General features: G+C 33.3%; 6 protein-coding genes and 2 pseudogenes across 7 annotated transcripts; 5 read left to right on the forward strand and 3 right to left on the reverse strand.

Annotated features, from left to right (window-relative positions):
• Positions 1–25,740: 25,740 nt before the first annotated feature.
• LOC110700469 (alpha-L-arabinofuranosidase 2-like) lies at positions 25,741–30,320 on the reverse strand. The gene is made up of 18 exons (XM_021878011.1): positions 30,243–30,320; positions 29,693–29,908; positions 29,478–29,532; positions 29,188–29,390; positions 28,982–29,103; positions 28,532–28,685; positions 28,344–28,413; positions 28,115–28,260; positions 27,900–27,945; positions 27,764–27,816; positions 27,531–27,675; positions 27,310–27,428; positions 27,126–27,203; positions 26,896–27,005; positions 26,740–26,796; positions 26,449–26,650; positions 26,229–26,369; positions 25,741–26,101 (listed from the first exon to the last, which is right to left on the reverse strand). Exons 2-18 carry the CDS (start codon positions 29,882–29,884, stop codon positions 25,958–25,960), a joined length of 2,037 nt encoding a protein of 678 aa, XP_021733703.1. The 5' UTR covers positions 29,885–29,908; positions 30,243–30,320; the 3' UTR covers positions 25,741–25,957.
• A 12,537-nt stretch (positions 30,321–42,857) lies between these two features.
• LOC110700470 (anaphase-promoting complex subunit 8-like) lies at positions 42,858–47,402 on the forward strand. The gene is made up of 4 exons (XM_021878013.1): positions 42,858–43,154; positions 43,620–43,929; positions 45,492–46,742; positions 46,874–47,402. The coding sequence occupies exons 1-4, from the start codon at positions 43,069–43,071 to the stop codon at positions 46,976–46,978; spliced, it is 1,752 nt and encodes a 583-aa protein (XP_021733705.1). The 5' UTR covers positions 42,858–43,068; the 3' UTR covers positions 46,979–47,402.
• Positions 47,403–49,109: 1,707 nt separating this feature from the next.
• LOC110700782 lies at positions 49,110–50,050 on the reverse strand. Its single transcript, XM_021878380.1, has 2 exons — positions 49,697–50,050; positions 49,110–49,427 (listed from the first exon to the last, which is right to left on the reverse strand). The coding sequence occupies exons 1-2, from the start codon at positions 49,816–49,818 to the stop codon at positions 49,274–49,276; spliced, it is 276 nt and encodes a 91-aa protein (XP_021734072.1). The 5' UTR covers positions 49,819–50,050; the 3' UTR covers positions 49,110–49,273.
• An 857-nt stretch (positions 50,051–50,907) lies between these two features.
• LOC110700471 (serine/threonine-protein kinase fray2) lies at positions 50,908–56,682 on the reverse strand. Its single transcript, XM_021878014.1, has 6 exons — positions 55,790–56,682; positions 54,373–54,424; positions 51,931–52,020; positions 51,625–51,689; positions 51,326–51,496; positions 50,908–51,244 (listed from the first exon to the last, which is right to left on the reverse strand). The coding sequence occupies exons 1-6, from the start codon at positions 56,546–56,548 to the stop codon at positions 51,188–51,190; spliced, it is 1,194 nt and encodes a 397-aa protein (XP_021733706.1). The 5' UTR covers positions 56,549–56,682; the 3' UTR covers positions 50,908–51,187.
• A 1,271-nt stretch (positions 56,683–57,953) lies between these two features.
• LOC110700472 (two-component response regulator ARR6-like) lies at positions 57,954–61,333 on the forward strand. Of its 2 annotated transcripts, none has more exons than XM_021878015.1 (5): positions 57,954–58,497; positions 58,643–58,719; positions 58,807–58,884; positions 59,265–59,338; positions 60,641–61,333. In XM_021878015.1, exons 1-5 carry the CDS (start codon positions 58,401–58,403, stop codon positions 60,954–60,956), a joined length of 642 nt encoding a protein of 213 aa, XP_021733707.1. In that variant the 5' UTR covers positions 57,954–58,400; the 3' UTR covers positions 60,957–61,333. The 2 variants fall into 2 exon arrangements, with proteins under 2 accessions (XP_021733707.1, XP_021733708.1); XM_021878016.1 differs by having other exon boundaries at positions 57,957–58,497; positions 59,268–59,338.
• Positions 61,334–63,956: 2,623 nt separating this feature from the next.
• Positions 63,957–65,126, forward strand: LOC110700783 (probable non-intrinsic ABC protein 5). Its single transcript, XM_021878382.1, is given in 4 exon segments — positions 63,957–64,187; positions 64,281–64,367; positions 64,414–64,421; positions 64,462–65,126. Coding segments are annotated over 4 exon segments (981 nt in total). The 3' UTR covers positions 65,117–65,126.
• Positions 65,127–66,299: 1,173 nt separating this feature from the next.
• Positions 66,300–67,263, forward strand: LOC110700784 (annotated as a pseudogene).
• Positions 67,264–69,591: 2,328 nt separating this feature from the next.
• The window catches only part of LOC110700473, a 7,794-nt pseudogene continuing 5,296 nt past the window's right edge, over positions 69,592–72,089 (forward strand).

Here is a 72,089-nt window from a genome sequence, read left to right on the forward strand (position 1 = left end):
CTGAACTTCCCCATTCCCCAAATTACAACTCGAAAGAAAAACAAACTCTAGTATAAGAATATTAAGAGCACTCTAATAAACTTGTGTGGAATTGACACTTGACTCGATTTGAAGCTTGAAAACTAATGTGAGCAAGGGGTGAGTTTTTCCAACAGAAATCAATAGTTATTTATAGATCAACAAACGCTTTGGAAAATCCTCTTTGTGCAGCAACACCATTACGCCACTACTCATACCCACTAAGAAGATCATGTCCCTAAAATTAAGGAACCATGAACTCCTTAATGTGCAAACCCATGACTGAAGAAGAACATGGGAGAGTAGGCCGCAAGTTTTGGGAAACATGGAGATTTTATTTTCAGAAGATATTTTGTAAAATCAGAATAAAAATAAAATCCTCTTTTTGTTTGAAAAGATAATCGTTTAGAAAATAACAACTTCCCTAAAATTTAGCTAGCACAAAATTATCTTTTTAGACCAATTCCACACAGATTTTTCGAGTGCAAATTAATATCTTATACTTACATAAATCCTAAAATATAAAAATATATTTAGTCTTCATGTTCTCTGATGAAGCTTCTACTCCGAGGCTTATGTTCCTTGGGAGGAACTTTTCTTCTCTGATGAGGCTTCTTCTCTGAAGCTTCTGTTCCCTGAGAGAACCTTCTCTTCTCCAGTCTTCATTTCTGAAGCGCCAGTTCCTGTGAGGGAACTCTTCTTTATGGCTAGCTCTGCTTCTGGCCTTCTTTTTCCTCATGGTATTTTTACAAGACACTTCATTCTCATAGTCTTTGTAACTGAGTACACACTTAAACAATCAAGCACTTATTAGTTTGTAAGTAAGTGAGGTTGTGTCATCATCAAAATCATCAAGTCCAACATTTTCGATTGTTAGTTTTCGTGGTTTTCGACCGTTAACGGTTTTCGTTGGTGGCTAGGTGGCGTGTTTCAAGGCTAGGGCTAGGTTCATTAGTGGTGGCGTGTTTCAAGGCTGGGGCTAGGTTTCGTTGGTGGCTGGGTGGCGTGTTTCAGGTGGTGTCGCCGAAGACCGATATGGGATGGGGAGAGGGCCATGGGTGGTAGGGTGGTGAGGCTGGGGCTGGGTTAGGGATTTTTTTGTTATTTTTTTCAATTTTCCTTTTTGTTTTATCCACTAAATGAGTGACACGTGTACATTGTGGGCCCCATTAACGGATTCCATCTAAATGATCCATTAAGTGACGGTGAAATAAATTTTTTGTATTTGTATGTTGGTGTTATAATAAAAGTTTAAAATTCCGTGGAGTTATAATCAAATTTGTGGTTATTTTGTGGTTATACTTTCTAAATTTTTTTTAACTGAACAACATATTTTAATTAAAAAGAAATTAATTCTTAACCTATATTACTGAATGTTTTTTGAGGCCCTATTCTTATTACCTTATTTTTTTGTTGAATTGAAATTACTTTTGCAGAATTACAATTATTTTTACTTAAATTAATTATTTTTGCTAAATTTAAACTGTTGTTACCGATTAAAACTATTTGTTCTTTTAATTACTAAAGTTAACTTAGGAAATATTGTTAAGAATAAGATGACCTTTCAACGGTCTTCCAAAAATAAGACGATATTTTGGTTATTCAAAATTAAAATGACCTTTGACATACATCTACTCAAATTAGAACACAACCACTTGGTAACAAATGCTAAACAAGTTATTGTGATACGTGTCGCAATGTGATTGGTAGTTTTTTATTTTAACTTTTTTTTTTTACCAAAATGACTTTAATTACTCAACCATCACCTACCTTTTCACCAACCATCAACTGCCCATTCTTCCACACCACCCCACCCCCATTCTTCCACATCCCTACCCACAAACTTCGACCCAACCAACAGCCTCCGCCCTTGTCCTTTGCGGCGAACTCCACCTAGCCTTAGGGCCTGTTCACATTTACTTAATTTCAGTTCAGTTCAGCTCCAATCAGTTCAGTTCAGTTCAGCTCTTAATTTCCCTCTCTCATAAAATATTCAATTTAGCTTAGTTCAGTTCAGTTCCGTTCAGCTCCAATCAGTTCAGTTCAGCTCAGTTTAGTAAATGTGAACATGCCCTAAACCTTTTTTGGGGGGGTCAAAGATAGAGGATTTTATGGGTGGGCTGAGGTGGGGTATTCAAATTGGTTTCTAGTGGGTTAAAGGTGGGGGATTTGTGGGTTGGTTTATAGGCTAGTTTGTGGGAGTGGTTTCGGTGGGTGAGGAGGGTTTTGGAATGGTTTCAAGATTGTTTCAAGAGAAATGAGGTCATTGAAGGGTGGTTTCGAGGGTTGCAGGTGGGTTTGGGGGTGGTTTTGAGGTTGTTTCAAAGGGTATGGATTAGTTAAGGGGTAGTTTTAAAGGTGTTGCGAGTAGGTTTTAATTTGGGGGCTGCAAATTAGTTTAGGATGGGAGGGGAGGTGAACTGTTGAGGCGAGGTAGTGGTAGGAAGGGAGTTTAAGTGGCTCTCAAGGAGGATGGTGAAGAGGATAGGATAAGACATTTGGACGAAAGAGAAAAGGTGTTTTCTTTTTCTTAAAAAATAATTTTTAATAATAGTTAATTTATTTTAAAAAGAAAATTATAATATTAAAATAAAAAAATTCCAACCAGGCCAATCACAAAGAGGCACGTGTCCGATTTTAACCTCTTACACAGGTTATCGTTGTTTTGTTCTATTTTGCACAAATGTATGTCAAAAGTCGTTTTATTTTGAAATAATCAAAAAGTTGTTTATTTCATTTTTGGAGGCACACTTTGTCTACTGCCATTGAAGCTGGGTTGAACAATGTGATTTTAGAGGTGGATTGCTTAAACCTTTATCACAAGATCAAGAAAGGTGTTCGTGAGTCTTCATCGTTGGGCTTCATCGTGAATGATATCTTCCACTTAGCCAACTTATGCTCCTCTTTTGTTTGTTCTCATGTTGGTAGGAAAGGAAATGTTGTAGCTCATAAGCGGGTAATTCCAAGTTTCTCTTCTTGATAAACAAGAAGCGTTTCTCATGAGGGTAAATTTGGAATTACCTGTTGACGGAGTGAACCTACCGTTACCCCCTTGTTCAACTTACCCCCTTTTGCAATTTACCACTGTCGTGAGTACTGCCCATAATTAGTTCCCACCTCCGGCGATAAATCGTCGAAAGCGGGAGACAAATTTGAGGTGTCGATCAATTTAAAGGACTGCTAACAGTAGGAATAAGCTTCAATGGAGGGAATTGAGTCTAAAAGGAGGAATTCGAACTCGATGACAACTTCAATGGAGGAATTATTCAAGTTCGATGACAGCGTCAATGGAGGAAGGTAACCCTTACCCTTTGGGATTAACCATGCCATAAATTTTACCCTTTCTTATTGGGTTTTTCGTTTGATTTTGGCGGCGAAGCCGCCTATGTTCGCCGCCAATAATGGTGGTTGTCCCCGGTGTAGACGAAAGAGGAAGATGATGGGGTGACGGTGGGGACGAAAGAGGAAGATGATGAGGTGACGGTGGGGACGAAAGAGGAAGGTGATGGTGGAGGTGTTTGTTGTCGGTGGAGGTGGAGGTGAAGGTAAGCTGAAATGGAACGCCGCTAACGTTACACCATGTAACGGCTTCTTCAGTAGTCCACGTAACTTCCTTAATGGAACTCACATTCAGCATTTATTCAGCTTAAAAACCATTTGTTTACAATTCCCTAGGCGTTTTTATTACACATTTGTCACTAGAGAAACATTTCTTGTTTATCAAGAAGAGAAACTGGGGCGCCCCCTCATAAGCTTGCCAATGGTAGTAAACTTTTTAGTGTTTTGAAGGTGTGGATCAATGAGATCCCCCCTTTTGTTGTTCTGGATGCTGCTCATGATATTCCTTGAGCTTTTTATATAATTTGGGCTCTTTTTTCGGGTCAAAAAAAAAAAAAAAAAAAAAAAAAACATGATCTTTGACTTTTTTTTCACCTTAGCTTATTTAATCGATTTTAACATGTAAGGGGCTGATTTTGCCAAAGGCAAAGAAAGCCACATTCAAGGCAATGCAAATATCTTACCCGATTTCATTCATAATCTTTCAATACCCAAATGTATCAAACTAATGATATCAAAAAATATTATCTTTTGTAACTATTAGTTGCTAATAATACTGTATTTGTAAATACCATGTAAAATAGATATTTGCTTTTCTAGTCATTAGTTGTTCATAATATGGTACGTAGTATTTGTTAATATCATGTAAATTAGATATTTGCTTTTGTAATCAGTAGTTGTTGATATCATCGTATTTGTTAATATCATGTAAAATATAGATATTTGCTTTTGTAGTCATTAGTTGTTGATATCATCGTATTTGTAAATATCATGTAAAATAAATATTTGAAAAGCATGCATTAATATTTATTTATCTCCTATTTCTAAACTACTAAGGGATATAAGTTTATGAGTTTGAATTGTATTCTTAATTGCATGAGGTTGGTCTTACATGTAGTCCTTACTATTTCTTATCTTTATTTAATCCCAATATGCACTAAAAGAAAACAGCCGATTTTCGACGGATAGCTTCCGACGGACACTTAATTCCGCTTGAAAACCAAAATTTCCGACGTAATTATACTTCGGTTTCGTTGGAAATTTCCGACGGATTTATTCTGTCGTAAATTAAAATTTTCGATGGATTTTAATTCCGTCATAAATTAATTAGAAAAAAACCCTAATGTCTAACCCCATAACACGTCTCCTTCACTTCTTTCTTTTCGTTTCCTTCTTCTCCTACTCTTTCTCTCTCCTCTTCTCTCTCCTCTTCTCTTTCCTCTTCTCCTTCTCCTCTCGTCTTTCGTCCTCTTTCTCTGATTCCCTCCCCTTTTCTCTGATCCTTCTCCTCTTCTTTTTCCTCCTCTCCTTCTCTCTTCTCTCATCCTCTTCTCCTCGTCTCTTTCTTCTTTTCCTTCTCCTTCTCTCTTCTTTTTTCATAATTTTCTCTTCTTTTTTCATAATTTTTAAGGGTTTTAGAGTGCGTTCTATTCACATGATTTTTACTTATCTGAACTTATTTGAACTTATTAACCCTTATTAGAACTTACCACCTATGTTTTTTATTAATTGATAGCTTGACACGTATTCCTTTTTGGAAAATTTCTTTTTGGTTGACACGTTTCTATTTTGGGTAACTTATTATAATTAAATGATGTCAATTTTGCCCTTACTTTCGTTTCCCTCTTTCAATGACAAACCCACTTTATCTCTCTCCTCTCTCCTCCATAATTCACTATCTAAGTAGTATCTCTCCTCACATGAGTCACATCTACTGCCATGGGCGACACATTTCAAAGTCTCTCCTCCCTCACAACCACCACCATGGGCAGACACATTTTAGTCTCTCTCCCTCACAGCCACCCCCGTGGGTAAATGACACCATTGTCGCACCATCCATATGAGTTTCTCTCCCCCCCTCTCACGACATCAATAATTCCAATTTTTCAGCCACCACCATGAGCCTTTGTCGTCAGAGTTCACTCGTCATTCCCGTTGCTGATCTTTCTCTTCCAACGTCACCTCGTTTCTCTCTTACCCACCACTTGTATATGTTGGAACTAAAGAGAGAGATAAAAACTGATAATTTGATATATTCACCCAATGAAATCAACTATGCATTTAAATAGAATGAAAAACCTAACTAATGGGTCCTATAATTTAGGATCATTATCCCACTAACATAGTAACATTACTCCACTACGTACATAACCAAAAACACTAAAAACAATATTCCTAAAAATACTCCAACTAAGTTTGAATTAATCAACCAACACACCCCCTTGATTCAAACTTACTGAACTCGACTACGGACTACCAAGATACAAATTACATAACCGCAACCATGAACAGGCAAACACGACTTGAACACAACAAAAAAACTCTCGACTTTGACTTGAACACGACCTTGAACTCGACACAAACATTCATAGCCCCACGGGAAATATGACTTTAACTATGACATTTGACTTCTTCCATAGTCACGACCTCTTCGACTTTCTTCATCACGACCACGACTTGGACCTCGACTTGGATGATGTTATTCCCACGAATGTGATGCACATATTCATCTCTTTGCTACAGAAACTACGACCACAACCACACAACTACATACACTCGACTTTTCCATATCGCCATGGACTTCATTACTGCCAACACTAAGCAACCACAACCCAAACATGAACACAATACTTGGATTTGAAGATGATTTACATCATGACCACCGCTTCTACTTCCGTTGCCACCACGACCTCCACCTTTTTCATAACCATGACCACCTCGACGATAACTACTACCAATTGCATACCCAGGAATGCAACAACTAATATGAAAAGAACCCATTGACACACATTAAATGCACCCATTTCTACAATGACTAAACACACATAAAATAAAATTCATTCTGAAAGAAAAAACTCACTATGTTTTACACTCAAACCTCACGACTATTTTACTCACAACAAACACGACTGATATTTTTAGTTTAACTTCCGATTTTTTTATTTTTTTTTCATCATCTCTTTCCCTTCCCGGATCTAACCTGAAGCTCTGATACCATGTTGGAACTAAAGAGAGAGATAAAATCTGATAATTTGATATATTCACCCAATGAAATCAACTTACATAATGCATTTAAATAGAATGAAAAACCTAACTAATGGGTCCTATAATTTAGGATCATTATCCCACTAACATAGTAACATTACTCCACTACGTACATAACCAAAAACACTAAAAACAATATTCCTAAAAATACTCCAACTAAGTTAGAATTAATCAACCAACAGTATAAGTCAGTGCATATATAGAGAGGATATGATGGAATTAGACATCATTTCACTAAATCTATGAAATGAAAGTTGATGTCGACGTCGCTGGAGAAACCACCATTAAAGAGATAAAATTAAGATTTATTTTTAATACAGCCAAGCATGAGGGTTGTTTGGGAAAAAGACTGAAGAAGATGGGTTAAACTGTTGCAAATTAATGGTGATGGTGGGGTTGAGTGATGGTGGTGGTGGTTGGCTTGGTAATTGGTCGGTAAGACAATAATCTTTCTAGATCTGGATGTGTTAGAGATATGACATACCGGAAAATATATGTGATATATTTTCCATATAGATATTGTTATGAGAATAATATATTTAGTATTATCTTATGTTAGATATTATTTAGACAATATATTTTTAGGGTTTATGGTTATGCTAGTATATCTTTTAGGAAGATTGTTTAATTTCCTCTCTTATGAGTTTAGGTTTTGTATATAAATACTCTGCTTATTGATGAATAATAAACAAGTCATTCTATTATGTTTTTCCCTAATTTGTCATGGTATCAAGAGCAAGTTAGATCTTGGGATACTTCACAAAAATTCCCCCCGCCGGTGGGTTAGAAAATTAAACTCACCGGCGGGATTCATAAATTTTATCCAAAAATTCCGTTGTGCAATTTTTTTTTCTTTTTTGTGAGTTAATTCGACCATGATTTTGCTCCTTTGGATATGAGTTTGGTTTTACTCTAAAAGACTAATAAGAAATTTGAATGTGATTTACTCTGAAAGACCAATAAGAGATTTGAGTGTGATTTACTGTGAAAGACCAATAAGATGTTTGAGTGTGGTTTACTTTGAAAGACCAATAAGAGATTTGACTGTGGTTTACTCTGAAAGACATATAAGATATTTGAGTGTGGTTTACTCTGAAAAATCAATATTTGATTGGAGCTTGGTTTTGCTCTAGAAAAACCAAAATTGTTATATTTGCAGGTTCGAAAAGAATGATGTTCCCGCTTGTTTGATGATTGATAAGTTCGAAAAGAAAAATGTTCTCATCATTCAACAAGTAAAAAAAAATTTTGAAGGCGACATCACAAGAGTATGCACCTCGGCTTCAACAAATTGAAGAATTTCCAATCGCAACGTTCGTGTTACTACCGTTACGATTGCGGAAGGGTGTTAGAGATATGATATATCGGAAAATATATATTCCGTATAGATATTGTTATGAGAATAATATTATTTAGAGAATGTATTTTTAGGGTTTATGGTTATGCTAGTATATCTTTTAGGAAGATTGTTTCTTATCTTATGAGCTTAGGTTTTGTATATAAATACGCTATCTATTGATGAATAATAAACAAGTCATTCTATTCTACTTCTCCCTAATTTGTCAGGATGGAAGATAAGGGTGTAGCCTCTAGGCAAGTTAGTGGTGGTGGGTTATAAATTTGCAAGGGTAGTTTTGTATTTTCTTTTTCTTTCTTATATCTCAAGTGGTGTGCCAAAACCATATGTGTCAACTAATAAAAAACGGAGGAAGTATTTTAGTTATAAATTGAACTTGGGTAACCTTGATGAACACTTATCTAAATTTATCTGAACTTATTAACCCTTATCTGAATTTATTTCCGAAATAAGTGGAATTAAGGTGAACAAGACTGAGCCTTAATCCAAAAACCTGAAACTGCTACATGAATTTTTCCATTACCTGTATCACCTTATGCTGTTTTATTTTATTTTTTATTTTTCTTTTAATGTTTTTGTGGTGATTTTCGACCATGAAAAGTCTAGGGGTCAAATTTTATCTTGTTAAACCAAATTCTAAGGTAAGTTAATGTGTTTTAAATTTTTTGTTCTTTTGTTTTTGAGTTTTTTATAATTTTTTTTTTGGAATTATAAAACATAAAAAGCTTTCTTCGACCCAACTCCCTTTTTCGCGGAGGCGCAGAAATTTTCTTCTTTCATTTCTGGAAAAAGCATTTTACTTTTTTTCTTGTAGTTGTTCTTTGACACATCTAGCGTTTGAAGCCCTATTACGTAATAAAAGTTTTTGCTTTCTTCTCTTTCCGCGATTACAATGGATTTGTAGCCAAAAGCCCCTTCTCCAGTAAGCGCCTTTAATAGCTGCGATTCTGTCAACTATTCCGGGCTTTTCCGGATTTCTAGTAGAAGAAATTCTCTTATGAAGTGGGGGTTTTTTTTTTTTTTTTTTTGCATTGTATGTTTTTTTTTTTTTTCATTTTGTTTGTTTTGTTTCCAGTTTTACCGTTTTATTGTTTTTTTGGTTCTGCCTACGGGGGATCAACTCTACCGACACCTTTCTGTCTTGTCATTCTTATTAGATTAGAATAGAACACCTCGATGCCGAAGCCGATCTGCCGAAGATAAAGATCATTCTTATAGTATAAGGTTTTTTTCGGCGGCGAATCGGATGGTACCGTTCCTTTTGAGCAAGGCGTGCCCCCCTCCAATTTCTGCCCTGAAATTGGATAAATTGGAATCCCCCCCATCCAATTTCTGCCCCTTATTCCATTACCTTCCTCGGGGTTAGGTAATGGCGGGGTCGGACAAGACCAAACTCTTCTTTTAACTATGATTGGGTCCTGCAGTGGTAGAACCTCGTGAACTGGGCGTACTACTTCCCAACCTTCTGTGGACCTTTCTTCTCTTATGATTTTTGCAACTTTCTTGAGTTTAGTGATTGATATAAAAGAGAGTATCATTCTAGTCACTCAACTAATCTACTCGTAGAGTGCTAGTAGTCTAGTAGTAGCGTGCGTGGTAGTTAAGACTTCGCTCCTTCTTATCCACTATGGAACCCCACTTGGGATGTAAAGCATTCTTTTCGACCTTGTACTAAGCTAAGGAATCATAGCCGGCTTTTTAAAACACATATAATACATTTAAAAGACATGACAGAAGAGAGAGAGCTATAAATTGCTAGCTGTAGAGCTAGAAGCAAACACCTATCTCCTGTTAGCCCTTGTTGCTTCGCGAGCTGTTATCTCCTTAACGCTATATCTATCTTCATTCTTTTTTATATCATTGTTGGTCGATCACCTGTCGAAGGATGCCTTAACTAAGGCCTACTTAAATAGTTCCTCATGCTTTATGACTTCTTCTTTTAACGGATGGTCTGATGTTTGGGGTAGCGGCGGCGGTGGTCTAAAGTCTAATATGGGGATAGTGGCACTGGTGGTGAAGTGTGGTGGGTGTGGTTGAGGTGTGTGCGTGTTTGATGTGGTGGGTGTGATGTGTGTGCGTCAATATGGTGGCGCATTTTGTGGTGGGTGGCATTGGGTTTGTGGTTGATGTGGGCTTAGGTGGGTTTAGGGTTAAGGTGGGAAGGGTTTAGGTCTGGGCTTAGGGTTAGCTTGGGGAGAGCGGTAGTCTGGGATTAGGGTTAGGATTAGACCTGTTCAATTGGCCAGATCCGGGCTGGGTTGGGCTTAAATAAAATGGGTCGGGCCGGGTTGGACCAAGGCTATTCTTATATGGGCCAAACTGGATTAATGATTTTAAAGCCCAGCTCAGTCCAGCCCGGCCCATTTAAAATTTGAAAACAAAAAACGACCTATCTAGAAAAAGAATCTGAACCCACTAATGGCCTTATAAAGTATTTATAAATTTCAATGCTTGGATTTATTGAATAAATTTAATCGTTTTAATTGTCTAGCTTCTCTATAAAGTAGCATATAGCCATACTATCACAACCCAGAGAAATTCAAATATTTCTAATATCACCAATGGTCTAGAGAAATTCAAAATAAACAAGGACACCACATCTTACTAAAAACATGAGAGATAACGATGACCTAGCCGCTACTGAGGGAAAATATAGAGAGTGGCAACTAAATCACGATCGGAGATGATAATCGGCAACCAAATTTGGTAAATTGACAGTAGAAAAAAAGTATATAGGAAGATGGAAATTTGTGGGTTTTTTTTTTTAGGATTTATAATTTGAAAATTTGGGTTTTTTTAGGGTTAAATCGTTTGCATTTAATAAATTTTATAAATCTTTTTTAGTTTTTAATAATTAATTTCATGATAAAAACAATTTTTTTGTGATTTAGGTAGCATAATCAAGTCATCAAATTAACTTAAATTTTTATTTTTAATTACAGGGTGATTGCGTTCATGCCTCAATCAAAGTCAACTTTGTACAAATTTGTCCAAAATTAATTGAAAGAAAAAATTACGTCACTAGATACTTTTTAGTCGTTACAAATAAGAAGCAATATTGCACGTGTTGTCAATGACAACAAAGTAAAGATTTAATTTTTCAAAATACTATTGTTCGGATGATTGGAGACGATGAAAAAATTCCAATGCATAGATTTGATTTTTTTACAATTAAAACTTTTAGATCAATTTCAAAACATACATATATATATATATATATATATATATATATTGATTTATTTTAAAAGACTATAAAGATTAATTTTATAAATTTTATTTTTGCTAACATGTTTTATTTATCCGTTTTGATTAGATGGAAGATATATGGTTGTGAACGAAGTTGGTGATTCTATCGAAATAGAAGATAAATAGTATACATGTTTTTATTATTTTTATTTTTTAAAAAACAACGAATAATGATTTAGGATTTAAATTATTTAAAAAATTAAAAAAAAAATCTTTTCACATTAAAGATTTTATCCTAATATGTAACCGATAATATATCATATTAACAATTTTTATTTTTTTGAAAGATATCATATTTACAATTTATTCATATTTTAAAATTCAGTTGTCAAATTAACAACCACAAATAAAACACAAAACAAATTACATTAAAAAAAACATTAAAAAAAATCATATTAACAACCACAAATAAAACACAAAACAAAAATAAATAAAGACGCATTACAAATTACATTTAAAAAAATAATATTGTAACAGGCAATAACACTTTAATTAATATAATATGTGCTTTTTTGTTTGAAATTACTAAATAGTAATTAAAATATATCTAATAATTAAAAAAATAACTTAGAATCTAAACGAAAATATATTTTCTTGAGATTTATGTATGAAAAAACCGTGCATCGAACGAGCTTTCATCTAGTAAAATTCTATTAAAATAACAAACCTTTTGCAAAAAAAAAATTCCTTTACTTTTATACCTTATACATATCTTTAAACACAAATATTTATAGCTATAAATAAAATTCTTAACATAATATGTAATACATTTTACTACAAGAAAATATATATTTTTTCCTAATAAAATCAGTGTTTACGGTTACTTCAACAACTACACAGGTACATAGAAAATTTCTTGTACTTGAATCATTGCATATATGATATGATCTTTTCAATTAATTGGTTTTGTAAAATTGTAGGTAGTTACTTTTCTGTTTTGTCTATTTTATAAGAAATTATTTCAAGTTTTACAAATCTCTAAAGGAAATATATCGTGGCATCAAAGTGATATCAAATTATGATGCAACATTGAAACATTTAAACCATCCTGCTGATATATAATATGATTATCATTTAGTAATTTGATTGACTCTTTGATATTGTTGTAACAATTAAAAAGTATAAATAATAAATTAATTAATCTTTTTTTTTCATGATTTTCATACATACCCTAATAATAATATCTCAACAATGGTTTTACTAACTCATCCATTTGGGAAAATAACAAGTATTGGATCCACTTACTCCCAAAGGTATGAATCATGCTATTAAAATATCACAATGTTAATAGATATTTCTTATTAAATTAAATGATACATTAATATTTTATAATATATTGATATATTAATATATAATATATAATATATTGATACAATGTAATTATTGATACATTGATAATTTGATAATTTTCTTAGGAAAGTAATAAAATTAATTTAATTAATTATATAAATGTCATTACATAATTATTAGTTAACCAGTAATTTTGTTATAATTAGTCCTTTTTTTTCCTCTTTGCAGCTGGCCGAAGATTTAGAAGTCAAGCCTGTGTGGGTTATTAACAATGGTTCGTTATGTTTAACTCTTCCGCTATATAATCTTACTGCAGGAATTGGTACCTCAGAGCAAATTGACACCTCCTTAATTGCACCATTTGTGCAAGTAAATAATGAATCCTTGACCATTGAATTGAAACTTTACAAAATGATTTTGTGTTGCACTATCTTATATAATAAACTACCAATTGACTGCAAATATTCACCGTGAAAATATAGGAAATGTTGGACATTGTCGAATTTGCAAGGGTTAGTCCAAATTCGACATGGGGCTCCCTTCGTGCAAAGTTGGGGCACCCAAAACCATTTAAACTGAACTACATCGCTTTCGAAAATGAGGGTTGTTATTTCAACACCTATACAGGTACTTGAATCTTTGCATATATATATATATATATATATATATATATATATATATATATATATATATATATATATATATACGAGTATATGATATGATCTTTTCAATTGGTTTTGTAAATTTGTTAGTTACTTTTCTATTATGTCTATTTTATAGGAAAATATCTCAAGTTTTACAAATCCCTAAAGAAAATACATCCTAATATCGAAGTGATATCAAATTGCGATGCAACCTTGAAGCCTTTAGACCATCCAGCTGACATATATGACTATCATGTAATATATTTTTTTTCAATTGACTCTTTGCTTGCTATTGTTTTTACAATTTAAAAACATAAATATCTTTTCTAGATTAATTAATCTTTTATTCTTTTCATGATTTTCAGACATACCCAAATAATGCTTCAGAAATGCTTCAACTAACTAATATATTTGGGAAGATAAGAAGAGATTCTGGTACCCCAAAGGTATGAATCATGCTATTAAAATATCATGTTAGTAGAATAGTTTTTTTATTAAATTAAATGATACTTTTTACATAATAGTATAATACATTGATAATCTGATACTGCATCCCTTCTATATATCCTCTGATCAATTTTAGTTCACGTCAATAGTTTTAAACACTATCAATACGGTTGCGGAGTATTTAATAACATTGATAAGCAATATTGATCTATATATAGGCCTTCGTGAGTGAATTTTTTTTTTTTTTTGACAATAGTCGTGGCTGAATATGCTGTGAGAAATTTGAATGATTCAAAGAAGAAGAATGGAACATTTGGAGCGGCATTAGCAGAAGCTGCTTTTTTGCTTTCATTAGAGCAGAATAGATAGCATATTTCACTTTATCATCACTTTGATCAATTTTAACTCATCAAAAATCCAACTATACTGATAGATTATATATGAGTATTATTAATGTTCGTTCAGGCTATATTGATCATAATACAGTGATGTTGAATTGGTGAGTTAAGCCCCGCTTTTTCTAAATCACAATGATAACAGAAGGTAAGTATATACTTGGTGATTAAATTTTGGGATTTATATTGTAAATCATACAAAGTATTAATTATTTCTCTTAATTTTACTTGTTAATCATAGTTGGATCCCAAACGCAATTTCCTTCAACGCATATCAAGTGTTCGGGATCACAAGTTATTGGGTGCAAACTTTTTTGCAAAACTCAAGTGGAGCAACACTTTTGAGTGTTCGTCTCCACGACCATTTTCAATCAAAAAACACATTTATTACTGCTATTAGTTGGACGACTAAAGAGAAAAAGAGCCATATAATGATTAAGGTTATGAAAATCTCTACTCTTTGATATCATACTTCTACTTCTATATATAATCAATACATCATACTAGTCTTACATTATTATAATTTGCACATTTAATCACCTAGATTGTCAACTACAATTATATATTGTTAAATCTGAACATTTCTATCAATGGAGTTGATTCAAACTCCATAATAATTTGGAGGAAAGTTGTGCTAGCTTGTGATGACCTGCAAGCCGATAACACCTTTGACAACCATACTAAGGTATAATTTATGTATACTTTATCTTCTTATTGTCATGGATTATTATAATGGAGCTTCCTAATTAAACATGGAGTAATAGCTAAAATCCTACTGTACTATTTTGTATTCATAACAATATAACTTTTTTGAAAGAAAATGACAATATAACTATTATAGAATCTTGTTACATACAATTAAAATATGATAATTGAATAATAAATCAATATAAGAAAACATTATGCGAGTTTGATCTAAAATTTTACTTTACACAACTTATATGGGCCAATAGATGCAAACAACATATCACGATACATGTACAATATATATACAATATATGTACAAAAATAATATAATTTAAAATGCATACCATTTTGGATTTGTAAGTGTTAAGTTGTAAATAATGAAATAAATTTGTAATGATGTCATGATTCGAGCGTAAATGAAAATAAAGCTTTGTTATAATAATTATATATACCTAAACCCAAGTGTAGGTTACTATACCTACACCCCCTCCACCATCTAACAAATAAAGAAACATTTGTATAAAAGTAAAAAATGAAAATAATAAAAAAAAAAATATTAGATCATACATCACCATCTTCATCTTACCGCTTCTCTCCAAAAAAAAAATTCATCCTCCATTTCCTCTCTCCAAAAACCTTCATCCTCCATTTTATCTCTCTAAAAATTTCATCCTCTATTGTTTCTCTCTAAAAAGCATTCATACTCCATTTTCTCTCTCCAAAAACCTTCATCCTTTCCACAATTTTCTCTAAAAACCTTCATTTTTTTTTCCTTTTAGTAGTTTCATTATAATCTATTCACGTCACCACTAACCGTAACTTCATCGTCGACGCAGTTTGATTGATGATGTACTAATTTATCTCTCTCTTTTTTCCAATTCAACAATTTCATATAATCGTTAAATATCGATTTCATTACCCTAATTTTTTCCCCCAAATTGATTGTCAAAGCATACAAAGAAATCTTAAAATGTTGGATGAATTATACTATTAATGTTTGATATTTTTTTTTCTAGATATTAAAATATCGGTAAGAATTGATGTTATTATGGTTAAGTTATGTTAGAGTATGGAATTTTCTAGTTTTTCAAATTAAATTATGTTGCTTTCTCATATTGTAGGATTGTTGGACAAGAAAAGTTGAAAACAATATACAATTGCTGTAATTTTCTGTTATTTTTTAGGATTATTACGAATTGTGTTTTTGATAAAATGTTCATTCTTATTTTGATAAATGTTCATTTTTATTTTGATAGATGTTTATTTATGTTATAAATATATATGGTTATTTACATATAATAGATTATCATTAAATATATAAAGTTCATTTATATATACTTCTTTAATTTGTTCTTTGATTCTACAAAATTTCATTATCGTGAAACATTTATATATGTTACATAGAATCTTAATTGAATTTTGATACATACCCATACTCATTTGGATACATGATCAAAAATATATAGTCAGTTATTTATATTAATTTTGAATTTCATTACATACTTATTCACATGTAAATATATGGTCAGTCACATTTTAATAGTTGCTCATATAAATTTTGTGTAAATTTAATCTATTATCAATGCTCATTTTAGATGGACTTCATGTTCATTTGTAGAATGATTAATGTTCAAATTATAATAATAAAAAACTTAAAACTAAAGATGGATGAATTATCAATTTGATTATGGAATCGAAACCTCAATTATCACTTAATATTGCTTATTTCAATTCATTAATTAAAATTGTTATTTAGTGAATTTTAACTATACACGAAATGTAATCTATAGTATATGTACATTTTAGGATGAATTCATGCTCAATTGTAGAAAGAATAATATTCAAATTATAAATCACTAAAATTAAAGATATATAAATTTGATTTGTGGAATTAAAACGTTAATTATCAAGTAATCACTACGTGAAAAAACGAATTTGGCACCGGTTCAAACCCGGCCTAAGGCACCGGTTTGAACCGGTGCCTATGTGAGGGGTGCCAAAAAGGGGTTTAAAAAGGCATCGGTTCAAACCAGTGCCAAAACTTGAAATTGGCACCGGTTAACCGGTGCCTAAAAGTACAAAAAAAATTTATTTAACAGTTTTTGGCACCGGTTAACCGGTGCCAAAAGTGCCAACATATTAATTTTTTTTTTTTTACTTAAAAATTAAATTTGTATTAATATTAATATAATCAAATCTATTCATTATAATATTAATATATATATATATAATAAAAAAAAATTACAGTACAATCAAATCTTAATAATAACCAAAAGTGCCAAAATATTAATATAACCAAATCTGTTCAAAATAAATTACAACAGCTAAATCAAAATAAAAAAATTACAACACATAAAAAAAATTACAATATAAATCAAAAAAAAAAATCAGTTGATTCTTCGATTTAAGATCAATATACTTGCATGTTGATTCTTCAATTTAAGAACTAAATCCATATACCTGCACCAATTAAAACAACCAAAATGAATCGATTAACATGAATTAATTCAAAAACCCAGTAAATCGAAAAAAAAAAGAAAATCGAAAAAAAGAAAAGAATAACCCAGAAAATGAAAATGAAAATCAGTTCAAAAAAGAAAATGAAAATCAAAATCAGTTCAAAAAAGAAAATGAATCGGAAAAAAATAAAAAAATAAAAAACCCAGAAAATCGAAAACAAAAAAAAAAATCAGTTCAAAAATCCAAATAAAACCCAGAAAAAAGGGAAAAAAAAAGAAAAAAAAAAGAAATTAAAATCAGTTCAAAAACCCAGAACATCAATTACAACCCAGAAAATTAAACCCAAAATCAATTAAAACCCAGAACATCAATTCAAAGCCAGAAAATAAAATAAAAAATCGACAAAAAAAACTCAGAAAATGAAAATGAAAATCAGTTCAAAAAAGAAAATGAAAATGAAAATTAATTCAAAAAAGAAAATGAATCGGAAAAAATATAAAAATTAAAACCTAGAAAATCGAAAACAAAAAAAAAATCAGTTCAAAAGTCCAAAAAAAACCCAGAAAAAAGGAAAAAAAAAAAAGAAAAAAAAAACAAAAATCAGTTCAAAAACCCAGAAAATGCATGTTGTTGTTGTTGCGGCGTTGTTGTTGCATGTTGTTGTTGCGGCGTTGTTGTTGTTGCGGCGTTGTTGTTGCATGTTGTTGTTGTTGCATGTTGTTGTTGTTGCGGTGGTGTTGTTGTTGATGTTGAGGTGGTGTTCGAAGAGAAAGTGAAGAGATAAAGGGAGAGCAGAGGAGAGATAGAGGGGGTGTTGTTGCGGTGGTGTTCGAAGAGAAAGAGAAGAGTTTAAGGGAGAGCAGAGGAGAGATAGAGAAGGGAGATAGAGAAGGGAGTAAAGAGACGGAGTGAGAGGAGAGATAAGGAGATCAGTGTTTTAATTAGGGTTATAAAATGAGAGGAGGAGGCGGCCGCTTTTTTTTAAAAAAAATAATTTAAGGTCCGGTTCAAAAAAGCACCGGTTCAAACCGGTGGCCTTTATTATTTTGGCACCGGTTTGAAGTGAACCGGTGCCTTTTACTCTAGTTTAGCTTCCCACCAATTTTATAGGCCATTTTTGGCACCGGTTTGGACTGAACCGGTGCCAATTAGGGGGTGCCTTTTTGATATTTTCTACTAGTGAATATTACTTAATTCTTTAATTAAAACGGTTATTTGGAGAATTTTAGATATTAAATTTAAGCTACAATAAATGTTCATTTAAATGGAATTCATGTTCATTTGTAAAAGGAATAATATTCAAATATAAAGACAAATTATTAATTTATTAATGGAATTGAATTGTCAATTATTAATTATTATAACTTAATTCTTTAATTAAAACTCTTATTTGGTGAATTTTGGCTAGTAAATTAAATCTATCCTAATTATTCATTTAAGATGTAATTTATTTTTATTTATGGTCATTTTCGTATTGATATAATTTTAATTAAACTTGATGCATGTTTATTCTCATATATATGTGTTAAAGGATATTAATTTGAAATTAAATACATGTTCATTTTCATATTGAATGATGTTCATTTGCAATTTAATACTTGTTCATTCTCGTATCTAAACATGTTAATTTAATATAATACTTGTTCATTCTCACATTAAAAGATACAGAGTATTTGTTTTTAATTTAATACTTGTTTGTTATCACAAAAATGCTCAATTAAATTTTAATATTTGTTCATTCTCGTATTAAAAGGTGTTTGTTTGACTTTTAATACTTAGTTCATTTTCATTTTGAAAGATGTTCATTTATATTTTAATATTTGTTCATTCTCATACTAAATTATGTTTTTTCTAGCAATGTGTTCAAATTTGTATTTGTAAATGTTTATTATATTATCCTGTTTTGTTTATAGTGTGCGTTTATTATTACTAATGTATTCTCTTAAAAAAATTTCTTATTACACGGGATGGAAAATGAAATAAAAAGTTGAAGACGATAATGAAAATATTGAGAAAAAAAAAATTTAAATGCATGTATCAAGAAAAGCACACAAACATCATACAACAAGGAGGATGATTCTATATATATGGTAGTATCTTTTATTCATACTAAATGTATTAAATCAAAAGACGATGTTTAATTTGTAAGGCACATATGAAATATATACATTATTTAAGTTTATTTTATTAATTTTTTTCCCTTGTAGTTTTTATTTTTATTTATTAAATTAAGTAAATCTATATTAAAAAAAAATTTTAAAAAAAAGTTCCCTTTATGCTAAAGAAACAATGAGTATATATTAATTTAAAATAATATTTTTATTATAATTGAATTACTTTTATTATTGAAATATATTTTTTCAAACGAAATTTATTAAATTAACTAAATAATAAGACAAATTAATAAAAAAATTATTTAAAAAAAACAATTTGAATATAGTACGTCGTATTAACAAAATTGAATATTTAATGATGCAAAATTGAACATTTACATATATAAAAATGAACTTTTTCAAGTGATCCGAAACTGAAAAATTGAAAATGACGTCATTAGAAAGAGAGAGGGGGTGCAGGTAGTGTTGCCTGCATTTGGGTGTAGGCAAAAATTTGTACTAGCCATGGATAACAAAGACTACATAATTTAAGGTAGTTTTTGGGAGCCTATTTATCAAGTAAGAAGCCGAACAAAAAGTATGCATAAGACCTAAAGGTCAGAGGTAGTTGAACATGGGTTGAGAGAGAGAGCCCAGTTTCAACTATATGACGATACGTTTAACAAAATCAGTTTGTTCAGAAGTGTGCAGAGGAGATGTAAGACGAGATACTCTATCACTATCTAAGGCTTCTTATTCATCCAAATTATCAAAATAAATACAGGTTTGGTTTTTTTTTTTCTTCTCCAGAGGGTAGAACCAAATATATATGGTTACAATAATCGATAAATATGACATAGTAGTTAAAAGGATTTTTGTCAAAAACTACTTATTAAAAGCCATTTTTTTTGTGAGAAATTACCAGATAAAATAAATATTGTAAGAAATTATCTAAAATAGACTACCTTCACCAGGTTTTCGACTCTACAAAAGTAATTTCAATTCAACAAAAAATAAGGTAATGAGGATAGGGCCTAAATTAACGTTCAATAATAATAGTTAAGGTCAATACAATTAATTTGTTTTTAATTAAAATATGTTGTTCATTTAAAAAAAGTTAATTTCAGTAAATATAATCTTAATCAATAAAAATCAGTAACATAAAAGAACAAATTCAATAGGAGACTGGTAAGAATAAATTTTTAATCGGTATAATAATTTCGGTCGGCAAAAAAAAAAAAATCTTGTTAAAAAATATTATGTTCAACAGAAATAAGGTGGAAAGAACACGTTTTAATTCATTAGAAAATCAATAATTCCTTACGCATATTAAATGTGCAATAACTTACATTAAGTAAGAAGCCAAATTTGAAAAATTCTTAATACAATAGGAAAGAAATAATTATTTTAATGGAATATACAAATCAAATTCATAATCATATGTAATCATATGTAAAAGGAGAATATATTTTAGAAAAGGAGAGTAATCATATACATAATTATTAGAGAATCAACAATAATGTCATAATCTACATAATTATTAGAGAATCAACAATAATGTCATAATCTACGTATATAAGGAGGCCAAAAGTATAGAGTTTACTCACATTGCTTGTTCTTTATACTTAAGTTATAATTCAATTTCTTCATCTCCATAACTCTGAAAACAAGCAATAAGCTATAACAAATGGCTGGAAAGACGTTATTTGTGTCTCTCATGCTAGTGCTACTAGTTATTCTATCTTGTGGTAAGTGTTATACAATATAAAGTTTGATAAATCTCCCTATCAAGAATTATAATTATGCTTCCTAGTTTTACACGTAGTACTTAATAAAATTTAATTTAATAGAAATTTTCAGATAATGATTAAAATTTTATACTTGTTAAAACATTATAGAATTACAAGTTAAAATTTTATTTAAAATTGTATACGTGTTAAAACCTTATTAACATGTTACCCTTAATTAAATATATAAATATGTTACTTTCAATAATAAAAAAAAAATTAATACTTTTTTAATTACTTTTATTTTTGATAGAAAAGTACGGAGTAATAATAAAAAAAAAGTCGGGTATGCAAAATCTTCAAAATTACTGATAATTGCAAGTTCTAGTGCTATGAGTTCAAGGTCTGACAAAGTGTTCCTTCAACACATTGGAGCAAATGACTTCCAATGTAATATACGTTTTCCAGGTTGTACTCCAGATTTATGTAACCCTCAATGTCCACATAAAGTGGGCGAATGCCAAAAGGACTATTGTTGTTGTGATTATTCGCAATTAAAAAAATGAACACAACGACATTTTGTAAGAAAATTGATTTTGACACACCTAAACATATATGCTCTCACAATAGGTATGTTAAAATAACTTTTAGGTGTGTCAAAATTATTTCACCGTTGTATGTGTAACTGTGCAAATTTAAGTAGTGAAATTGTAATTCACTTTACAAATATTTATAATGGATGTTTTTACAATAGTAAAATAAATCTTCGTATTTAGTATTCATATTAATTCACTTTAAAAATAAACTTTTGTCGACGCCGTTTTTTTTTTTTTTGGTTGCTTTTATAGTTTACAAATTCACAATCATATATTCATACTACTCAAAATAAAATAAATTATATGGTTATGCAACTTCTTGAAAAAAGAAATTATAATAGATACTAACTCTATATTGTTTCTAACAAAAAAATTATAAAGCATATATATATTAAAAGACTATGGAGTTTGTACATTACTCTACAAATTCTAATTTTATTTTAGCTTTAATAAAATATACACAAATTTTTATATGTGGTTGGTCACACCACAATTTTTATTTTTTATTTGTTTTTTAAATACTACAACTCTTCTCTCTCCTTTTTTCTTAGCTTATTCTCCAAGCCAAACCACACATCACCAACAACTTTATCTCTACTCCACCCATTTCTCTCTCCTCTTTTCTTAGCTTTTTTCTTCAAGTCAAACCACACATCACCAACAACCATATCTCTACTCTACCCATTTTCTCTCTCCTCTTTGCTAAATTGCTGCAATTTAAAGCCCGAAATTGTAGAAACTGGGTGTCAAATTGTTGTGAAAAATTGTGATTAATTATCCTTAAGATCATCAACAACATTTGAACTAGTGAAATCTATGAGAACCAAAGAAATTTGAGCTCGTTTTCTTCGTGGAATCTTAATTAGATCGAACATTCTACGTCAAAAATTATAGGGTGTTACTAGTTTGGTCAGGGGTTACTTGTAGGGTGTTACTGGTTTGGTCAGGGTTTACATGTAGGGTGTTACTGGTTTGGTCAGGGGTTACTTGTAGGGTGTTACTGGTTTTGATCAGGGGTTACTTGTAGGGTGTTACTGGTTTTGGTCAGGGGTTAGGTTACTTGTAGGGTGTTACTGGTTTGGTCAGGGGTTACTTGTAGAGTGTTACTGGTTTTGGTCAAGGGTTACTTGTAAGGTGTTACTGGTTTGGTCAGGGTTCACTTAGCTTGTAGGGTGTTACTAGTTTGGTTAGGGGTTACTTTTAGTGTGTTACTGGTTTGGTATGGAGCCTACAAGCAACCCTTGAATAAGTAACAAGTCATCATTGAATAAGTTTTTCATACAAGTAACCTTTGAAGTAACTCAAATAAGTAACCCTTGAATAAGTAACTCATACAAGTAATAACCCTTGAATTAACTCATATAAGTAACCCCTGAATTAATAAAAAAAAAAAAAAAAAAGTAACCCTTGAAAAAAAATACAAGTAATAACTCCTGAAAAAAAATACAAGTAACACCTGATAATATAAGTAACCTTTGAGTAAGTAATCCATACAAGTAACCCCTAAAAAAAACAAGTAACTACAAAAAAAAAAAAAAAACAAGTAACTCCTGAAAATACAAGTAACCCTTGAATAAGTAATCTATACAAGTAACCCCTTAAAAAAATACAAGTAACTCCTAAAAAAATACAAGTAAACCCTGAAAAAAAAGATACAAGTAACTCCTAAAAAAAAATACAAGTAACCCCTGAAAAATACAAGTAACCCTGACAAAACCAGTAACCCCGTTATGCGCGTGAATAGTAACTCCGTTATAAGCGCGTCAGACTCCGTTATTTTTACTGTATTGGCAGCAGGCCACACGGTGTGACCTGCTGCACCAAAAAAAGCTCTGTAAAATATATGATCCTTTTATTTGTCAAAAAAAAAAAAAAAAATTTGGTCACTGAAATTGTTGATAAATAAGAAATTTTACTCCATTTCACAAATTTAGAGGCCATGTTCTAATCATAACATTCGGCTCTCCAATTTTTTTTTTTTTTTAAATACCTTTTAGCAATTTGTACTTTTTTTTTTTGGAAGAACAAATTGTAATTGACAAACTTTTAATTTAGAGCTTAATTCTAAAAGGCAAATTTGATGTAAATAATCCAAACTATTCCTAGTCTTACAAAAATACTCATACATATACATTGTTGTCATTCACCTGGCCATTTCCATCAGCTACAGGTACTAGCCTCTTCATGGTTACCTTTTAACATTGAAGGATTAGTAAGACTATGAGAAATTTTTTGCTGAACAAAAATCAGGATGGGACTCTTGCAGTAAATCTATGACTGACTAATGAGTTTGTGATTTATTAATAAGGAGACAAATTGAGAAGTATAGGGTAGTTGAATGACTAGTATTTGTCACAGATGTTGGATCACAATTCACTATTAGACGGTAACAGAGAACTTAAATATTTTAACAACTTTTTTTCCGCTTTATTAGTCTGTTATGTTCTTTTTTATTCATTTATTTACTTTTATTTAATTTTTTTTTTTTTTGAAAATTTTGACTTTTACTACCATTAAAAAACACCACTTTGTATTTTACTACCACTAAAAAGTAAAAACACACAAAAATTAGATTTTGCTACCACTTAACGATTTTCCGTTAGTGGTCCTTTTTAAAAAAATTTGACTTAAGAGTCCATGTAAGTACACAATTATAATAGTTTTATTATTTATTTATTTTTTTTTACGAGAAGAAAAAGAATTTCATTAATTTTCATTTATTGGTTAAACAAATAATTCAACAGATGCTAACATCTAAATTTATAGGGATCGTTAAGACTTAAAAGGTTTGATTTGTTGGGCCTAGAAAATGCAATAATGTTGAACTGAATTGATTGGAGCTGAACTGAAGTGAGCTGAAATGAATATTTTATGAGAGAAGGAAATTAGGAGATGAACTAAACTGATTGGAGCTGAAATGAACTGAACTGATTGGAGCTAAACTGAACTGAAATTAAGTAAATGTGAACAGACCCTTAGAGTTCGATAATTTTGCCCCCTTTTTTTTTGCTTGATCTATGTATCCTTCTGCAATATTTTACTAATTTATGAAAATGCAGTTTTTTTTTCTTTTGATATTTGGATTATATGGTTATTATTAGTGCTCATAATTCTTTTAATTTCTCTTATTGCATTGGTGAGTGGATTGTGGAGATCGGATTGTTATTGGGTGTGTGAGGTGGTAGAGACAACAGTGAAACGACGTAGTTTGAAGAGGGGGTGTAGGGAAAGCTGCATACACTATAGTTTAGGGAAAAATTTGTAAACTCTAAGTAGCATATATCCAGGAGAAAACCCAAACAAAATCACTGAAATCACAATTTCATACTTGCAACTATAATTATATAAAAGTATCACGATATGACCTTATTTATTCTATTACGTGCCGTCAACCAATAGAAAATCAATTTAAAAATATCAATAAATAAACATCATAATTAATTATAAACTATGAATTAGAGGCATACACAACGTGATAATAATCATGGAATCCCCGGTCTCGGATGGCTATTTAACTCAAATTTCTACAAGGACTACAAGTCTACAATAATAATCAATTTTATACCTTATTTCCAAACAAAAAGATTAATAAAGTACAGAAATTGTGCTAGAATTCCCTAATTAATAAAAGCAATTGGCTATTAATCATGCAGGAACCCCTCAATAATACTTTTTATCCTTAAAAGGGATTCTACCGGCATGCATTTTTAACAAGAGCACAAGGCCAAATGAGCAAAACATTTATGATGATATATATTCTTAATATGAAATAACACCATTAGTCGTACAAAATTCTTTCAGGAAAAAAATTCAGTAAATCAATGCGGAAATTTAACAAAAAAAATTGTAGCAGCAACATAACACTTAATTCAACAAACATCAGCGCAATTGAAGCTAAATTTTAATTAACTCAAACAAATGCCTATTTAGAACAACTATTTTCATCAAAACCATAAGAATAGAACAACAAATTGTATTAAAAACAAGAAAAATTAGAGAAAAAAATATTTAAACATCAAGTACATCGGGGTCACTTTTATCAAATTTGAAGTCACTTTTACAATTTTTTGGGTTACTTTTAAATAAAGTAACTAATATTTTGTAACTTTTATTTATGCCAAGGTAACTTTTATTCATATTGGGATGACTTTTCATTTTTGGATAACTTTAACGGATATAAGCAAGAGAAATATCTTCATATATTAGAAAAATAAATTATCCTTTACAATTGAAAAACTATAGTTAACATTATTGCCAACCCAAAAGGGATGATAAAGCTATAAACTTTTAAAAGAAAATCTAAACGACTAAACTTCTAAAGAACTGAGTGACCAAATCGTGTATAATATTTCCAAGATATGAAGTCTCTTTATTAGCTATGGAATTTCACTTGCTTATACTTGATTAGTTTGGTTGGCTTCGAGTTTTGGAATTTGTGCGCTATTGATCAGATCAAATGCTGTGAACGAGTATGGTTCGACTTCAAGAACAATGTCTTTTCCTACTTCGCTTTTGAGTAGAGTTGATATTGGCACCACCTAGCAATTATACATTACAAATTACTACGTTAGAAAGTGTAATAAAATTGGTACAAAACAAAACAATATTATCAAAGATATTCCTAATTAATTGATTATTAGTAATAAAGCAAATTAAAGTTCATACCTTTGTAGGATTGTCGAACGTATTATCATCTTGCAAATTTTCACTGGTAAGTACTGTTTTCTTCCACAATTTAACGGAATTAGGATCAATTCCATCAAATGAAATCTTCAACTTCTCCGTTACATTGTTGTAGTTCACAATCTACACGATTAAAATATTTGAGTTAAAACGAGATATGAATTGATTATAGTTAAAAGGTTGAGATTAAAATTTTAATAACCTTCACAGTTATATAATTCTTCTGATCCAACTTATCACTCCAACTTATTGCTGAAACATATGTATTCTCAGGCTTTGAGTGATTATGGAAATGAATATTTAACAGTGTCGCTCCACTTGATTCTTTAAAAAATGTTTGAACCCAGTAACTAGCTATTCCAAACACTTTGTATGTATTGAAGAAAATCGCGTCTGGATTCCATCTATCGAATAAACCAAAAAAAAAAAAATTATTTTATGAAATTATGTTATATACGTACGAACTATATTGAATCATCAAGCATGTACATACGTTCTGTCATTCTGGTTTACGAATAGTGGGGCGTAGCTCACCATTTCAACAATGTCACTGCATTACAATCATTAAACATAAACATAAAATCAATTTAGATTACTGGTGGGAAATTAAAGTACTTTATAATGAATAAGCTAAGTGAGATATGGGTGCCTGTTTTGCTCTAATGATAGCAAAAAAGCTGCTTCGGCTAATGCTGCCCCAAATGATCCATTCATCATTTGATCTTTTGGGTATATCACAGCATATTCACTAACAAAAGCCTGCAAGTTAAAATTATATGTTATCCAATAACTTAAACTTTCAATAAGAACTAAGTACGAGGAGGGTACCGATTAATACTACCTATTAACATAATATTTTTTATGACATGTATTGCATACCTTTGGTGCGAGAGGATCCCTTTTAACCTTCCCAAATAGATGGGTGAGATTAAGCATATCCGGAATATTTGTATATCTCTGAAAATCATGATTAGACCAACTTATTTAGATGTGAAATATGAAATATGCTTTAATATTTTATTTTTTGAAAAAAAACGTAATTAATGGTTGGAAATAATATTACATGAAAATCATATATATCGGCAGGATGATCTAAGGGCTTCTGTGTTGCATCACAATTTGAGATCACCTTGATGTCCGGATATAATTTCTTTAGGGCTTTGTAAAACTTAAGATAATTTCCTGTGGAATACATTAAAATAGTGAATTTATATATAGATCATTAAAATAGTGAATTTATATATAGATGCATGCTAGTACAAAAATTTGTTAAATAAATTGTACCCGTGTAGCTGTTTAAGTCACAACCCTCATTTCCAAAAGCAATAAATTTCAATTTAAATGGGTTTGGGTGTCCCAACTTTGCACGAAGGGAACCCCATGTCGAATTTGGACTACCTCTAGCAAACTCGACACTGTCCAACATTTCCTATTTTTCCATAACAAATATTGAGTCAACGATAATAATATACTTTTATAATAATAATAAAATCATTTTTGCAATGTTATAACATTACTTGTACAAAAGGGGCAATTAAAGAGGTATCAACTTGATCCTTGAGACCAATTCCTGCAATAAGATCATATACATTAGTTTCATAGAAAAGAAAATTAGCCTAAAGTGTACAATTAAAGAGTGAACATTTAACAAACCATTGTTGACAACCCACACAGGCTCAACATCTAGATCTTCGGCTAGCTGGAAAAAAGAATGTACAGAGTATTACGATTACAAGTAATTAATATTTTTGTTTTAGAAAAAGAATGTAAATCGTATTACGAAACTACTATTTATATTTTTGTTATAAAATTTATATATATTATAGCAAAATGGTACGGATGGAGTATATTATATATTTGGCAAGTACCTGAAGATATTCAAGATAACCAAGTCCATCATCACTCCAATAATTCCAAACATCCCCAAGATGTCCTGGCCTGTCTTCCCATGGACCAACAGTTTCCTTCCATCTAAAGGCATTGGTTAGAAAATTACCTTCAACGTAACACCCACCTGCATTTTAATGTTTCATTAAGTATTTTATTTACTTTTATTTAAAGATATTATTTAATTTATCCCAAAATTATGAAAAATACCAGGAAATCTAAGGAATCTAGGCTTGAGCTTGAGAAGCATTTCCATCAAATCGTTTCGGAATCCATGTCCCTAAGCAAAAAAATTCAATTAAATTAATTCAAAATTTAAGTCTTAAATCCAATAATAAAAGAAATTAAATCGAATATTAAAAAAATAATTAAACAAATTTAAGGAAAGAAAATTTCACCTTGTATGTGTCAATAGGCATAGCAGATATTTGATCAAGCCAAATAGTTCCTTTTTGACTGGTAGTGAATTGAAGTCTAGCTTTTTTATATGATCCTCTAGCTTTTAATGTGAACTCCATTTTTGTCCAATCCTTAACTTTTTCAGCATCAGCCCTACAATTTAATTAACATACCATGAGAAATATATAATAAGTCCTTCATTTTGTTAAGTCATGTCTTTGAGTTATACATTGAATTGAAAATTTAATACTCCGTATTTAAAACATACCAACTATAAATCGATAACTAGGCGCATTAAAATTGGATTACGCCAATATAGTTTGGGTAAATATTGGTTTATAATCTATTTAATCTATGTACATATGATCATACCAAATATATACGAGTCAATTTAAACATGGTTCATTAAAAAAAAAATAATGTATTATGTACAAAGTATATGTACTTACTTAACACGCTGGAAGGCAAGTACTTGAGTTCCATCGTCACTAACAAATGATATAACACCATCAAGTGATCCAGATGATTTAACGTGAAATTCCACTTTGTAACTCTTGCCTTCTTCGATATTCTACAAAGATTTTAAATTATTGGATTAGGCACTTAATCAATACGAATTATTAGATCATATAAGAATTAAACACTTATTACTTACCATTCCCCAATACCCGGGATTATAGAGTCCGACACCTCCCGGTGGACAAGTATTTTGGTCACAAAGTACATCCATACGAACGGCAACGGGGTTGTTTTTGAAGCATGATGATAGTTCTGTTACTACGTATATTGCTTCATCATCTCCAATCTTACCCCAAGGACTAATTGCCGAAGGAACGTAGCGACCTCCGGCTTCGAATCCTAAACATTCATGTCATCAAACATATAGTTAATGAGATAATACTAAAGCAATTACTAATTTAGGCTCTATCAATGTAATGTAGTCACCTCGATTACTAACGAGCTCCGCCCATAAACCACCAGCTCCGGCATGATTGATCTCCTGATAAAGGAATAGGATTAAAAAGAAATGTAAGTTTTATAATTAAAATATAGTGTTATTAACTGGATTTATTAAAATATGTAAAATGAGACGGAGAGAGTAATATTAATTATTATAGAGTATGAATGTACGATAATAAAAAAGAATGAGTTATATATACCTCGAAAAAGATACCAAAAAAGACGGGAGATATTTGACGCCCTTTAGAAACATCCACGGAGAGGGATGCAGTGGTATACCGATTATCAATAACCTTTAGGTCATTATGAGCCGAGCAAACTTGGAAAATAGTTAATGCTCCAACTAATAACCAAACCATCGTATGATCATAACTACGCTTAGAATAAACCATCTTCTTGTACCTTTCTTTGACAACCTATTTAAAATATAAAAGAGAAATCAGAAAAGAGTAAATTTGAAAGAGAAATAATGCAAGGATTTATTATATAGTATAAAAGAGCAAGTTGATTGTTATTGTAGCATGATAACGATTTTCATTATGGTGATGGGTATTCAGCGTTAAGGCCAATTATGGTACGTACATATAAATGGTTAGTAGTAAATGCAATGCATCATATATTATCAAGGCCTCATTTTTTAAGCATAATTTTATAATGATGAATTAACCTTAAATAACTATTAGTGAAATCGAATTAAAATAGATAAAAAGTAGTAAATGCAAAAGAAATTTTATAAACATAATAATCAACCTTAATTGACCTCAGAGTAGAAGCTGCCAACGAAATAGAGAATGAGACCAAGAAATGTAAATGAGAAGAAATGTTATGTTTATAATGATATCTAAAAAGAGGTATTTATAGTGTAATTTATATGTGTAAATAGTAAATTTTAATTATTTGCTAATATTGGATTATAAATAAGATAATGACCCTTGATGTCTATCATGTGTCAACCATCCAGACTGTATCACTATCCATCTAAATTATTATTATTTTTTTTTTTTGGGACGGAAATTATCTTACTCAGTAACTTGACAGCTTGTAATTCCATGATTTTTTAGACATATATCAAACTTGGGGATATCAAACTATGTTTAATCCGCTATTTAACTAATTAAATAAATAATAGATATTTTAATTTAAGGGCTCAATGATAATTATGAGGCAAATAAGTTGAGATGGATAAAGTAATGCTAATGGTGATATTGATATATAGCTCGGTATTATCTAATTAATGAAAAAAAAAATGGTTTTGCGAAATTAGCTTAAATAGATAGTAGCTTAGAAGTTAGAATGTGAGGGGTATTATGTTTTATCTAATTGAACGCATTATTGGAAAAAATAAAGTAATGCTAATGTTGATATATAGCTCGGTATTATCTAATTAATTGGAAAATAAAAATACTTTTGCGAAATTAATTAGCTTAAAATGATTTATCTATGTGAACACATAATAATATACGCATTATTGGAGTATATAAAATGACCGGATGATATCGATCCATTTTAATTTATTCTATATAGATTAAGTTATATAACAGTTAGAGAGTATGTTATACGGACTTACGGAATATTTATTACTCATATCATGATATTATATGGTCAATTGGTCATTGTCTAATTATATCCTTCCTATCTCTAAATTGATTAAATAGAATAACGTATATATACATAGTTGTAATTATAATACATACACGCATATTGAAATGTACTTATCCATGATTGTCCTGCTCATAAATTTAATAAGCTAGATGAAGCCCGTGCGATGCACGGTTTGTTTGGTGTTTTTAAATAATTTTTTTTTTGTATTTATGAGCCTAAAATTTGTTATATATTTAGATAAAATTCCTAGTATTAAAAGATAATATATAATATTTAATTAATTTAAACTTAAAAATCTCATTCGCCAATTTTGCTTACATGGCATTTAAATTATTTAATTCTAAAAGAAATTAATAATCTCTTATTTAATTGGCTACTACTAAGATTTATAATCCTACGTGGCGCTGAGAAAATTAGATCCTACGTGACTCTCTAAAAACTCGGGAAAAAACTCCCTTTTATATATATATATATATATATTAAATTTGAAATAATCTTAACAATTCTGAATTATTATGAGTGATATGCACATTAATTTCGTAATTGATGAATAACGACTTATCCCAGTCAAATTAAATAATATCATAATTATTGGCTAATTGCAGATTTGCCTGATTGGATTAATGTGAGAGTATATTACGTTATCAAGGAGGATAATTGAAAACGACAATTACGAGTGTGCATGCATGTTCACAAGATGGGGTTGGATACTAAATTAAATGTGCATGTTGCCAAAATGAATACTACCACGTAGGAGTAATTAGGAAAAAAAAATACTGAATAATAGGATCTCATAAAGTTTACATGGATATAGGGGTGGGACTTTTCAAACCGAACCGTGAAACCGTCCGTTACCGAACCGAACCATCACGGACCGAACCGTTTATAACCCGCTAATTTTAAACCGAAAACCAAACTGAACCGTATAATGTCAAACCGAAACCGAACCGAACCAATTAATGTTAACCCGTTACGAACCGTAAACCAATAACAAACCAAACCGTTTATAAACCGAAACCGTTTGAACCGATTAATGTTAACCCGCTAACTGTTTAAACCGAACCGTTTATAAACCGAAACCGTTTAAACCGTAGGAAAAAACCGCTTAAATCGAACCATTTAGAACCCGCTAACCGTTTAAACCGAACTGTTATAACCCATTAAACCGTTTAAACCGAACTATTTTCAAACCGCAACCCGTTTAAATCGATCCGATTACAAACTATTTAAACCGAACCGTTTACAACCCGTTCCATTCAAATTGAACTATTTGCAGCCTTTAACAATTTGTTAGAATTCCACGAAATATATTTGATGTTTAATGTAATTTAACTATACAATTTTTTTTACATATAATTATTGATTTAAATTTGTAAATTTTTTTGCTATTACAAAATTAAAATTATATTCTTGTATAACTAAATTAGGAGTTATAAATTAAATAAAAAAATGAAAAAATTTGGCCACCCACCCAATCCAACCACCCTCCACCCACCCACCACCGTAACCCACCCTAACACCACCCCCGCCATCACCCCAGACCCACCCTAACACTACCCCCACCCACCACCGTTACCGTAACCCACCCCCACCCCACCACCGTTACCGTAACCCACCCCCACCCCACCAACGTCAACCCAGACCCACCCTAACACCACCCCCGCACCCACCATAATTACCGTAACCCACCCCACCCCACCCCACCACCCACCGTAAATAAAAAAACCCAGACCCAAACCTTACCCCACCCCATCCACCACCGTCACCGTAAATAATAAAAACCCAGACCCATACCCCACCCCACCTACCACCATCACCGTAACGTACCCCACCCCACCCCCTTAACAAACCCCACCCCACCCCACCCACCACCGTCACTGTAAAAAAAAAAAAAAAAAAAAAAAAAAAAACAGACCCAACCCCAACCACACCCACCACCACCGTAACACACCCCACCCCACCCCATACAAAAAAATCGAAAAAAACCCAAACCCACCGTAACCCCACCCCACCCACCCCCACGAAACCCAACATCCTCGAAACCCCCCAACTCACTCTAATTGCTCACCCACCATAAAACTCCCTCCCTCCCTCGAAAAATCCTCCCTCCCCACCCACCCGAACCCAGTCTAACCGCCGCCGCACCCACCCTAACTCGGCCCCCTCCGTTGCCCACAACTTGAAAAAAAATTAAAAAGAAAAACAGAAAATAAAAAAAGGAAGAACGAAAACACCTTATATATTAATCCTGAATTTGGCCTCAAATTTGGTTTTAAAAGGCCAAATTCGATCATGAAACAACTAGATCTAGAGTTTCGTGGTCGAATTTGACCATAAAAACCGTCGTGCGTGGTGCCGGTGGACGGAGACGGAGAAACGAGATGGAAGAAAGGAGAACATAGACGGAAGAAGGGAGAAGAAGGAAGAAGAAGAAAGGAAGAAGGAAGAGGAGATGAGAGAGAAAACGAGGGAGCAGTGAGCATATTAGCAGCCATGGCTTCAAAAAATTGATAATATTACAGAAGAGGATTAAGAAAACGAGAGAGAAATCAAAAAGAGTACTAAAGAGACGATGATAAGAGTGATCTGATTGGTGGAAAAGAAAACACACGGATCGTGAATTGGAATGTGTGCGATGATAGGCCGTTAGATGACATGCAAATCAATGGCTGATATTTAATATAAGACGGTGACACGGATCATGGGATAATGGATTTGGATAGTATGTTTTTTTTTTATTCATAGCTACGTACTAATAAAAACACTACTGTACTCTTAACTTTATGTAACTTATAAATTGTAAGAAACACAAATGTTTGGAAATTGGAATTGATTCAATATGACATATTTAATGTAAATTAGTTATATGTATATCAGTATATGTAATAAATAATAATGTATGGTACGATTGGTATCATACTATCATTGGTATGTATAGATAATCGATAAATGTATCTGATTATTAAAACTTAAAACAGTTGATGATCGATCTAATTGAATACTTCTACTTCCCCACCCGTTTTCTTTAACTTGCAAGTTGCAACATATATATGTTGCAGCCTTGTAGGCACGTAATCTTAAAAGGTGATTAGAGAGGGTAAGACAACAAAGTAATTCAGCAATATAACTTTAACACCAAAATTATGGAATAGTTACAAACAATTGTCAATTATTACTTTATTAGACTAATGGGAAATTGAATAATCGTGATTTTAATTAAACATCCAAATATAGTTCTGTAACATTAAATTATTAGTTTATTACAATATCAATTATCGATTTATCGTATTCAAAGTACCAATTCATCAAATCATGGTTATGACGCGATCTTTAAAACAATTAAAACAAGAAGCTGATAGCCTGATAATATTTGATAATGAAACAATAATACATTAATACCTTATAAATTTGTAATAGATCAATATTTAATAAACAACAACAAGACTATAACCAAATTTGAAACATAACACATTAACATGATATAGAATGAATGAGAATTTCTGTAATTCTATATAATCTGATATCTGAATCGATTTATCGTATTCAAAGTAGCAACTCATCAAAACATGGTCATGACACGATATCTAAAACAATCCAACAAGAAGCTGATAACCTAATAATATATATTTAATAATGAAACAATAATACATTAATACATTATAAATTTGTAATAGACTAATATGATAATATCGAATAAACAACAACAAGAGTATAACCAAACTTGAAAAATAACATATTAACATGATATAGAATAATTGAATAAATGAAGATTTGTGTAATTGTATATAATCCGATGTCTGAAAATAAAGTGACGAAGTCCCAACTTTATATAAAACGAAAATAGCTAACCGGTCAAAAATCTCTTAAAATCCAATTTTTACTCGATCCATTATTTTTTTCACCAACCTATGCCGACCCGCTAATGAAATGGAAATATTAGTCCCAACTTGATATAAAACAAAATGCGCTAACTGGTCAAAACCACTTTTTAGAACTCGATTTCAACCCGATCCAATTAACCGATTACCAAACTAACCCAAACGATTTTAGCACCAAACCGAGTATAAACCGAATCGATATGAATCGAATTAGCATTAACTCGGGTAAACCCGCCCTTGAACCGACCCATTTCAAAATAATCCGTTCATGACCCGAACCGATATGAACCCGGACCGACGTTGACCCAGTAAAACCGCCCCTGAACCGATCCGTTTCAAACCGGTCAGATCATGACCCGAACCGTTTATAAACCGAACGGGCATTGACCCGGGTAAACCCGCCCCTGAACCGACCTGTTTCAAACCGACCCGATTATTAACCGAACCGTTTAAAAACCGAACCGGCATTGACCCGAGTAAATCCGCCCCTGAAGCGACCCGTTTCTAACCGATCTGATTATGACTCGAACTGTTTATAAACCGAACCGTTTATGACCCGAACCGAATTTAAATTGTACAAAAATAAACCGAAACCGAACCGACCTGTGACTAATCAAAACCGAACTGAACCGACCCGCCGTCTAAATGAAACCGTTTTAACCCAAACCGTTTCAAACTGAGGTCAAACTGAACTGCCAGACCGATGTCCCACCCCTACATGGATACATTTTAGGGCGTTTGATACGAGGAATAGAGATAAGGAGAATAAGATGTGGAATAAAGTTAAAATGATGTTTTCTTTATCTTATTTGGTATGAGTTGATAATTAAATTGGGATAAAGTTAACATGCTAATAAATTCAATAAAGTTGATAAAGATAAATCTGAATTAATTTGATTGATATGCTTGTTAATTTCGTAATCGAATGAATAACTTATTATCTGTAAAATTTAAATGAGATTTATCTTTTGTTTTCTCAATTTTATTCCGAATTCTTATACTTACTCCCCTTATTAGAAATTAGAGAGGGATAAGATATGAGATATCGAAAAATATATCATAAGACCCTATTTATCCTCGATCTCAAAATGCTAGTTATGATGTTTGGTGCCGCCAACAACTTATTAAATAATCATGCATTTATGCCCCATATTTATACTTTGTACTGGTATTATGCTAGTTAATTTCAAATTTGAGCCAATTCTAGTAGCCGTTTGGACTTAGTTGGTGGGGCACAAGCAAGGCTCCCTTTGAAAATGAAATTGCATGGTTATTAAGTCCGTTGTGTATGACTTATGACTGTCATGAGGCGGCTTTTTATACATTTCACACTTGAAATATAACTATTAACTACTAATCCTAGTTGTATTATAAATGTCATGACTTAGAATTAATTAGGACCTTTCTCTTAAAGTCATCATCATAACCCCTAATCTCGAGAATATAATATGCAACATGATACACTTATGTGTAAAACATAAACATGTATATGGAAAATATTGAACTTCTAAGGGTCTATTTTGTTCAGTTTAATTTCAGCTCAATTTAGTTCCTAACTTACTTCTCTTATAAATAATTTATTTTAGCTCTATTCAGTTCATTTTAATTTAGTTCAGCTGTTTTTAGCAAATCGAAATAGGTCCTAAATTCAATTTTTTAATGTCATTGAATGAAAGTATTAATAGAAGACTCCCTTAAATAACGGGTTGATTGTGTTAGTTGATTCATTTCAGTTCCTAATTTACTTCTCTCATAAACAATTCATTTCAGGTCTATTCAGTTCAATTTAATTTAGTTTAGTTGTTTTCAGCAAATCGAAATAGGCCCTAAATTCAATTTTTTAATGTCATTGAATGAAAGTATTAATAGAAGACACTCTTTAACAGTCGTGTTTTAGTAAAAAGCTGAAAGGTAAAGTTGATTGTGTTAGCTGATCGATTTTGACTAGCTATTGTATTAATTGATTTGACTAATTAACTTGTTTTTTAGATGATTGTATAAAAGTGTTTGATAAATAGTTAATTACTTAAAGTTGTTTGAGTATGTAAAATGACTTATAAACTTTTTTTTATTTTTTTTTTAAAATGACCCATAAGCTAATTGTGAGGGTAAGTAGTTGTGGTTGGTTTTTTTTTTTGAACAATATTAATTTAAATAGGAGTATAAGTGTTATTTCACCTTAAGATATTGAATAAACTAATTGAAAAACACCTTTAAAATTAAAGAGTTTTTTTGCAAAATAACTTATTTTGTGGAGTAAGCTCTTTAAATAAATTTTCCACTAAACACCTTTAATTAGCTATTTAGTATTCCGTAGTCAATAAACTAAGGGGCCGTTTGGTTGGGGGTAATCAGGAAAGGGAATGGGAATCAACTGGCCCGATTTCCTTGATGTTTGTTTACCACTTTCTTTCATTCCCTTTCCTCTCTTCGTCATTACCCCAAATCCCTCTAAGTTCATTCCCCACCCCCCCTAGACTTTTCCATTCCATTCCCTAGCCACCACCACATCACCACCTTCCTACCTCCACACACCACCGAGAAACCCAACCACCGCACCACCCATTGCTTCGCCGCCTCTCCGACAACGTTCGCCGCGTCTCCGACAACCTTCGCCGCGTCTCCCCCTCCCCGTAAAACTCTCTTCTCCTCATGCAAACACTAACCCAGCCCCTAAAAATCCCTCCCTCTCCCCACAAAACCGTCGTCCGACCCTTTCCCACCCTCGAAACCCTAGCGCGGCTAGGGTTTCGAGGGTGGGGGAGGGTCGGACGGCGGTTTTGCGGGGAGAGGGAGGGATTTCTAGGGGATGGGTTAGTTTCTAGGGTTTTCGGGGTTGATTCTCGGGGAAGAGAGTGTTGCGCGTGTGCGGTGGAGGGCGGCGAATGGGCGGCGAAGGTGCGGCTGGTGGTTTGGTGGACGGATGGTGGCTACAAAAGGTGGAAAGTGAATGAATTAGGAGGTTGTGTGGTGGTTGTGGGGTGGTTGTGTGGTGGTGGGTTGATGGGATTGTTTCCCTTTGTTTCTAAAACAAACAACATAGAGAATATTGGGTATTTTCATTCCATTCACTTCCATTCCTTTTGTTCATTCCATTCCGTTTACCCCGGGTGAACCAAACGACCCCTAATGTTTTTCAAATAAACTAGTTACGGATTACTAATGAACACAACCATTAAGCTGTTATTGTTGACTCTTAATATGTGGTCCTATTTTAGATGACATTTATTTGTGGGTGTGGGGGAGTATATTAGACTATTAAAACTCAAGTTGTTGCTATTAATTGCCTATTAATTGTGCACGTTTTGGGCCATTTTTTTTTTTTTGTTGAAAACATCCTCCTTTTTTTTTCTTTTTTATTACGGGGAAAACTATTATGTTGTGCATGGAATATTATCATGGTTTTGAAATATTATATATGCTTGTTACTTATTAGCATAATTGAATTGGTATGAATTTATTAAACTGTATGTATTAATACTTATAACAATCCTGCATATTGTAGCGATTTGTAGGACACACTTAAGTTGATCGTTTGGTTGTATGTAAAAATTTATAGCATTAGAAATCTCTAAAAGTTCAAACTTTAAGAAATGTGTGTTAGCGATTATTCAGGTAATGGTGAAATTCAAGTGACAAAAGATTCAATTACTTTTATACATAATTTTCTACATTTTGTAATGTTAACTACAACTTTTCTTAAGTGAAATGAAGCTTTATACTAGTATATTTTTTTGCATGGTTTTCCAAGAAATCCTCAGTTTACACACACCTCACAAACAATGTATTTACACTTGTCTAGGCAAAATAAAACAAGAAAATAATTATTTTATACAAAATGAGCAAAATTAAAGCTTATTACTATAATAGAATAATAGTAGAAATGCAGAGATAAATACGTTCTAGTTTATAATACTATAATAGAATGATAGTAGAAATGATTCAAATGAATTTGGGGCTTTAGGAGTTTAGGGAGTAATATTCTAAAATCTTCTTTTCAGGTTACTGTATAAGTTATTGTTTATGGACTTCAAAATCAGTGACCAATTTCATAATTAATCCATAGCGTTCCCTAAGCCATATTATCCTACAAAAAATTAAGTAGGGAAGGTACTTGAGATTGAATTAAACACATGCAATATTTGCAAAAACCCTAGCTAGCTTAGTACTCCGAATTAAATTACTAATGATCTATTAGTTGTTTTACCCTAATTCACAAATCACAAATAAATCATAGATTCCAATAAGTTAAGGGACCTAGTGGTGGAGGGAAGTGCAGTACAATGGGCAGCAACGAAAGATGAAGGGCCCTATTAGGTCGAAATCCCTCATGAGTCAGCTAGAAAATTTGCGAGAGTAGGGAAATGTAAGGGAATTCCAATCCTCCCCCCCTCCCCCCCCCCCCCCCCCACCAAATTGTCACTAGTGGAGATTGAAGCTCATGGTTGGAAGGTGCTTTTCTTTCTATTAAATCAAGCTCAGCTTTTTATTGTATTATGAAAGTGATTTAAATTTTTTTTTCTTTTTCTCTTCACATTTATTGATTTATTTATTTATAGAGAAGTAATATGAATTTTTCTAGGCACACTTCCCTTAATTTTTTTTTCTAGGCACACTTTGCTACTTTTTTTTAAAGGTCATTTTAATGGATAAAAAAATTAAAATAATAAAATAAAACTGAGACGGATTTGGGGTGGGATAAGACGAGTTATGGGGTGGAAAAGGTGGAAATTAGGCAGGTCATTGGTGTGGATAATGATGGTGGGACAAAGGTTGTTTTAGATTGGTAACCATTTAGGGTGGGGACGGAAAAGGGGTTAAAAATATAACAAGTAGGTAGGGATGAGAGCGCAAAATATATATATAATTTCAAATGAAATACTCGTATTATATTCTATATGAGAAATACATAAAAGCAAGGAACCGAGGAAGCATGAATAATCTTCCTAGAGAGCTTTCAAATATTCTAAAGACCTATATCATGTTCTCGAAAATATATCTAATGTAAATTATATGAGTAATAAAAACAGATATGAACAACGCAACATGTTTCAAAAAAATAAAAAATATATGAGAGCTTTTTTGGTGCAGCAGGCCACACTGTGTGGCCTGCTGCCAAATCAGTAAAAATAACGGATTACGCGGCATAACGGGGTTACTATTCACTCGCATAACAAGGTTACTGGTTTTGTCAGGGTTACTTGTATTTTTTTTTCCAGGGGTTACTTGTATTTTTTTTTAGGACTTGTATTTTTTTTCAAGGGTTATTTGTATTTTTTTTTCAGCGGTTACTTGTATGGATTATTTATTCAGGGGTTACTTGTATTTTTTTTCAAGGGTTACTTGTATTTTTTTTTCAGGGGTTACTTGTATTTTTTTTTTCAGGGCTACTTGTATGGATTACTTATTCAGGGGTTACTTGTATTTTTTTTTCAGGAGTTACTTGTATTTTTTATTCAGGGATTACTTGTATGGATTACTTATTTCAGGGGTTACTCGTATTTTTTTTTTTTTCAGATGTTACTTGTATTTTTTTTCGAGGGTTACTTGTATGGATTACTTATTCAGGGGTTACTTGTATTTTTTTTTCAGGGGTTACTTATATATTTTTTTCAGGGGTTACTTATTTTTTTTCAAGAGTTACTTGTATTTTTTTTTCAGGGTTACTTGTATTTTTTTTTCAAGATTTAGTTGTATTTTTTTGCAGGGATTACTTGTATTATTTTTTTTTCCAAGGGTTACTTGTATGGGTTAATTCAAGGGTTACTTGTATGAGTTATTTATTGGGTTACTTGAATGAGTTACTTATTCAGGGGTTACTTATATGAGTTGCTTCAAAGGTTACTTGTATGAATTACTTATTCAAGGGTTACTTGTTACTTATTTAAAGGTTACTTGTAAGCCCCATACCAAACCAGTAACACCCTATAAGTAACCCTTGAGAAAAACTAGTAACACCCTACCAGCAATCCCTAACCAAACCAGTAACACCCTACAAGTAACTCTTGAGCAAAACTAGTAACACCCTACAAGTTAGGGGTGAGCAAAAATTCCGGGTACCCGGAATTGGAACCGGAACCGGTTAGGAACCGGTGGGTCCGGAACCGGAATTGGACCCGGTGGTTCCAATTCCGGGTAATAAATTAAGGACCCGGTTATAACCAATTCCAATTCCAATTCTCAACTTTTTGGAACCGGAACCAGTTGGGTACCCAGTTACCTAATATATGCTAAACTAAATAAATTTTAAATAATAAAAATACGTTGAATGTATCTAATTTGTAAATTAACAAAGTATTATTATTACCTAACATAAATACAAATAGCTCAATGCATATATAAATATAAGTATTAAACGCTAAAAATGAACCTAACTAAAATAAGAATTAAAATTTGTATTATATATTAACAATTACATACATATAAGTGGGTACCAGAACCGGAACCGGTACCCGGTGGTTCCAATACCAATTCCTAAATTTTAGGACCCAGTTGAACCAATTTCAATTCCGAATCCGAATTTTAGGACCCGGTTCCAACCAATTCCAACTCCGGGTCCTAAAATTTTGACCGGGTATCCGGTTTGCTCGCCCCTACTACAAGTAACCCCTAACCAAACCAGTAACACCCTACAAGTAACCCCTGATCAAAACCAGTAACACCCTACAAGTAACCTGACCAAACCAGTAACACCCTCACCAAACCAGTAACACCCTACAAGTAACCCCTGACCAAACCAGTAACACCCTACATGTAAATCCTGACCAAACCAGTAACACCTACAAGTACCCATAACCAAACTAGTAACACCCTACAATTTTTGACGTAGAATGTTCGATCTAAGATTCCACGAAGAAAACGAGCTCACATTTCTTTGGTTCTCATTAATTTCACTACTTCAAATGTTGTTGATGATTTTAAGGATAATTAATCGCAATTTTTCACGGCAATTTAACACCCAATTTCTACAATTTCGGGCTTTAATTGCAACAATTTGGCAAAGTGGAGAGAAAAAAATGGGTGGAGTAGAGATATGGTTGTTGGTGATGTGTGGTTTGGCTTGAAGAAGAAGCTAAGAAAAGAGGAGAGAGAAAATGGGTATAGTATAGATATGATTGTTGGTGATGTATGGTTTGGAGAAGAAAATAAGAAAAGAAGAGAGAAAAAAGTTCTTATATTTTTTTTAAAAAAAAATAATAAAAAATGTGGCTGGCCACACCGTGTGGCCAGCCACATACAAAAATTTGTAAAAATATATATACTCCATTTGTCCCATAATATAATTCCTGCTTTCTTATTTTAGAGATCTAAAATATTATTCTTGTTTCTATTTTTGGATGATATGTAAATATTATACTTCCTCTGTTCTATTAATATTGCAACAAAGAGGAAATTACACATTTCAAAGCACATTTTATATACTTATTACTAAATATCTATAATTGAGTAAAAATTATAAAAAGTTGATTTTGTGAAAGTATTTTATGAGACGAATCCAATAAGATTGCACATGACTATATTTTACTTAACGTATAAATCTATATTATAAGGTCAAACAAGAGTGATGAATAGTGCAAAAAGTCCATTGTTGTAATATTAATAGAACGGAGGAAATACAATTTTTTTTTAACTTTATTCATTGCATTTTCTAATTTACCCTATAATTTTGCATGTCTTGTACTTTTTTTCATTTTCTCTGCCTAATTTTTGTCAATCATTGTACTTTTAAGATTTATTAATATACTTCATTCACTTTTTTTTCCTATTTGTTAAATACGGTAAAAAAACACAAACAAAAACTATATTATGAGATGGAACACGACATACATAATTAACAAATCTAAATTTAGGTATACCCGAAAATAAGTAAATAATTGATGTTCCTTACTTTCTGTGGAGTGTAGTATGTAGCGTACTTTCATTTATAAAAAAATTAATGCAGAGTAACGGAATATAGAAATTTGAATAAAAAAAACCTGACAGACAGACGTTAAAATTCAAAAAATCAAAAGGCAAGGCGCGGCCGTCAATGGTTGCTCAGTCCCTTCACTCTCTCTTTGTGTCTACCAAATCAAACAATCATTCAAAATTAAATCATGGATTCCAAAGATAATTGTAGAAATGAACTCCGAATTGCAATTCGTCAACTCACAAATCGCGGTCTCTATTCCCCTTCTAGATGGTCAGTTTCCCCTCTTTCTCTCTTCATTTCTTCAATTGACAATTTTTGGGTGAATTTCTGGGGTTAGGATCTTCATGGGTGTATCTAATTTAGTGCAAGATTTGATTTTTAGAGTAATTTGATTGATTTTAACTTGTTTTGGTACTATTCTTTACTGGGTGTGGTTTGAATTTCATAGATCTTATGTTTGAATTCAAATTTCTTGTTATTTGATCGCTTGAAATTAAATAATTTGATTGTTCTTGGTTAACTTCTGGTTTTTTTTGAAATTTTTTATGTGGGGTTCTTGAATTTTTGGAGTTTTCTGTCTCTTATGGGTTTGCCCACCATCTGTTCGACGAATTTCCTCTGATAAGAAGGGTTATAGCTCTTGGATTTACTGTCTAAACTTCTTTACATGATCAAATTTTAAAAAAAGAAACTAAATTTGGTATTATTGTGGATTTGGCATGATAATTATTCCAGGGCAGCTGAACAATTGCTAGGTATTGAGCAAGACCCTGCAAAGTTTACACCTTCTCATACTCGATTTCAACGAGGTAGCTCTAGCATTCGTCGTAGATTTAAAACCCATGACCCTACTTCAACGCCTAGTCCTAGTGTTTCCTTTGTTTCTACACCAATGCCAGAGGAGGATGATGATGTTGTGGATAGTGATTTCTACCTTTTGGCCAAGTCCTACTTCGATTGTAAGGAGTTCCGGAGAGCTGCCCATGTACTTAGAGACCAGGCTGGACGGAAAGCTGTGTTCTTGCGATGTTATGCCTTGTACTTGGTATGCTTTGCTCCTTGTCTTTTAGCTTTATGATTTCTTTAGTGTAAGCTGTAAGCTGCTGCACAAATATGATCTTGAGTTTAGATAATCAACTTGCTTGTGTCTTTGTTATATATTATTTGTTGACTCCTCGGTTTTGGATTGTTATGTAGCAAGTTATTTGAGACATCTAGAGTACTTGAGTGACAATAAGTGTATAATATTAGGCCTTAAACTGGAGATCTTACATGATTTGTATGAGCTCAAGTTCATTTGTTTGTGGCAAACCAATTATAAGATGAGTTTTTAAACATGCACTTCCTTCTCTTAAAGCACTAAAGAGCACTGAGCTATTGAGAGGCTAGTAATTTATATGATTGCATTATGTAGGATGCCACAGTTAATGGTATGTGGTGCAAAGAGTTAAAATTGTTAGATTATTTCTTGTTTTCCCTTGAGGAAGGATTTCCAGAAGAATGTATACGAGTGGAGTGTGTAGAATATATGTGGATCCTTGGATTTATGAATTTGACGCTGTTGAAGTTGTAGATTAGACATTGTGTTAGGTGATACTGGCTGCCATGTTGAGGCATTTTTCTATAAGTAGGTGAAGGTGGGATGTTGTTTGTTTATTTATTATGTTGATTAAGGAAATCATGTCTACTGGACATTTTATATGTCCATTTTCAACAAAGTATGTCCATTTCCAACAAAATTGCAAGGATGAATATTTGAAAATCGTTACTTTTGGTTACAAGGGACGGAATTGTCTTCATTTGGTTGATCTCTTCTTCTTTATCATGAAGTAGGCCTCTCTAATGAAGGTTTGCTAGTAAACAAAATTTGCATTAAGATAGCACCCTTCCATATAATAACCTTAATAAGCAAACTGCCAAAGATTCTAGAGAGCCACTAGTGTAATGGACAGTATATTTCTATGACATTTTCTATTATGATAATGAACTTCAGAACAAGTGAAAAAAAGTGTCCAGTCTGCTGATTAATTTAGTATGTATTGAAAGAGATTCCTTTGACTGGATCCATTAAATTGGGTATGCACTTGTAACTCTTTAAGTCTGCCTCCAAGATTGGGGATACTGAAGATTGAAAACAAGTTTACATCCTTGGATTCTCTTATGCAGATCAATCAAATTATTTACCATTACGAAACCTATATTTTTTACACCAAAATCTGAACACTTGAGTACAGCGATCAGGAACATGATTTGAGAAGTTTGCTGCTCAGATACTACTATACTAGATCGAATATATATTGACAAACAAATATGGCATTGTTGATTTTACATCTCATTGTTTAATAGCTGGGTTATGTAAGTTTGTATTTGTTGTATTATTGCTTTCTATGTTTTGTGTATCATCATCCTTAGTGTATGATTGTGGAATTTATCTTAAATCAATTTTTTTGAACTTTACTTAAGTTTGCTGAAAATTAAATTAATAAGCCTAATTTAGAAAGAAGCCTTGTCTAGACCTCCCATACCTCTCAACAGCAGGATTCCACTTGTTTATATATTCATTTCAATTGAGTGACTTCTTAATTTATTTTTAAATTTTTTGTAAAGGCAGGGGAGAAGCGAAAGGAAGAAGAGATAATAGAGCTGGAGGGGCCTTTAGGGAAAAGTAATGTTGTGAATCGCGAATTGGTTTCCCTTGAAAGGGAACTATCCATGTTGCGGAAAAGAGGTGTTCTGGATCCATTTGGGATGTACTTGTATGGTCTTGTGTTAAAAGACAAGGGAAATGAGAACCTTGCTCGTGCTATCCTCGTGGAGTCTGTAAATAGCTATCCATGGAATTGGAATGCATGGTTGGCATTGCAATCACTCTGCACCACCGTTGACATGTTAAACAGTCTTAATCTCAACACCCATTGGATGAAAGACTTCTTTCTTGCTAAAGCTTATGAAGAACTCAGGATGCACAAGGAATCCTTGGATAAGTACGAGCAGCTCCAGAAAACATTTTCATTTAGCAGCTACATACAATCTCGGATGGCAAATGTGCAGTATCATTTAAGAGAATTTGAACAGGTAGAAGTCATCTTTGAGGAGTTATTAAGAAATGATCCATACCGAATTGAAGACATGGACATGTTTTCTAACGTGCTTTATGCAAAGGAAGCGTTCTCATCCCTCAGCTACCTAGCCCATAACGTATTCTTGACTGACAAATATCGACCTCAATCATGTTGTATCATTGGTAATTATTACAGTTCCAAGGGCCAACATGAGAAATCAGTTTTGTATTTCAGGAGGGCTCTCAAGTTGGACAAAAATTATTTATCTGCCTGGACTCTAATGGGCCACGAGTATGTTGAGATGCAGAACACAGCAGCCGCAGTGGATGCCTATCGTAGGGCAGTAGACATAAATCCATGTGATTATAGAGCATGGTATGGATTAGGGCAAGCCTATGAAATGATGGTAATGCCTCATTACGCTCTATATTATTTCAAAAAATCTGTTTTCCTGCAGCCAAATGATCCGAGATTGTGGATTGCAATGGCTCATTGCTATGAGAGTGACCATTTACGTATGTTTGAGGAGGCAATCAAATGTTATAAACGAGCTGCAAATCGCCAAGATACTGAGGCGATTGCTATTAACAGATTGGCAAAACTATATGATCAGCAAGGGCAGCATGCAGAGGCTGCATTTTACTACAAGAAAGATTTAGACAGAATGGAGGCAGATGAAAGGGAAGGACCAAACTTAGTTGATGCTTTGATGTTCCTTGCTAAATATTATAGAGCCCAGAAAAGATTTGAAGAGGCAGAGATTTATTGTACCCGATTGTTGGATTACACAGGACCTGTGAGTTATCCTAACCCAAGTCCTTGTGTACTTTAAAATGATTTTGGTTGATTATTTTGCTAATATCTCAGCTCAAATCAGCTTTATATATCTGACCATGTGTTTCTTTCCCTCCCTTTCTAATATTGCAGGAAAAGGAAACAGCAAAGAGTTTACTTAGATCTATGAAAATGGCGCAATCTGGTTTCCCGTCCATGGATGTTGAGCATTTTCCACCACACGGCTCTCATTCCTGAATGCAGACTGCGTATGTATGTTAGCAAAGCTTCTTTTGCTGTACACAATCATTCTGTATATGCATGGAGTAATTTAATTCATGGTAGATGGAATCTTACAATTGAATTTTGTAATTTGTAGTCTATAGAAGTAGCTTTATTAGGACCTTAACACTATTTGGACAGTTTAATTATGATATTTTCTTCTTCCTCCTCCCTAAGGCTGGGAGTCAAAGTTCGGATCTACCTCTTTGACTTCAAAAGTCAGAGGATCTCAAGTGTCTGAAAAGTAAAAAAAAATGGAGGGAATAACAGCTTTTGTGAATTTGTGTGGCTTCTAAAGTCTACTAAATTTGTAAAAAAAAAAATAGTTTGAGAAGATTAAGTTTATTGATTATTCTTATAGAAGAAGGTTTGGCAAATTATTATATGTTAATTCAGCAAAGAGTGTATTTGGTGAAGGTAAAAGGTAACTGTTGTTTTTGGTCAAATCGTCTTTGTGTATGTTATTCCCCCTCCCCAGTCCCCTCTCAAACACATACACACACACACAAAAAAAAAAAAAAAAAGAAAGAAAATACTACTCAAGTCTATAACCTCTCTTATATATATATATATATATTTATATATAAGAGGTCTATAACATTATTGGCCACTAAATGATAATATAATTAATTTAAAGGAAAAAAAAAACTTTCACAATCTTGGTGCTTCTGTATCTAAATACTGTATTAGTAATTTTTGTAAAAATATAATATACTTGTATATATATATGGTAGGGTTTGAACTTTGAAGTTTGAACTCAAAGGGAATTCTAGATTTCTAGTAGCCCTTCCATATCACCGAGTGGTCATACCTCATACGTTTTCGTTTTAAGGTCAGTGACTACTGAAAATCATAGCATTGTAGCACTTTTAGTAATCATGACTCGTAGATCAAGAAACGGTTTAGGCATTAGTGCCTTACAAGTAGACAATCTAAACATAGGTCTAGTATACAACTAGTGTATTGCATATATCATTCTTAAACCCTTATCAAATATCAGAACCTAGATTTGACGCGCAATTTATTGCTCATAAAACCAACGCTCAGTTGTCCAAGAACATCAAAAGCCAAAGGGAATTAGATGGGGAAGAAAAAGATGATCCTGGAGTGATATATATGAAATCAAACAATCATAAATCCGTAATTTATCCCAACAATCCGCCTTTTACATCTCCTGGCAGACTTGACTATTGGCTCGATTTTCTTCCATGTTATAGAAAAAAAGGACATTACTCTATCATTGTGGAAGCAAGGTGAAGGATATGCTTTTATACAGAAGCTCAGCTCAGTTCAGTAAATCAGAACAGACCCTTAATTCGAATACCTCCATATGCTTCCGGTACTGATTATAGGCAGATCAATGAGTGTATAGAGTTTTTGGAGGACAAATACTTGTTGCCAAGTGCCATATAGCTGATCCTTATATCGAACCACAGGCCACTGGTATATATGGTATTAAGGTTTGGGAGCTTAAGAATTACAATAGTGGTGAATGGTCTTTGAAGCATACCATCTACACAATTTGGTTTCTGAAGACTGTCTTAACAGGACATATCAATCGAGGATGTCCGGACACAAGGGCTGTATGTTTCCACCCAAACGATGCCAATATCGTGTTGTTATGGCTAGCTAAACAAGTTGTTGTCGAATGTAACTTGCTACCGAGAACACTAGAACCAATTTGTAACGTTGAAAGCAATCGGAAAGATTATGGTCTTGATTTCCCGGAGTGGCCATCACCACTTCCTAGAGGTGAAAAAAATATATATATATCGGGCCAGGCCTTAACATAAATCCTCATGCCGGAACCCGCAACAAAGTAAGGGCTTGTCGGGCTAAAGCAGGCTTTTTTCTAGCCGGGTTCAGATTTTTAATTAATGCATTTTCAGGCTTGCCCAAACCGCTCTATTTTTGGGCCGGGCTAACAGGTCAAACCAATATTGATCACCTCTACCACTTTCAAAACTTTCTTAATATTGATAACTATTGTCGTTTTCCTCGTTAGGAGTTGTATAACAACTATTCTGGCATTCATATTGTTTCCATCAATTTACTTACATTAATTTTATCTTTGATTTCTAAATACTACGTATATAACATGTTGAAGGAAATAAAGAGAACTATCTATAAAACAACCAGCAAGCGAGTTTGAATTCCAACTTAATTCATACAACGGAGAAAACTCGAACGCAATGTGTTTATCAAATCATGGTGAAATCAATATAATGAAATTGAAAGCAGTCATTCTAGAAACAGAATTATTTAGAAGTTTTAGCTACGATCTGGATCTGCGAAAAAGCTGTTGATCGAAGGCATGATCTCTGAAGACTTGTTACGAATGTATTTCCTCAGTAAATGCTCAGCATATTTCTCACCCTCTGAGAAATTCTCTAGCACTCCTGCTGTTCTGTTCTCCTTGGTAACCCTGTTTTAACCAAAGCGATATCAGTAATCATACAGATACACATGCGTACGCGTACACACATACAAACACACAAACATTGTGTAGTGTGTGCTCTTCTAATCTTAAATATAATTGTCACATCGTCTTAATAGATTTCCGAAATGTCCTTGTACACTACGTATTATTTTGAGCCAAAAGAAGTACGTTAATAACAAAGGTATACAACAAATCAACAAGACATTAAGTGATGTGTCACGTAACATGAAAAAATTATGTAGGAATAACAATACCTGACTTCAGGGTTGATGCAGATGTTACGAACGAGCTGCAAGCCACAGATACCAACAGCAACTCCAACCGCGGCAAACAAAGGATAAACCTCAGGTCTCAACCAACGATTGACAGAGGCCATTCTTGGGCAATGACTTCCGATTAGATCGTCGGAGAGAGAAAGTTAAATGCGGGTGCAATGTGAGAGAAGAGAATGGAAATGGAGCAAATTGAGCTGAAGGAAGGATGAATATGTAGGAAAGGAATGCAGTTGCTAGTTGGTACAATTGTTGGTCAGACTTTACGATTCCCAAGGAGGTAATGATTCTGCCAATCACAGGATTTAGCAAGAAAGATACGCAGCTGGAATTTGCTATGCTATGGGCGCTCATTGGTAAAATATGGGGCGGTCCATGTTGCTACTTGCTTTGAGTCCACACGCAAAGCAAATCACCGCCCATTTTGAATTTCTATATTAAAATACATCACGCCAGTCTGGACTAGTAGTAAATATACTCGTTAAAATATAATAGTATTCTCGGGTGCATCAAATAATTTCTATATTAAGGCCCTGTTTGATTCACCTTAATTTTGCTGAACTGAAATTATTTTTACTGAACTGAACTTATTTTTACTGAACTGCACTTAATTTTACTGAACTGAAATTATTTTTACTGAACTTAAATTATTTTTACTGAACTGAAATTATTTTTACTGATTTTCTATTATAATTCTTCTTTAAGAAAACTGAATTTTACTGAATTGAAATTAATTTTACTGAACTGAAATTATTTTTACTTAATATTTTTTTTTTAAGGTGAATCAAACAGGGCCTAAGTACAAAAAGACCAAACTATACTTTATGTGAGTCAACAACTCTTCCAAATTGTCTAACCCATTAACCAGGGTCGAGTTAACCCGTGAGAAATTCTGGCACAATAAGATCCTTCATCTTTACTTCAAACCCAAACAAATTGTAAGGATAAAAGGGGTAAATCATGATCTGTACTTGTTACTTGTTAGGTACAAAAATCAACTGCAAATATATGTTCCCAAGTCCCAACCTCAAGTGCCCCTATTTTAATCCAAATACAAAAAAAGCAACACCGTTGCATTCATATTGTACATCACATGGCTAAATCATTTAAACAGAAAAGTGAATGTAAAAACATACTAGAGGTTGCTTCATTAATTGGTATTTCGAAACTAGTTCTGCAGTTCTGCTGCTCGATGAGTAAGAATTCAGCACTAACCAGCTCCTTGCAAGATCAAATGGTAGTTACATATAATCATAATGTGATTAATGTCCAAAACCATAACCCAATAAATGTACGACTTTACAAAGAACGAATGACATATTGAACTCTAGCCATTCTAATTGCATAAATTTTCATTGCAGCTGCAACAAATTATACAGAATCAACATTTATAGGGATATGACAAAAAGTTTCTCAGAGGCACTTTAACAAAAGGTTTGTGTGGTAAATGTCTTCCACCTTGTTTACCAGTAATCATCCAGCAGTTCGGCGAGCCCTATCCCGCCAAGAACCTTGTGGCTTTGAAAGCACCTATACATAATTACAACTCATGATTTCCAATAATATTTTTTATATTGAACAATACTACAAGTGTTCAGTTTAGAAACTTACCTTCTCATTGATGAGACTACTAGCTGGTTCATCACCTTTAGTCTCTTCGTTTCCATTCTCATTCTCACTCTCTCTCCCTTCTCCATTATCTGATGCATATGATGGACCAGATTCTGGGACTCCAAACATGGCTTCATCATGAGCATTCTGGATTTTATCCTCGCTCTTTGCCTTCAATATGACAAGAAAACCCCCATTAGGTAAGCAACCATACGTCAAAAGTTTTGGGTTCTGCTTTCAGATGCAAGATCTGCCCGCCCCAAAACAGCAACAGAATTATGATTACGATTACAAAGTACCTCTAAAGATTTGAACCGAAAGCTTTTCCCAATATGCTTGACCAGTGCCGCATCATCGTCAGCAGCTACAGGCAGGAAGGATTAAAATCTTAGTTTAACATAACTTCACATCAAATGCATGCAAGCACACAGTAGTACAAAGTAGAAGGCAAATGAGGATAACCCATTTAAAAGTTAAAAATGAACTAGAGAGAACTGTTATTATCAATTCTAATCCCTGGTGTCTGCCCCCAAATGCAGAACCAACATCTTTCATGTACTACACTGTGTCCCTGAAGTCTACCAGACCAACGAGTATCCATTTACCTTCAATTTCCTCATCATCTACAGGAGCATCTTTGTTGAACTCAAACCGCTCCCATTGTGAGCTAGTCCCCATCTTAGTATCCTTCTCAGCTGCAGGAAAGAATTGAAACCAAAATCAATTTCTTATGGTTAAACAAATGAGGAACTGAGCAGATGATACGATATGAGCAGATAGTCAGATCCCAATAGCTTTACAAAATACATCTAAACTTTTTATAACCATAATAATTGACCTCGTTACTAGTAGTATCCCAAATCTATCTTTTTTCCTACAGTTCCAAAACTTTCCTATCCCCTTGAGCCTTCCAGGCTACACTAGAGGTAGGAATTGTAAGATGAAGATTAGTGCTCAGGACCTTAACCTTTCCAGGCTAGAGTCTAATATAAGAACAATCCAACAGTGTGGGTTCAATGGTCTCAGGGTAACATAATGCTAGGGCATCTTGGATTTTGGAGCAACAAACTTTACCTTTCGGAGATATAACACTTGGCCATGGATTCTATACAGGGATATACAAGGGCTCACCGAGTTGTGACCTATGCCATAACCTTTAATACGGTGCGGGAACCCATATATATATGACCTCAGGGTAACAAGGCTTCTAAATGATGGGAAATGCCAAGGATCAAGAACTAAGCTGGCTGGGTCTCCCAGTAAAACCTGCTAACCATGCAAGGATCGGGAAAACAAGGCCAGAATTATGGCCAATTTCAAGTATGGAAAGCTAATATATCTCTTAGTAATCAAGACTTCCTATAGCTGTAAGTGGGTGACAGAAATTTAATATTCTGTACAGCCCCATAATGCACGACCTAGTAGCTTCAGGCGAGCATCTGCAATTGCGCTTAACTATATTTTGGTAAATAATTATATAACAAGCCGGACAATTCTTCTAGATAGAATACACAGTCCAATTTTGAATGTGTCTCCTAGAAAAAATTCAAGCAAGGAGTTAAAGAATGCCCAATTCTATACAGATGTGGAAATTGATGAAATTCTACAAATAATCAATTTTGGCAAGATATTAATCCCACTGAAGTCAAAATGCTTATCAAGCTTTGCTAATAATAATATAACATGCAAGGTGTGTCACAAAGTGCACTGCAATACAAAATGAGCTTCAAGTTGTACCAAAATTGAATAGTAATCAAGGTATAACACCCCACCAGATACAACCACTTGACCATAATAGATAGAAGTGAAAAAGCTTATATTGGATGCCAAAACATTATTGATTATATGAGCATGATGTTGGTTGAATGGGGACAAGTCCATCATGCATCAATAAGAGAGATTATCCATTTTGTGTATACACATACATAAGCCAATACAGGATTTCATTACCAGAATTACTATCAGGGGTTTTAAATAAAACTACAGGAGGCAAGAATTTGATTAATGACTGTTCAGTAATAATCCCTCCTAAAATCCTACATACAACTTTGTTTGTCCCATTTTAAAATAATTAAACAACTATATACTAATCTATCACTAAATACAAGTCCCACCAATCCACCATGCTAATACACTAATGATTAAAATTCAATAAATTATTACACTTAATGATAATTGTAAAAGTTCAGACAGTGAATTCCATTACGAAGAAATATAGTTAAAATTCAGCAAGGGAATGTATAACTCGATGCTTTAAAATATGATGCTACACAGAATATGTGTCTAATAATTGAAAACTAAGAACCTTCATCATTAGCTTAGCGAGCATGTATCAAGTAAAAAATAAAAAATTCTAACCTAGATGTCAACTGAAATTGGTCTGGATCAGATGCAGAGGGTTTCACCGACAAATTATAATGTCAAAAAAGAACATGTAGAATGAAAGAAGAGGGATGCAAATAATTTATTTATTTATTCAGATGAAGCAAAAATGTTTCCTACTTGCAAGCCAAATAGAATTGGTAGTTAGTGGTCTGTTTATGGCCTCTATCACATTTCAAGCATTCTAATCAATTCTCCGTATACAGCAGATAGCTCATTATCTTGAAGGACACGGGGGAATGATCTATCAGGTAAAAATAAATGGACCAGATTGGAATAGGTAGATGTAACCTCATGTGTAACATTTTTTTGACATAAAACATAGACAAGTCCCTCAAAATATATAACTGAAGTGATATTTTAATAACATATGTACAGGTGTATAATAGAGACTAAAAGAAGGGAACAAAATATCAGTGAAGTGTGTATTGGCACGATATCATAATTCATATGTGACCCCATCTCATAGTCCCAGCCTCCTAGGGTAACTGACAATTTGTAATCACTTTTGAGCTACAAAGTGTAAAGTTAGACAGGCCCAACTCTCATAAATACTCCTACACTGACTGAAAAAAGAAAAAAAAAAAGAAAAAAAAAAAAAAAAAAAAAAGCAAGTAAACTAATCCAGACTATGATCAAGACAACAAACAAAAGTCAGGTAATACCTGTTTGTGTAAGCTGAACTTTCATCTTAGCTTTGACTCTTTCTGCAGGTGTCTATTACAATCAAGTAAAAATGGAGTATTATCAATCACACTTGTCAATAAAATGTTACAAAGTTCCTGAAGATGCCTGCACACAGACAGAAGAGCGGCAGATGGCAAGGAAGGCACTGTAAGACCGCTCCCTACCGCCCCCCCCCCCCCCCCCAGGCACATTCCTCGATCATGCTCATGAATAACAGAGTAGGCTTATATATCCGAGATGTGTAAGAGCTACTAGGTAATTTAACAGCCCTTTAGCAAGAAAATCACATCTCATTTACACCAAATTGATTGATCTAGTGCAACTGTGCAATAATACCGCCATACGAAACCCATTATTTGACCTCAAATCCTGGAATTTCAATTATGTTGTTTTTCATCAACCACAAACCAATATACTGAAGGTTACAGTCAAGGGAGTAAATCATGTACAAAGGCCAATAAAACCAAAAAGGTGTCAAGAGCAGATACTGATTAAGCAAGCAAGGATCAAAACTGCTGGCTGAAGAGAGTGATACAGCATGGAACACTTATAAGCAGGTAAGTGATAAATAACAGTCTCCTTCATAAAAAAGATCATGGTAACCAGGTCTCAAATCCAGATAAGTGGCACATAGATAAGGCTAATATCTAGGGCTACATCGAGCCCTCAGAACGTATGTTTGTCATGTGGCAACCTATATTGAGGTGGAAAGAACAGAGTGGAATTCAATAAAGAGCTAAAGCAACTTCATCTTGTCTACTGTTTGCATTATAGAAACATGCATTTCATCGGGAAATTGTCAAGGTAGTTGACTGCTTGGCCAAGAAAACCTGTTTCAAAATGCACATTCACATCAGAGTCATGAATGGAAGAATCTTAAGATCCTGGCCAACAATGAGCAATAGTGCAACTTCCATGAATGTCAAATGAGAAAAAATCTCAAGGCTTTAGAAGGTTTCAAGGTCAAGTGTAAAGCATAGGTGTGAAGTAAATATTTTTTTTTAATCCAACAAAGACCTTTTAATACAATCAGCCATCAGTGACTGCTGACTTGCTGAGAATACTCCAGCAAATCAATCAACAAAGACGCATGCACACAATTATACGGAGCATTACATTTATTCAAAGCGTGAATCAAGTATTAATAGAATTATTAAAGCACTAATATCATAGGAAAGAACAATGAGCAGCACAGCTTAAGAGAGACTTCTCAGCAATTTGAGCAAAACAAACAATAATGCAATATAAATACTCCGTAGTATATAAAATTATAGATTCTGAATTCAACAAAATCAAGCAGCATAAACCATATGCATTAAAACAACAAAGACTTTAACATAATCAATTATTGAATTGAAACTCAAAAATTACTTTAAAAGTGTAAAACAAACATACCATCTTATCATAGCCATCAATTAACTTAGCATAATCAACTACACCATTACCCTCCTTCTTCACCACTCTCCCATCCTTCCCTCCACCTTCTCTTCCTTTATCCGACCGCCTTCTATCCCTCGGCGAAAAACTCCTACTCCTACTCCTCCTATGCCTCCTCCCAGACCTTCTCTCATCATCAGAACAACTCCTAGACCTACTCCTCCTCCTCCCCCTCCTTTCTCTACTCCTCTCCCTCCTCTCTTTACTCGAACCTCGATACCGCCTTTTTAACCTCTCTCTCTCCTCATCAGACCCACCACCACTCCTCCTACTCCCCGTCCTCTCCCTGCTCCTACTCCTACTCCTACTCCTACTCCTCCCCCTCTTCAAATCCTTCTCTCTCCCTCTTTCTCTATCTCTATCTCTCTCTCTACTCCTACTTCTCCTTCGATCCCTGCTTTTCTGAGAATCCTTAACCCTAATTTTCTCACTTGGGGCATCAATTGAGGTAGTGGGTTCCTTCTTTTTGAGCTTATTTTGGATATTTTCAAGCTGGGTTTTTCGCTCAATCTCTGTTTCTTTAGTGGGGCTTGAAGCTTTGACGAAATTGCTGAGAAATGAAGATGAAGAAGGTAAAGCTGAACCCTTTTTTGGTGGTTCGCCGGAAGTAGGGGTGGTTGTGGATGAGGAGAAGCCGAGTCCTTGCTTGAATCGGGCTGCGCCACCTCCTTTCCGAGTTAACTCGTCGTAGTACGCTGCCGCTTTATCTTCCTCCATTGTTGAATTTTTCTGAAGCTCGAAGTTTAGTTTAGGAGAGAAGGGAGAGTGTAAAATTTAACTTTTGGTTAATCTATTTGAACACCATTTTAGTTAAAAGGAGGGTATTGGTTAAATTCGTAAAATTACAGGTAAAATCTCTATTTAAAGGGCAAAATTTGCTAATAAATAGAGTAAAAAAAATTCATTTATTTACAACTCTACTATTTGAGAAATTAGGAATTTGTCAATTACAATACTTTATATTAGTGATATCGAGTAAAATATTTTTATCCACCTGCTTTCAAAACATGTCAATTAGTGGCCAAACAACTACCTAAATTTTGTGGCTTCCTTTTAAGAGTTCTTGCTTGAATATGTTGAGAAACGGTTGGCCTTTGGTCTAGACCAGTTTTTAACGGTTTTGGGCACCAGTGACCTCATTTTACCTTGTGGCCGACCACATGTACCAAACCGGTGGCCAAAACTATCAACAATTGGTCAGGTCAACCCTGAATTGGACCAATTATGGGCTGGTTATAGACATAAAAATTCGGCTTAAAATTTAAAATTCTTTTGGGTGAGCCATGAACAAGCATCTTAAACTTTTATTTTTTGTTGATTTTTTAGACAAACGAAAACCCTACTAGGCACAATTAACATTTACGGGGTTTGATGAAACATTTTCGACCGGACCTTGACCCAACCTGTTCGATCCAACTTAACAGGCTAATTCTTTAGCCTTCAGCTTGCCCCGTCCCATGATCATTTCAAAAAAATGATTGACACGTTTTAAAAATACAAGTTTTGAATTATTTTTTTTTAATAGTGTGCACTTTTAAACTTTTCACCTTGTGTATATATACTCGTAAAACAAATTAAGTGATCCCAAAAATTAATGGCCATGTTTGGTAATTGGCTTTTTAATGGCTTTTTGGTTAGCTTTTGGCTTTTGGCTTTTTTAGGTGGTCAAACAGCCAAAAAAATGTGTTTGGTAATTGGTTTTTTAGTCAGCGAAAAAGCTGGCTTTTAGGCCAAAATGAAAAAGTTGCTTTGAGTAGCTTTTTTGTTGGCTTTTGGCTTGTTGGCCCACAAATTATCTAATAAACAGCCAACAACCAACAATTAATTTACCAAACACTTTTATAAACAGCTAGCTTAAACAACTAATTTCAAAAGCCATTATAAACAGCCAAACATTCCAGCGAGTCAAACAAGCCAAGTGAACCAGCCAACCGCCAACAGTCATTTGCCAAACAAGGCCAATGTCAAACATTTTCTTAAAATTCTAAACAAATACAATTGCATATTGGCATCTAGTCCATCCACCATCTGCTAACAGTGGACATTTTTCTATAAACAATTTTACCAAGTTGCAAACTTGCTTCACTCACCTAACCATACCTCCTTTAATCTTTACATAAAAATATATTTTAAAAAAACTTGAGCATTAATGATTAGTCAAATTGTACCAATTCAACTCTAATTACCAATTGATCATATAATCAGAGCACTTTTTAAAATTGTTTAATCTAATCAAATCAAGCCTTTTGGACAAAAAATAGACGGTGAAATCAAGTTGGATGGACTATATACGAGAAAAAAAAAAATCACACAAAATCCGATTTTCCGAATCTCAACTTTTGTCACTTTTTGCCACCCACAAGAATATAAATATCCTGCCTTTTTATTTTCTCTCTCTGTTCTTCAACAAAACCAAACAACAGAAATCCCCAAAAAAACATAAATCCTCTTTTTTTTTCTTAAAAATCCCAACATTTAATGCAAAATATTCTGTCTTTTTAAAGGGTTTTGCATGTTTCAAGCTTATTAATAAAAAACTAATCCATTTCTTCTAAGATTAACTACTATAATGGCTGAAAATTTTGAAATTCATGTTTTAGCTGTTGATGATAGTTTGGTGGATAGAAAGGTTATTGAGAGACTCTTAAAGATTTCATCTTGCAAAGGTATAAATATACTTGTTGTTGATGAAAGGGGAAAATTATTTTTTTGTTTCTTTTTCTATTTTTGGCTAAATGGGTTGGTATTTTTTTTTTTTTTTTTGGCAATAGTTTCTAAAAATGGGTTGTGTTTTTTGGAATAATTGTGCAGTGACAGTGGTGGAAAGTGGGAAAAGGGCATTACAGTTGCTGGGATTAGATGAAGAGAAAGGCTCTATTGAGTACACAGTATGTACAATTTTCATTTTATTTTATTTTTAGAAAATAAATTATACTATGTTTGATGAATTCAATTATATTGTGATGTTTTATTAGGGATTGAAGGTGCATTTGATAATCACAGATTATTCCATGCCTGAAGTTACTGGATTTGATTTACTGAAAAAAATCAAGGTTATCTTTGCTTCTTTGAATATTTTCTTACAATTTCTATGAGTCTGCCCTATGATATTATTAGTTTTGATTTGTACTTTTGTTTCGTAATTTCTGCTGGAAAAAGGTCATTTTCAGCCTTATAATGCCTGTTCTTATATATTTTGGCACTGCTTTAAAACAAGAGGATTGTATAGATGATGTTTTGGTTAAATTTTGTGGCTTCCTTAATCCTTATTTAAAGTCAGAATATAATTATTCTGAATTTAGGCACAGATGCTTTTGACTTTAAGTATTCAACAGATTATTGAGTATTAAACAGAAATTTGAGTATAATTCTGCTGCTGTCTGTCTTCCACAGGATCTTGATGTGATTTCTTTTTCTCTTGTTCTACTTTTAGCAGGAATCATCAACATTCAAGGAAGTGCCTGTGGTGATAATGTCATCTGAGAACATCGTTACTCGAATCGATAGGTATGGCTGCTTAGACAATTCCTGATAGTTTGATAAGGATTATAAGCTAGTAATAGCAAAGAAGTTTGCTTTACCTAGTGAGCTTGATGTGGTGGTAATAATACTACCAAGCTAATTTATGGTCATATGTTCGAATTCTGCCTATAGGGACGGTGTTGACACATAAAGGGTCCGATTTATTAAGTCCTGCACCTTACCATATAAGAAAAGTATCATGAACTTTACTTTTCATAAAGACCTCTATGAAGTTAAGCTTTGAACCATCTTCTTAATGGTAATTTGGTATACAAATTTGTGATGAAAAATATTAAAGTCATATTCTTGCTCGAATTGCAAACAATGAACTCAGGGTGTGATAAGGCAAATTCAATCCGTTTCTGTTTCTGTTTCATCGGACAAGAAGTTAAATCCTGTCTGACTTTAGACATGCATGAATGCACGCAGATTACTCGTAACCTTAATTGGCATTAGTTTATCTTTGTCAAATATTGCAAATCGCATGCTTAAGATTTGATAATCTTCTTGATAGTGATGTGAACACTATATAGATAATATAATTATCATATGGTCCATTTGGTCAATGGAATTTACACCCACCTTTTGTTTGTTTATCTTATACTGTAGGATCTTGTTTCTTGTACCTACTTGATCTATGATGTCCTTGCTGATTATTTTGATATTCTTCAACTTTAATCTATTCAATGAGATCTTGAAACTATTATATTTAACGATATGCTTTGATCTGGTGACTATTGTAATCAGGTTCCACTAAGTTTAAGGTATTAAGTACCTGTTAAAAATAGGATATTCGATGAGCATAAAGAATAATCCTTAATTAAATCAAGTCAATGACTGACTATATATCATAAGAAACAACAAAATCTATCAATGAATTTCATTATCATATACTCTTAATAATATATCTGAAAGGGTAGAAGATTTCTTCTGTACAATGTTTTTTAAGAAGTGTTGAATTCGTACTTAATAGAAAAAAAATTGTGATACATATGGAGTACAGATTTTTAGCACTTACCGCGCATTATGCTAAAATTTAGGAGTTGCACTATGTTTAATTGGATATAGAACTCACTTTGTCAACACTCTTCGTGTGATGGTGATATAATGTCAGTATTAGATAAGTTATATTAGTGTTTTTTGATGGCATATTCTAGTTTAATGTCTCTAATTATATTGCTGTACATCATAAACATACCTTTTCTGACTTGAGACTGTGCAAGCTCAAGTTTTCTTTTTCTAGTAACTTACCAACACCATTATAATTGTCCTCTATGGCTCAATCAGATGCTTGGAGTTGGGAGCAAAGGATTATATAGTAAAGCCTGTGAAACTTTCAGACGTGAAGCGCATAAAAGAATTCATCATGAGTACAGGTGACTTCGATGAAGCTAAGGAAATTGGTATTTGTAACCCAAGTAGTCTACAGGTTAAAGGTCTGTCATCACCAAAATCATTCCCATCAGCTGCGCCTTCACCTTGCATTATCAATCCATTACGTCTCAGCTTTTCGTGTTCTTCACCAAAGTGTGCGTGCAGATCAAGGCATCTCAGGTTTCGTAGCAGAAGCTTGGAGTATCCTTCAGAGTTGTCGCTACCCTGACCTGTCATTCTCTGGTTTTCTTGTGCCTGAAAGAGAGATTATTTTTTGTGTGCATATGATGAACTGTAAATGAAGAGAGAACAAGAGAAATTCGAGGGAGAAAAGCCGAAAGTCTAGCAAGAAAAAAAGGAATTCTTTTTTCTCTAAATGAAGCTGTAATTTTTTTTTTCTAAAACAATGTATGTTGAAATGGATTTTACTCATAGCAATTAATTTTTGGCCAAGTACCTTTTGAAGAAATTCGTGTGAATTGGTTTTATGCTTGTTATTATAACATGCAAGAAACGAAACAAATCTTCACATAATATGGGGTATGCCTTGTTCAAGCTGTGTTAGTCTTAAAACATGACTAATTACAAACTTATACCAAGTACTTCTTGTCTTCTTGATATAAATTTTAAACCCTTCTTTTGCACAATGAGTATGTGGTTATTGCTATTCCAATGTAAAGTAAATAAAAATTTCTGAATTCGCAATAATGTCCAAATGCATAAATAATTGGATTCCGAAAGTGAGGGATAGCTCAAGTGATTAGATATTCCCTATTCCAGGAGATTATGAGATCGATTCATAATATTGATGAGAGATTCTTTAAGGGAGTCAAATTTTATCATAACAAAATTTGTTTATTTTAGTATTCTAGTGGCAATTTGGTGATGATAAATCTGTATTTTCACAGATTCTTCATTAAAAAAAGTCAGTGAATATTCAGTTGTTTCTATTAGACTCCTTTACCTTAATATGATACTCTGTTTCAAGATACTCTGTTTCCTCCTGTTTTTAAAATTCAGCGATCACCACCATTAACACTTCTCCTCTGACGGCGGCAACAACCCAACCACGTCAAATCATTACAATGGTCCAAGGTATTTATCTCTACTTTTCTAATTTCAACTTATTTTTATTGAAATAATTGAAAATAAGATGAGTAAGAACTATTTATTAATTGGGTGAAATTGGCAAATTGATAAATTGGTTTAAAATAGTAGGGTTTTAGATTAAAAGTAAATTATAAAACTTTAATCTTGGGTTTTCAGGGATTTGTAGAGTTTGATTAGAATTAGAATTGAATTGAGATTTCCTGGTAATTTTGGGTTTTCAGGGAGGAAGAAAAGAAAGGTGGGGGAGGATTCGAAAGTTCTTGGTGAAAGACTTGAGATTATGGTTTCAGAGAAATAAATTGTGTTATGGGATATATTGATATACTTCGTATAAAGGGTGTAAGAGTTACTTATAATATCCTAAATTATTCCTCAATACTCCGTATTATACATTGTTGCATCGAATTAGTAATGTGACAACTAGATTTGAATGGAGTTTATAATCGTGAACATGCATTTGTAAATTATTGAAATACCTGTTGTATTAGTATCTTTTTTATAAATGGCTTGATTTTCTGTTATGTTATAGGATCTTTGAATAGTGAGAATCAAGTACATAATCTTGTAAAACCCCTTTTGGATCATGGTGTTAATAATGCTAAGACAAGAGGGTGTGATACTGTGACTCCTTACGAAAATGCCGGTTTTTTCCATACTCTCTTCTTCTCTTGGTTAACTCCTTTACTTGCATTGTGCATCGAGAAATCAACCTTAGAGCTTGAAGGTATTCCTCAACTAGGCCCTTCTAATAGTGTGTTTGGAGTATTTCCAGTGTTCCAAAGGCTTTTTGAGTCATCGTCACAAGCTGATAAACAAGATAATAGTCGAGCTGTTACTACTGAGTTTAGGCTTGCAAAGGCATATTTCTTGTTGGTTTGGAAGGAAATCGTTTGTACAGCCCTCTTAGGGATAATATACACACTAGCTCAATTTGTTGCTCCATATCTTATTGATAGCTTTGTTCAATGCCTTAATGGTATTGAGTCTTTTAAAAACCAAGGCTATATTCTTGCTTTTACATTTTGTGCAACAACTTTTCTTGAGGATTTCATTCAGAGACATTGGATCTTTAAGATGCAACAGATTGGAATTAGGATTCGAGCAGTGACAACTTAAGAGCTTGACCCTTCCTTCTTGGTTGCCACACTTACAAGGCGACCAGATGGGAAGTGGTGGTAGTGGAGGAGAACTTATCAATGCTGTGGCTGTTGATGTTGAGAGAATCGAAGGTTTCGTTGTCTACATGCATGATACATGGTTAATCTTTTTCCAAATCGGTTTAGCCTTGCTAATTTTATACAACAAGTTAGGATTTCTTGCCACCATTGGTTCTTTTGCTGTAACAATAATTTTTGTGGTAGCAAACTCTCTATTTATGACATGGCAGGAGAAGTTTCAAAAAAAGCTTATGGAATCTAAGGATAATAGAATGAAGGCAACTATTGAGACTTTAAGGAATATTAGAGTTCTTAGATTTCAAGGATGGCAGATGAGTTTTTTGTCTAAGATTTTCAACTAAGAGAAGTGGAGATGCAATGGTTGAAGAAATATCTATATAGCTCAGTAGTGATGGGTTTTTTTTTATGAGATAGGTCCAACTTCAGTGGCTTTGGTTGCTTTTGGCTCCTGTATATATATGGGAATCCTACTTGACATGGGGCAAATTTTGTCTGCACTTGCTACCTTTCGGGTTCTTAGACAACCCATCTTCCTCCTACCTGATACTATATCCTTGCTAGTCCAAGCCAAGGTTTCCCTTGGGAGAATCGCCTCTTTTCTTTCCCTCAATGAGCTCCAAGATGATGGTTTAGAGAAGCTGCCATTGGGCAGTTCTGATACATCAGTTGAGATTATTGCTGGGAACTTCACTTGGGATAGTACTTCTTCATCTACTACTACGGCAACATTAAAAGACATAAATTTAAAAGTGTCTTGTGGTATGAAGGTTGGCATATGTGGTACAGTTGGTTCAGGTAAGTCGAGCTTACTTTCTTGCATTTTGGGGGAAATGCCTAGGATCTCAGGGGTAGTTAAGCTGTGTGGGACAAAGGCTTATGTTGCTCAGTCACCTTGGATACAGAGTGGTACGGTTCAAGAGAACATATTGTTTGGTAAGGATATGGACCGACAAAGATATGATCAAGTACTCGAAGCTTGTTGTCTTAAAAAGGACCTGGAAGTCCTTTCATTTGGTGATCAAACTATTATTGGTGAAAGAGGTATCAACTTAAGTGGTGGGCAGAAGCAAAGAATACAAATTGCTCGCGCTCTCTACCATGATGTGGATATTTATCTATTTGATGACCCTTTTAGTGCTGTTGACGCTCATACTGGTTCTCATTTATTCAAGGTGAAGTATTTATACTATTTATTTTTTACATGTTATAAGTAGTAAGACTATTAAAGTTTTGATTTGGTAATACTATCTGATTTTGGATTACAGGAAGTATTGCTTGGCGTACTGAAAGGTAAAACTGTCATTTATGTTACTCATCAAGTTGAGTTTTTAAACACTGCTGATCTAATTGTGGTAAGTTCAGTAATAGTCTGTTTTCTTCATTTTATTTCATTTTGAGGTCATCAAGTCATCTGAGTTTTTAATGATCTTATGTATTTCTTCTAAGGTCATGAGGAAGGGTTGCACAAGTTGGAAAGTATGAAGACATTCTCGTTCCAGGGTCTGATTTTATACAGCATGTAGGTGCACAAAATGCAGCTCTATCGGCACCTATATCCGCAGACAATACAAAAAGTATAATCAGACTTGAAAATATGAATAGTGAAGTATATGATGACAGGGGTGCTGCTAGTTCTGAACCTGCAGCACAGCTCGTAAAAGAAGAAGAACGTGAGAGAAGTAAAGTCGGGTTCCATGTCTATTGGAAATATATCACTACAGCATATGGAGGAGCTCTTGTGATTCTTGTAATTCTAGCCGCAATTATGTTACAAATTCTTCAAATAGGGAGCAATTATTGGTTGGCTTGGGCAACTCCATCGTCAAAGGATGTAAACCCTGCTGTTAGTGGATCTACGCTACTGATTGTCTATGCATCCTTGGCTATTGGCATATGTTTCTTCACCCTTGTTGTAGACACGCTTCTTGTAGCCACGGGATATAAAACTGCTATCATACTTTTCAAAAAAATGATGGACACCATGTTTCGTGCTCCTATGTCCTTTTTTGATGCTACACCTGCTGGAAGAATTCTTAACAGAGTAAGTGATCTATCATCCACTCTTTTTTTTTTTTTTGGTTCACAAATTATATATAAGTGACAAAAGTATGTTTTGGTCATATAAGTATAAATTTACATTTGAGATACTAGTTTCAATTTTCATTTTACTGATTAGTTTGATACACTTCCTCTGATATAGTGTTCTACTGATCAAAGTGCTGTGGAGACTCGAATTCCGTCCATACTTGAGGGTCTAATTTCCCTCACCATCCAACTTCTAGGAGTTATTGCTTTGATGTCTACCGTAGCATGGGAAGTTTTGGTTATATTCATCCCCTTGATCTTCGCCTCCATTTGGTATCAGGTAATGCTTTAAAAATGGTGATTCTATATTTTCAGTATGCAGTAGCTGGCAATAATGTAACAAACACTAGTCAAATATTATATGTAGCAATACTATATGCCTGCATCAAGAGAATTATCACGATTGAGTCGAGTATGTGAAGCTCCAGTTATTCAATATTTTTCTGAAACAATTTCGGGAATAACGACTATAAGAAGCTTTGATCAAGAGTCAAGATTACAGCCAACATATATGAAAATTGTAGATGCATATTCTCGCCCTGAATTCCAACTTGCTGCTGCAATGCAATGGCTAATGTTGCGGCTGGATGCATTCTCTTGTATTACATTTGCCTTCCTTTTGGTTCTCTCTTTGTACTTCAGAGAAAGCATAGATCCTGGTATGTTTTAGTAGTGTATATATCTTTTTCTTTATTAATTTCCCTTTATAATGGTAAATATGATAAGGACTAATATAGTAATATAAGTTTTATATCATGTGCAGCAATTGCAGGGTTAGCTGTGACATATGGACTCACCCTAAGTTTTAATCTCTCTGCATTAATATGGTGTTTATGCCATTGGGAAACCAAAATGATATCAGTTGAGAGAATTCTTCAGTACATGACCATTCCTAGTGAAGCTCCTCTTATTATTCAAGAAAACAGGCCAGTTAGTTCCTGGCCGTCACGTGGTGAAATAAGTATTCACAATTTGCAAATTCAGTATGCTCCACATTTGCCATTCGTGCTACACGGGGTGACATGCACTTTTCCTGCAGGGCTCAAAACCGGTATTGTAGGAAGAACGGGAAGTGGGAAATCAACTCTAATACAAGCACTTTTTCGGATAGTTGAGCCTACAAAAGGTCATATTGTGATTGATGACATTAATATCTCATCCATTGGACTCCAAGATTTGAGATCAAAACTGAGCATTATTCCTCAAGATCCAACCATGTTTCAAGGAACTATACGAAGTAATTTAGACCCGCTTGAGCAGTACACAGATGCACAGATATGGGATGTGAGTGTTTTTTTTTTTCTTTTGGTGTTTAATTGAAGGATTAACCATACATTCTTACTTGTGTGTTGTATAATTTATTTATAGGTTTTGGATAAGTGTCAACTTGGAGATGTATTCAGGAACATGGAAAGAAAGTTGGATTCTAATGGTATTAATTTCTTTCCTATCACACTTACAATATATTTTGTAGGTTTTTTTTTTTTTTTTTTTTTATGATCACATACTAATTCCAATGCATTTTTTTCCCCAACAACGTATATATAGTTCATGAGAACGGGGAGAATTGGAGCATGGGTCAGAGACAACTAGTTTGTCTTGGGCGAGTATTACTCAAGAGAAGCAAAGTGTTGGTCCTTGATGAAGCGACTGCATCAGTTGACACAACCACTGATAATCTTATACAACAAACTCTCAAACATCATTTTGCAGATTGTACCCTTATTACCATTGCACATCGTATCACTTCTGATCTTGACAGTAACATGGTCTTGTTTCTTAGTCATGGTACAATCAATTTCCCTCCATGTACCATGGCTCGTTGAGGAATGGGATCCTCCTACAAGCTTGTTACAAAACAAGAATTCTTTATTCTCAAAACTTGTTAAAGAGTATACGTCAAGGTCCTCTAATTCAAGTGACCACCCTTTTTAGACCGTAGTATACTCATGAAGAATAATAGATGATGCTGTGTCATTGATATGGTGCTAGTGCGGGTCAATTGTTGCTGGCTTGCTGCTCCAGAGTCCAGTCTTTCCCTCCACCCTTGGTCCGAAAACTCATCAGATGGATGTAGGCGCAAACTAGGGGTAAAATTATAATCGTATATTGATAGAGACTTGATATCAGTTAGGACTTAGGAAGTAGAGTCAATCCATTGCATTACCATACAATTCAAGAGTATTGAGCTTGACATGGGTGTTTTTGACAAGACAACAGGAGATAGTCAATCATTTTATGAACCCAATAATAAACTGAGTGTTTTACTCCTATACGGTGTATGCCAAAGATTTAGATTAACTTGTTTTCATTCTCCTTTTGCTGGTTTATGCCTAAATTTTAGATCAACCTGTTCCCTTTTCTTTTTCACATATTTTTTATGAATTCGATGAAGTGTGGATGATGGCTGATTCTGGAAGATGAAGATCATAGGTAATATCAATAACTCGGTCTTAATTATGACCTTCTTCCTACTTACATTTCTAAAACATGTGAAATACACATTTTTTTTAATTGCTGTGTTGTTTTTTAGTTGTTACTTGTTATGATTTGCAAAGCATTATTCAGGCAAACCTGCTTTTGTTGTTTAACTATAGTTTTCTTGATATCGTACTTATGAAGGATCAATTAACCTGCTGTCACATAACTACATTACTTGATGCTGTGAATTAAATGTGTGAAGTTTCATAAGCATGTGAACTTGCATTTTCTTTACCTTCAAACACAAAATATATTTTTAGTCCAACTGGCGTAGATGATGGGGCTTAGTGATGGTCGTGTAATTTTGAGTCTTCATCTGTTTATATAAGCTTACTAATTTTGAGTCCTCTAGGACTATGGTGGTATGTGTCTTTACTAGAAAATTAACAAGGAAATTATAACTGAGCCAGCAGCCAAAGTGGCTTGAATTTGATGAAGTGGTGGTCTTGGGCAGGGCAGCGTTGCTGTTACATTTTATTGCTGTGTTTCCATTTAATTAACACAAATTCCCCCTTTAACTTTCTGCAACTAACTGGAGCTCTTAATCTACATCCTGGCAGTGATCATTTAAAAACAACGTGATACAGATTACAGACTACTTAAATAAAATTTAAAATTTTACAAGTTATATACTTCAATCTTGATCCCTAGTGTAGTTTTACCTATGAATAATTGCGGCTTCAAGAATGTCTAAGCTTTGTGCCACCTCTGTCTCCGAATGCAATTTTACTAGCAAAGGTTCTGTTTTGTGGCTGCCTCTATTTGTTACAGTGAATGCAGATTTTACTAGCAATGGATAGTGTTCCCAACTTCCCACTGTCTGCATTCCTGAGAATTACAACTGTTATTTGTGATTTTAGAGGCACAAAAACTGCAGAATCTGTAACTCCCAAACGCTGCATGTTTTTCAGCCTGTGATTGCTTAATTATATATAAATGAGTTTTATTCTTGATTGGAAGTTGCTAGATCTCTGTATAAATGCCACTATGGGTTTGTTTTATAGCATATTCTTGAGACAGAAATGCTTGTATTTTGTAATTGTAACAGCAGCAAATAGTTTAATGGAGTTTTAAAAGTAAGGGTTGTCACATGTTGGAGTTTATGTATTAGAAAATGTGTCTTGAATGTTTTTTGAAACTGCACTTTAAGTATTTGAACTATTGGATCAGAGTAACAGCTGAAAACAATGATTCCCATATGTTAGAAGAATCAGTGTCCAGGTTGAAGGAGCACAAGGCCAAGGAAGAGGAGAGGCCTAGGGAAACAGGAGAGTTAGACCTTTTCTGGGCTACAGGAACGTGTGAAGAAGGATCCCTGCTGTCTATATTCACTGATGGAGCTGGAAAAAGGACAAAGGGGGGAGAATCACGGCATGCATAGGATGGGTCATAATGAAAGAACACACAGAGGTTGCGAGGGGAGGGAAAGTTGTGATGGCACAATCACCGCTGCAGACGGAGCTGATGGCAATCCAGGAGGGTGTACTTCATGCACAGGGATTGAGCAAGTCCATTGAGGTTTGTACAGATAGCATGGTAGCAAGGCAGTGCATCCAGCACCCTATTGATGCGCCTTGGGATATTCGTAGGTTAGCCCAGGACATTAATAGCCGTAGTAAAATTTTCGTTTATTTCTGTTGTAATAAGGTTCCTTGTACCGTTGTCTCAAGGGCCCACGTATTAGCCCAGGAGGCAAGGAAAAAACGAGGTACTTATTGTTGATTCAAAATTACTTGTTTGCGTGTTGTAAAAAAAAAAAAAAAAAAAAAAAAAACATTGTTTTATCCTGCCTATTTTCATGTTAATTTTCTCATAGCTAATTGATATTGTGGCTCTCCTCGAGTCCTCGTATATACAAATGAGAAAATGCCTGATAATCTTTTAGTTTATGTATCCCTTCGGTAAGGGAATGAACGAGGCTGTAATCAAGCACTTTGCACTAGCTAGTAGTCCACTGGATTTCTATTGCTCAATATTAAAATGAGGCAATCTGACGGTTTTAAACGGAAAATGAGGTAACAATAAGGGATGGAGGGAGTATCAAAGATTTAAGGACCGATCCATCCGTGTTAGATTATTTCCCTATGACTTGTCTTTGAATACAATGTAAATTAATACGGGCACATTCTCACATTAATACTCCGAGAATACAAATACAAGTAAATCATTGTGTGTGAGACTTTATCTTCCCCAAACAGTATTCCACCCCCCAAATTGATTTCAATGGCGGAATCAAGCAGCAACCAGATCACAACATCCGACGCCGAATTGCCAGATTTGCCGACAGAATTGTGGAGGGAGATCTTTGCTAGGCTGCCGGCGAAAACCCTAATTCGATTCAGGTCTGTTTGTAAAACCTGGTGTTCTTTAATCGATTCCTCTGATTTCATTCTTATGCATCTTCAAATTTACATCAACAATCATAGTAGAGACACATGTAGGAAAATTGATCAACTTTTCGGAATTCCTGAGAATTGTTATGGGTTGATTTTGAATAGCATTATGTTCTATAATCAAGTCATTGCCCTTTTGTATCAATGGGATACAAATTCATAACTTATTGGCCGGGTTTCGCTCCATCTTATAAGGTGTTTGGTTTCGGGTTTGTTAAGTATCCCGAGTTTTCGATTGCAGTTTATTCACTAAATGATCGCCTTTGGAGGATTAAAGATAGGTTGATTTGCCTGATGCTACAGAACAATATGCCATTAAATTTAATTTCGTTCTTGGTGAGTCAGTGGCATTCTTCAGTATGTCTTCTAAGCGTACCTGCATATGGGTTTTGGTTAAGGATAATGGAAAGTATTCCTGTAGGCTATGGTATTCTGGGGATGCGGATTTAAATGCTCTTCGGATACATTTTTCTTACGGATTTCTGGTAGATTGTATTCTTATGAATTTAGAAGTCATCAAATACAACATTTAGAAGATTATATTGATGGCCCCACATCTTTTGAGACTTATGTGGAGAGCTTAGTGTTGCACAAAGGAATCCAAGGGAAGACCAAGATTGGTTAAATTTAGACAATTGCAAGTAAAGCAATGCAGATGCTCTTAATTTTGGGCTTTTTTTGCCACAAATTGGCATCCTACCCGTTAAAAGGTTTGTTAACTCTTTTGACATTGTATGATTACTGTATGGTATTCGTGTGTTAAAACACGCTGGTTTATATATACTACCTTCGTTAATTGTTATCTGCAACTTTGAAATATTTTATATCTCACAAATAATACCCCAAAGTTGCAGATAACAATTTAATTTGTACATATAAAATATTGGTAATTTATTTTATCAAAAATAAAACTCAAAACCAGCAATTTTATCCTAAAATATATCCAAATTTTATTGAAAATTAACTTTTTTATCTTGCAAAATCTATACAACATTTTTATCCTATGTGTGATACTAATAATCTCACCTTTATGGTGAGAAGCAATAAGGATCGTTGGATTTGAAAACACACGGTCAAGATTAAATCCTAAAAACATCGGCTTTTCAAAATTTTATTAGTTCGTCTCTGCATCGTGTTTTCTCCCTCCAGGTTCCAGCACTCCTCCATTGTCATCTCTGATCAAAGCTGGTTTTCGTTAATAATTTGGTGAATACGGTGATCCTCTAGTGTATTTGCAGCATATGATCTCTACCTCTACTGGTGGAGAAACCAAAATCTATTGCAATTCTCCCTCTTTCTCTCTCTTTAATTTTCAATCCAAGCTATAGGAAACTCATATCACTCATTTAGATAATTATTTTTTAAAACATTGGTGTTCATTAGTTTTTCATGTACTCGTACTCCGGAGTTAATTTTTGATGTAGCTTTAATTAACATATTATTTCAAATGGTTTTATCAATTTTTGTGTTTCTATATTTTTTTAAATTAATCATAGTTATTGATTAATGTATCTACGATTACAACTTGGTGTATCTAATATATCAGTTTGATGTATTTGTAATGTATTTTAAATGTATATATATGATAACACTATATGATAACACTCCGTATGTTTTAAAATTTTTCATATATATAAAAGTTTATCTTAAAATTCGATAAACAACCCTGACAAGTGGTATATTAAAGGTGTTGTAAATCTTTCATTGAGTAGGATATTTATTTAGTAAAATTAGAATAATAACAAGATTTTTTTTTTTAAGGAAACTATAGGATATATTTCATGGAGATTTATATTTTAGAATTAAAATATATATATATATGATAACACTCCGTATGTTTTAAAATTTAAAAAGTTTATCTTAAAATTCGATAAACAACCCTGTCAAGTGTTTTTTTTTTTTTTTTTTTTTTTTGGTTTTTTTGAAAGAATATCAAACTTGATACTACTCTTATACTAATATGAATAATATTTGTTGAAGTCAACTATATGCAAAGTATATTCCGAATAATTTTGTTTTACCTATAATTTAATGGTGGCTTGATGTGATGCATTGATAACATATTTTGTCTAAAGATCTCTATTGTTGTGTTATATAGGCTACGCATCTCATACT

The sequence above is a fragment of the Chenopodium quinoa genome, unplaced genomic scaffold (assembly GCF_001683475.1).
Source record: "Chenopodium quinoa cultivar QQ74 unplaced genomic scaffold, ASM168347v1, whole genome shotgun sequence".
NCBI classification, from domain to species: Eukaryota; Viridiplantae; Streptophyta; class Magnoliopsida; order Caryophyllales; family Amaranthaceae; genus Chenopodium; species Chenopodium quinoa.

What these genes read in the sequence shown, in the direction of transcription:
- LOC110700469 (XM_021878011.1), bottom strand. Translation starts at nt 29,884, where the DNA reads ATGGTTTATTCTAAGCGTAGTTATGATCATACGATGGTTTGGTTATTA. An exon ending in TGCCTATTGACACATACAAG is followed by an intron (nt 28,414 to 28,531) that starts GTGAAATTTTCT and finishes TTTTTTGCTTAG; the next exon opens with GGACATGGATTCCGAAACGA. An exon ending in AGAATTATATAACTGTGAAG is followed by an intron (nt 26,370 to 26,448) that starts GTTATTAAAATT and finishes TTAATCGTGTAG; the next exon opens with ATTGTGAACTACAACAATGT.
- LOC110700470 (XM_021878013.1), top strand. Translation starts at nt 43,069, where the DNA reads ATGGATTCCAAAGATAATTGTAGAAATGAACTCCGAATTGCAATTCGT. An exon ending in CTCTATTCCCCTTCTAGATG is followed by an intron (nt 43,155 to 43,619) that starts GTCAGTTTCCCC and finishes TAATTATTCCAG; the next exon opens with GGCAGCTGAACAATTGCTAG. An exon ending in GATGTTATGCCTTGTACTTG is followed by an intron (nt 43,930 to 45,491) that starts GTATGCTTTGCT and finishes TTTTTTGTAAAG; the next exon opens with GCAGGGGAGAAGCGAAAGGA.
- LOC110700782 (XM_021878380.1), bottom strand. Translation starts at nt 49,818, where the DNA reads ATGGCCTCTGTCAATCGTTGGTTGAGACCTGAGGTTTATCCTTTGTTT. An exon ending in TGCATCAACCCTGAAGTCAG is followed by an intron (nt 49,428 to 49,696) that starts GTATTGTTATTC and finishes TGGTTAAAACAG; the next exon opens with GGTTACCAAGGAGAACAGAA.
- LOC110700471 (XM_021878014.1), bottom strand. Translation starts at nt 56,548, where the DNA reads ATGGAGGAAGATAAAGCGGCAGCGTACTACGACGAGTTAACTCGGAAA. An exon ending in TTGATGGCTATGATAAGATG is followed by an intron (nt 54,425 to 55,789) that starts GTATGTTTGTTT and finishes TGATTGTAATAG; the next exon opens with ACACCTGCAGAAAGAGTCAA. An exon ending in TTCGGTTCAAATCTTTAGAG is followed by an intron (nt 51,497 to 51,624) that starts GTACTTTGTAAT and finishes GTCATATTGAAG; the next exon opens with GCAAAGAGCGAGGATAAAAT.
- LOC110700472 (XM_021878015.1), top strand. Translation starts at nt 58,401, where the DNA reads ATGGCTGAAAATTTTGAAATTCATGTTTTAGCTGTTGATGATAGTTTG. An exon ending in AAGGCTCTATTGAGTACACA is followed by an intron (nt 58,720 to 58,806) that starts GTATGTACAATT and finishes ATGTTTTATTAG; the next exon opens with GGATTGAAGGTGCATTTGAT. An exon ending in ATTTACTGAAAAAAATCAAG is followed by an intron (nt 58,885 to 59,264) that starts GTTATCTTTGCT and finishes TTCTACTTTTAG; the next exon opens with CAGGAATCATCAACATTCAA.